The sequence below is a fragment of the Coturnix japonica genome, chromosome 3 (genome assembly GCF_001577835.2).
Source record: "Coturnix japonica isolate 7356 chromosome 3, Coturnix japonica 2.1, whole genome shotgun sequence".
NCBI classification, from domain to species: domain Eukaryota; kingdom Metazoa; phylum Chordata; class Aves; order Galliformes; family Phasianidae; genus Coturnix; species Coturnix japonica.
The window spans coordinates 10,789,663-10,856,608 of record NC_029518.1 but is presented as its reverse complement, the minus strand read 5'-3'; the positions used below and the strand labels follow the sequence as shown (position 1 = coordinate 10,856,608).

The window sequence follows — 66,946 nt, the reverse complement described above, 5'->3', positions numbered from 1 at the left end:
TGTCTGAAATAGACACTACTAATTTAATTGAATTTAATAACTACTACTAATAGGAACTACTGTTTTTTTGGTGCTGGACAAATAAGACCTGAGTAATAAAGGATCCAAAGAGAAGTTAAAATAATTAACAATATGCCTGTATAAACTAGCAACAATGTATGTATTAATGTTTTGTTGTACAAAAATACAAGTCGTGACATACCTAAGGATGTGCCTGAAGAGATATCGGGAAGGACTTTGTTTAACAAAGGCGTCTGGGACAGAATAGAAGAAGCTTTGAAGGGAATCAACATATCAATACGATAAGAGTACCGAGACATCTTGGAAACAGAAACAGCAGGATGGCGACTGACAAGATAGCAAGTGAACTAACAAATTTCAGAATGTAATTAACAAATGCAAACCTCGGGTAAAATTGTAACCTGTAATACCCAACCAAAGGGGAGAAGGGAGGGGAAAACATATGGGAGAAAAGGGATCAAAACTGTAACATCATGTCCATAGTGGCGCTTCTGCCATCAGGGCGCCCGCCATTGAAATCGTGAATAAAAACTGCTTTTATCAGAGATACTGTCCTGACCAGAATTATTGAGGACATTTCCAACACTCCGTTACCACGCTTGTCCCGCAGGACGTTCCCCCTCGCTTTGGACCTCGGCTGTGGGAGAGGGTACATCGCCCAGCACCTGAACCAGGTACGGGGCCAACGGGATGCCCAAAGAAAGAGCTTTGCCGGAGCGCTAAGGAGATGTCTTCATGCTTGACGCCACTGTGCCCAGCCTGCCTTTGATGGCTGTGACTTGTCTCGTTTCAGGAAGTCATCGAAAAACTCGTTCAGGTCGATATTGCGGAGAATGTTTTCGTAAGTATCTCCTGAGAGCTGAAGCACTTCGGCGCAGTGCTGCACAAACGGTACGTTGCTGATGGCGCTTCTTATCCTTAACCTGACCTTAGAAAAACACTGTAGAGTCTGACATCCCCACAGTCAGCGTGGTGGCTGATGAGGAGTTCCTGCCTTTCAAAGAAGACACGTTTGACCTTGTTGTGAGTAGCCTGAGGTATGTGACGATCGCTTCTTTACTCTTTATTTAAATAGCTATATATGTATGTATTTTCACATTGCTGTCAGAATATCAGTGCCTTAAACAGCAGGGGTAGGTTAGATGTTAGGCAGCAATTCTTTACTCAGAGGTTGGTGATGCCCTGGCACTGTTGCACAGAGCTGTGCTGCCCTGAACCTGGAGATGCTCCAGGTTAGTGGGCCCTGGGCAGCCTGAGCTGCTGGGGGGCAGCCCTGCACATGGCTGAGTATTGGGGCTGGGTGGGCTTGGAGGTCCCTTCCAATCCATAACATTCTATGAAAATACATGGACTCTTTTTCCTGTATTTTGACTAATTAATTGATTTGCAGCTTTTCGAGTCCTTAAAAAAACCAACACAACAACCTCTTAGCTATTGACATGAATTTCATTCAGTATCACCACGATTCTCCGCAAGTGTTTGGGAACTTTGGCAGGCTGAGAAGTTGTTTGTTAATTGTATGTATATGTTATGTATAACGTATTTTTTTTGCCTTCCCCCAAACTTCATGACGTTCGTTTGTGGTGTTACAGTTTACACTGGGTGAATGACCTTCCTAAAGCTTTTAGAGAGGTGAGGATTTGTTTTTAATACAACTTCTTAAATGAAAAACCAACACTTACCATTACTTGCATTCGGAGCTCTGTCCGCTTCCTACCACAAAAACAGCTCGTGTTACACTCAGGTGTTCTTTGCAATGTTTCTGTCAGTTTGAGGGCTATCAGTTGATGCTTCTGTTAACTTGCTGTCTCGATTCAATTTAGGATAAATAACCACAAAGCCTGTTTGTATAGTACTTCACCATTGCAACAGCTGAGATCATAGGAACTAATGTGAACTGAGGTGATGCTGTTGAAAACTTCCTTTCCAATGGGTTGCCTTTGGAGCAAGAGCAAGGAATATCTTCTCCTGGTTTCAATTCCTCCTTCATTTCAAACATGTCACCCCTTTGTACGAATATGAGCACCCTGTTATGGAATAGGAAAATTACAGACCGCAGTATATTACATAAATTGTATCGAAGCTGTTATGATTGCTTTTAAATTCATTTAAACAAAAAAAAAAACAAAAACAAACACCCAGGTATTTATTGATATTAAAAGCACAATATTTTCTTTTTCCATCTGTGTTGTAGATTCACCACGTTCTTAAGCCAGACGGAGTCTTCATTGGTGCAATGTTTGGGGGAGACACTCTGTATGAGCTTCGCTGCTCTTTGCAGCTGGCAGAGTTGGAGAGAGAAGGGGGATTTTCTCCTCACGTGTCACCGTTTGTTGCTGTGTCAGATCTGGGACATCTCCTGGCAAGAGCTGGGTTTAACACCCTGACTGTGGTAACTATACATAAACAATCAGAGCAATCCAAAACACCGGAGCTGCAGGTGTATAAGAGATACTATTTCAGGTGCATTGGTAACACAGTGCTTCCTTTCTTTTGCATGTAGCGCAGTTAGCTGAATAAGTATCTGACACAGCCAGGACTGCCTCAGATTTTGGCTGTGCAGTGATTAAAGAAACCAACTGAAATGTATCTTTAGCTCATGGCTCAGTAGAGTCTGTATGGGCAAGGGTGGCAGAGTACGTTACATTTACTTGGAAGAACTTAGGATGCTCTTGCTGCTTCTTCTGAAACCCAGAAGAAACTAACAGCGCTTTGGTTAAAACTTGATCGTGTTTGAGCTATTGAGCAGTTCAGAAATATTTAGTACATTTTTTGAGTCATGTTCTATCTGAACAGAAATGGCCGACACTGGAAGTTAACATAATGCTATGATCTAAACTTGATATGTTCTAAAATGAAACCTTTGAATTCTTTTAGGATACTGATGAAATTCAAGTAAACTATCCAGGGTTGTTTGAGGTTATGGAAGACTTGCAAGGTAAGTATACACTTCAGAATCAAACATTTACTGCATCAGCAGTGCAGATGTGGAAAAGTTAGTGCTTGTTTCTTGACTTCAAATAAAACTTACTGTAGTAGTGGAAGCAGTACTTTATTCCTGATACCTTGTAAGTCAGGACAGCAGACTCACCAGCACATCCCTATTGGCAAGAGTCAAAGGTTTGTTATTTGTCATCCGCTGTGAGTTTTCTGCTTCTGTTTTATTCCTGTTCTTTGTGAGCCTCTTCAACATAAGCTGCTGAAAAAGCCTGAAGGGAAGATGAAATTATACATCCAACGTATTAACTTTTTCTGTGAACCTGCCTAAGTAACAAGATGCTCAGGACAGTGCTGCAGAGTGAGACTAGAAAAGCCCGTAGTCTGGAGTCTGCAGAAAAACAAATAGAGGTTCTTAACAACTAAGGTAGGGTTATAAGTGCAGCTGTCCTGGATTACAAAGTAGTTGTTCATATGCAGTCAGTAGCCATGGAACAGTTCAAGGATCGCCTCCTGTTATGTGGAATGAAAATGGAAGGTCTGTTCCCTGCAGAAATGTTGGGATGCAGTAAATGATTGAAGAGAGTTATATAACGTTAGATGTGGATTAGATCTTCTGGGATAGTCATTTTCGTTATTACCTATTTGGAAAAAAAAAAATAAGTGATATCTCTCAGTAAACACTTTGCGCTGAATGCTTGAAAGAAGTTACATCAGAGAAACAAAATGCTCGAGGCCTCTGGCTGAAAAGTAAAAATGTAAAATCATTCCTAGCAATGCAAACAGGAGATTGCAAAGCGTTGGCATGAAGAGGTTTGGAATCATTAAGGTACAAATCTTTGCTGCTGTAGATTGTACTCTTACAGTCCAACTGAGAGGATGCTGTAGTTGTTTGGATAGTAGAAATCTGCATGAGACTCATGGTGTATGCTGTATCTTATTTCTCTTAAAGCTAAAACATGTTTTTAGGTATGGGAGAAAGTAATTGCTCTTGGAATAGAAAGCCTCTGCTACACAGGGATACAATGTTGGCAGCTGCAGCAATATACCGAGGTACGTGTTTGATAGGTGAGGATTTAACCCAAAATGACTCTAATGACGTTTTGTCTTTTCCTCTGCCCTCCCTATAGAAACAAATACTCTGAATAAATATATACTTAATTACAGTGACGATTTCAACTTCCTTAATATATCAGTACGTGATATGATTATTGTCCCATATCTTTCCCCACTATCCATTATGATGAACGTGCCATGCTTAGTTCTACAACTTGAGAAGTGAGTAATTTCTTAATGCTGCTGTTGTGGATGTTCTCTTTGTCTGGCAGAAATGTACGGCAATAGCGATGGTTCAGTACCTGCCACTTTCCAGATCTTCTACATGATCGGATGGAAATTCCACGAGTCACAGGTAATGTGATACTCAACTATTTCCTGTTTAAAATGCATCTTCAAACGACTTACACTTTAAAAGGGTTCTTATAAAATACCTTAAGATGATCCTTCTGTTCTCCTTTCCTCTTAGGCAAAGCCTGCACAGAGAGGTTCTGCGACGGTTTCCTTGGCAGATCTGGCAAAAATAGATAAATTTCTTCATCAGAAATAAAAGCGGGTTTTGAGCTCCTATAAAACTTGTCAGTGCAGGTATCCTCCACTTGGTTACATTTTGAAGTGATAATCTGCATCCAGCAGGGAATTTTAATGCCTCCGCTACATCAGATGTGTAACATGGTGTTCATTTTCCCCCAGAGAAGTATTTGAGCAGCACACTAAGCAGTACGTACTCCTCCTATTTGATTAAGTTACTGTTCTCAAATATAACTCCTTTCCTACTATTTCAGTAGCACAGACTTGAGTGTATTATCACAGTATTACCTTCAAATTGTTCCTAAAGGATGGTAGATCATAATAGATAGGTTTGTCACTAAGTACCGTTCTTCATACGAGAGCATCAGCAAACACACAGATCTAACTTGATGTTTTTGTTAGCTGGAAATAACAGGTGAAAATATACTGAGACTCTCATTTGAACATTAAACTTGTATAAAATGAAGCGACTGAGTTTTGTACTGTAGGAATAATCTTACAGCACACAAATTCAGTTACTTCTCCCTCTGCTTACAAAGACAGAAGTCATTATTTCTGTACATAATAGGACGGATATCCACTGAGAAGACTTGCACTTCATTCCAGCTTTAAACAGAAGCTATCACAGCTTGACTTGATCGCTATATCTCGGTGTCCTATTGACGCCAATAGCTTCTCTCAGCCCGCTCTATGGAGATCAGCCAGCAGGTGGCGTTCGATAGGCGGTCAGAAGCCTTAATATTACTGTAGTAAAGATAGTGCATGTTTGCAAAACAAGTAGAGCAGCACAACCGCTCACTGCCCAGCCCTGAGCAGCAGCCACCCTCAGCCAGCTCCCCTCTGCTTGTACAGTTTCTTCAACACAATGTAATACGGTATGGAACATCCTTGGGCCACCTTGTACAGCACCATGTGTACAGACAGTGCAGTACTTCTGCCAGCTGCCCTCCAAGTAACACCCACCTGGCAAGCAGTGCCCAGCCCCCCCCATGCAACCCCCCACACTCGTAATGCTCACCCACTCCATAGTGTACATCAGACAGAGCCCACTACACCCCATGTAACAGCCCTAACATTCCTGTGTGCAAGGCGCATCCACCCTGAGCTCCCCACCAGGAACAGCTCGCTATCACAGCAGTTCTACTGTGAATGGTGCTCACAGGAATGAAAGCAGACCCTCATCTGTAATACTCTCAAGCCTAAAGTTACAGTCAATAACTTCATGAGCCAGAGATTCTTCCTACCTTGTATAAGATCCTCCGGGGAGATGCTGCTTTGCATAAGCACTGGCAGTAAACTTTGCTTAGATTTGCTGGAGAACAAATACAGCCAGTGTCTCCTGTGCTATTGCTTTCTCTTCTGCTGTAGCTGCAGCCTCCCCTTGTGTTCCATCGTTCCTCACCTGCACGGAGGGCTACGAGGCCTCTCCACACCCAGCATTCAGAGGCTGCTTTGGAAGCCCTCCACATTCCCAACACAGCACCAGGGGGCGGCAGCGGCACTGCGGGAGAGCAGCAAACCCGAAACCGCTGGGGGAGGTTGGAGCAGCGCCTGCTCGGTGCTGCTAGCGATTATTTTGGATACAAGGAGGTTTCACATCCCTAAGCAAAAGGCATCCCACAATTGGCCTTAAGGGCCCCGCGGTGAGCAGCACAGGTGCTGCCAGGTCTGTTTTCCAGGCTGGGCGCTCACAGGGACAGCAAACCCAACCCTACAGTGAGCTGCACACACACACAGAGCCACACCACAGGCTGCTTCCCATAGGCCTTTATTGGGACCGTTACAGGAGGTTGGTACAGGCACTGTGCGTTGGTGTTCAGAGCAGTTACCCAGTGGTCCAAAGGGGAGGTGGGGAGCAGCTCACAACAACCATCCCGGCCTTCAGGAAGGGCAGCTGAGAGAAACAGTCCGCTTCTTTTGAAGCCACCAAGTGAGGGATCTGGTTTACAAACAGGCTTAAAAATTAATACATATATATATGAGCAACTCAGAGCTAAAGTACAGCGATAACTGGTACATATCTAAGCGTATCTGTTCAAATCCTTTCTCCAAAGCTGGAAAAGGGATGGTTTAAAAACTCAAAAGACAGTTAAAACAACGGGGATTCCATGCATTAAGGTTTAGTGTTTTGTGCAATTAAAATGGGATGAAATAAATATAACTTAAAAACAAACAAACGAACCAACCACCAACCCAACCTTTTCCGTGACACCAACGGAGCAGAGGCAAGTCTGTAAGGCACTTCTGCATGGGCTGCTCCCAATAGCCTGACAAAGAGCTGCAGCACTGCGACCATTTCCAATGGGGAGATACGGGCTGAAACAAACCTTGACCTCAATAGTGGGGACAGATGTTGGGGCACGGCTGTGACTGGCTTGATGGCCTGGTCCCCATCATCACTACCTGAAACAGACCCGCAGCACGGAGGCCCCGGAGCATCTCCTCTGCAGAGGGATGAGCGGGGCCTGGGGCTGCAGCTCAGCCCTGCCATCTGTCAATAGCTGACCTTTAGCGAGCCAGCGCTGATGCGAGCAAGCTGCTTAGTTCAAATGTTCCAGGAAGTCAAAAAATAGCCTCCGCCCTGAATAGGGAACTGCTTGTTTTCACAGGACTCGGAGCAGGGAGGCCGGACGCAGGCTGGGGAGCTCACGGCCGAGAGCAGAGCCTGCAAGCATCGCAAAGACAAAAAAGAAGGGAAGGCGCAGGGGTGCCTCCTCCCTCCCTGCTTTGCCATCGAGACTGGTGTTGCTTCTTGAATGCTGCTTGTCCCCGTGACCTCCAGCCCCTACTGGGCATGGAACTGGCCCCAGGGGAACGCTGGAGGTGTTGCGGGCAGGAGGGAGGTCCTGGGCCAGGAGCAGGTACTGGCAGCACAACCCCTACAGCAGCACAGCCCTTGGCATGCATGGGATGAAGAGCAGCCGAACTGGTTGGCTGCCTTAGGTTCCAGTGGGCTCCTCTATGCTGTTTTTCTCCCTGCAGCCCTAGCAAAGCCTCTATTCCCCACAGAGAATGGAGAGCTGGGGTTGAATCTCCAACAAGCAACTTGCACCATCACCATGCCCAGCACCTGGCCATGATAGGTCCCCGCACCCAGCACACAGCCCTGCCGTAACTCATCAAGGGGGGAGCAGCCTCCACAGGGTTAAGGGGATGGCTCCAACACAAAGAGAAAAACCCAAACTTGCCTTTCTTGTGACTCCTAAGGACTCAGCACAGCCAGTTTCCTAGGGCAAAAGGTGCTGGCAAAAGCAGATACCCCCCAACAAAAACTCTTCACCATCTCCAAGCCTTTCTTGCTTGCACCCATTGTATATGGGAGGGTTCCAGGCATAGCCAGAGGTGTTTTTGGGATGAAGCCTCTGAAGCTGGAGCAGGGAGAACCCTGCAGCACCACAGAGCCTGGCTGCAGCATCCCTGATCCACAGCCACCTGGGAGGGAGGTTCGCTGAAAACCAGGCTGCACAAGAGGCAAAAGCACGTGCCCATCTAACCAATCCCTCCCAGGCTGCCACCAACTCTGTGAAGCCAAGGTTCCAAGTTCAGTATTTGTTCTGGCAGGTTAGCTTTGTATTTACACATGGGGGGGGAGGAAATACCCTAAAAAATAAAACAAAACACCACAACAAAACCACCTTAAATAGGGAGAGTATAGCTTTAAAATTGGAAGGGCAAGGGTTGGAAAGTGTCTTGTAGTGCAGTTCAGAAGAGTCAGTTGGGGGCAGGTTTGGGTAGTGGCAGAGTCGGACGTGGGCTTTAATGCAAGTCCTCGCTCTGGGACAAGTCTGTCAGGATCTGGATGAGGTTGTCCAGCCCCCAGAGGTAGCCGTCCTCTCTGTTCCCTTCCACCCAGGGCACGTTGTGCTGGAGAACTTGTCCTTCGGGCAGCGGGGTGGTTTTCCCAAAGTCGATCATCCAGACTTTGGCTTGTTCCTTTTTGTCGTGAATGAAGAGCAGGGAGCTCCCTATTACCTGCAGAGAGAGGGGGACAGTTAGAGGTGCATTGGCCCAGCCACATCCTCCTCAGCCAGCTGCGGGGCAGCTCAGGCTGCATTTGCAAGAGGTTAAGTCAAGATTTTGCATGAGCAAAAGCAATGCTTTGCAGGCAGCTTTTGCACATGCAAACCAGGTATTCAGAGCAGCTGATTTACTTCAATCCCTGCTTCTGGCAAGAAGAGAAGGTCAGCAAAACACAGGCACAGAAGAGAGAGATGGAATTTCAGAAACCAAGGCAAGGTCCTTGGGGAAGGAGTGAGATGAACCTCAGCCTTCCAGTGGGAGCCTTCCCAAGGCCAGCCCATGGCAGCTGGCTGCCACTGCTCACACTCACCAGCCCCACAGGCAACACCAAAGAACGGTGTGCTCCCAAAGCAAGGGGATGGCACAGCATCCTGCATAAAGCACCGTTCTGTCAAGCCCAGATCCCCCTCTAAAGCTCTCAGGCACCTCTCTTGGCTAGAACAGAGCATCTGAAGGACAACCTTGTGCTGACACTTTGCTGCCTGGCTTGGCTGGCTGGATCCTCCCACAGCTCCCTGGAGGAGCCCTGGCCCCTGGGGTGCAAGGAACCTGGCAGCCCCTCTGCTGTGCTTCATCCCGAAGCAGGACGGAAAGTTAATGCCTCTTCTTCGTAATTTTTAAGGCTTGGAAACCGCTTTCAAAACATCTTTGAAAGGCTGTTTTGTTTCTGTGTTTTCAAATGGACTCCTGGCACTTCATTGCAGGCAGCATTTTGTTTCCATCACTGCACTGACCTGAAACATTCATAAGTGGCGTTTCCCTGCATTTCCCCCACTGCTGTGCTGCATGCAGGGGGAGCTGTGCCAGCTTCTCTTGCCTGTAAGATGCCAAGGAAATGCACTCTCAAGAGTTCATTAACCAGATGCAGCATCAAATACTCTTTGCCAATGATAGTGTCCTTCCAGGAAAGTGTCCTGACTGTGGTGCCCTGGCTCAGCAATAGCAGTCTCAGAGGAGGTCTGCAATTCATGACTAAAATGAAGCCTTGTTTGGAGGCATGGAGAAGCTGATAGCCACACAGTACCTCAGCTGTGCACCCAGGCAGGAGCTTCTCTCCAGAAGACCTCTATGCTTTTACACCTGGAACTTCTCCCAGTCATACAAAACCACAAGCAGCTTGAATTTCTCCTCAGCAACTTCTAACCTGCATGAGCACTGGTTTCTATCAGAACTGAGCCCAACCAGATGCATGAATATGGCACCAGTCATCTGCTGCATTCCCACATGAGGATTAGATCAACAGGTGTTAAAACATGGATACTAGAATTAATGGAAAGTTCTAGAAATGTGTAGCCTCTGACCTCCGCTCCTCTCTTTAATCAAGCTGAGACAAACCAGTCTGGTGTACCTAAGTGAGATGTGAGGAAGGAGCGAGAGTGTTACCTCATGGCACTTGAAGAACGGAGACGTCTCCAGGGTAGCACGGATCCCCTTCAACCGGTTCAGGTAACTGTTCTGGAATGACAAAGGAAAAGAAGCAGTCAGCTCTGTGAGAGGCCTGCAGGAAAACTGCTGCACAGGGCAGAGGGCTTCCCTTCCAGAACCCCCTCTCTCATAGTGTATATGTATGGAGAGATGGCGTTCCCTCTTTTTGGAGAAAAGGGCCACTCCAGCTGCAGCAATCCATCTGTAGGCTTTATATTGTACAGCTTAAAATGGGAGTCCTTTGTCCAATAGGGTAGTTGTCAGCCTGTATGAGTTGTTCCCAGCCAGATCTCTTACTCTCTGGGCAATGTGGTGCAACCCAGGAAGTTCTGTGGTGTGCCCGTGCCCAGGGCACATTGTGTGGGGCAGCCCACCCTGCAGTGCAGCAGTCCTGGCCCTGTCACACCTCAGGCCAGAAGCAAAGCTGGGAACAGCCCTTAGCCCAGGGGATGGGGGGACAGAGCCTCTGCAGTGGGTTTTGGGCTGAACCCCGAGCACCCTCAGTGGCCTTTGACCTGGTCAGTACCACTGCAGCAAACATGTGCCACTTCCCAGTCTTCTGCTGCTTTCTGCTGCTCTCCCTCCACCCACACACCAGGATGGGGTTTCTCTTCCCCATCTCTCTTTTCAGAGAGCTATCCTGGGCTGCAGAGCAGCCACCAGAGGAACCCTCTCCCCTGCAGATCCCGCAGTATCTCCCACTCACCAGCACATTGCGGTTCCCCCTTGTGAACTCCCTGAAGGCCTCAGTGACCTGTTCCTTTGTCCGCGTCTTCTTGAAGTCCCGGTTCACAGTGCCGTCCTCTTTCTGGAAAGAAAGGCAGCGCTGTGAGCGGGACAGGGAGACGGGCAGCCAGGGGAGGGGCTTGAGTGTTCCAGCAGCCACATGCGTCCCTATGCAGGGTGTGGGCAGTGGAGTGAGAGGGCAGGAGCCAAAAAACATCCTGTAGGCTGGGGAAGATGAATAAGTATGAAGAAGCAGAGCAGGGGCTGGGTGAGATGAGCCCAGCACCAAGAGCAGAACCCGTGTGCAGTTCAGGACCTCCTGCCCAAGTAAGCATCCTATCTGTAGGCCACACGTGCTCAGCTCTCACTACCTGGCTTTGGCCGCAGCCACGTATGCATCAGGACTCGCTGAGCACGCACACAACGTATAGGGGAAGTGGACAGCACCGCCACACATCCGTCACGTGAATCCTGATGTGGTGGCTCCAACATCAGCCCACCCTCTCCCAGGGGGATGACAGACACCAGTCTGTAGGAGTGCCACGGCATGAATTCCACAAGTAAGGAGCACGACTTTTTCCACAAAGCATCCCAGAAAGGAGATGGACTTCCAAGTGCTCATAAAAATAATGCAAGCTGCAGATGGCCTTTCCGATAAGGCAGTCTTCACGAAAGCCAAGAGGGCTGCCCATAATGCTGCTCCCACAATTACCTCCCTCCCACGGCTTCCTTGCCCAGCCAGATGCTGCTGCCACAGGGTTGATGACTGCGGTGACATTTGCAGGTGTCTGAACCCCACGGGGGCTGGCTTCCACACTACACAACTGTGAGGAGGCTGATAAGAGCTACGGCCGCTTTCCCTGCCAGCAGGTCCAATTGGTGCCGGTGGCACTGGGACAGGGCTGAGTTTGGCCACCAGAACCAAGGGCCAAAGGGCTCACAAGCTGCCCAGCTGGGGTATAACAGGCACAGGTACTTAGGAGCTGTTATCAGCCCCCACCAATGGACCAGTCCCAGGAATGTTTCTGTAGCAATATCCAACCACGGCCTTGCTGTGGGAAGTGGTGAACAACTCTCAGGTCACAGCAGGAACTTGAACAATATTTTTTTTTTTTTTTGCAGAGGGCAACTCTCCAGAAAGCTCAAACTGGGTCAAGAGGGAACATTTGTACTTCTTTAACTCATTAACATTGTTAATAGCTGCTGTTCATAACTCCAGAAAGTTAAGTAAGTGGCACTAACTACGTTACGCAAAGGAAGATCTCCATTCTGGAGAGGAAGAGCCATAACCTTGAGGTCACAGGAAAAGCAGGAGCTCAGCTGGCAGAGTCTCCCCATCCCTGTCCCCATCCTCACTGCCAGCCCTGCACTGCCCACTAGTGCTGCTGCTGCTCCCCTCCTCCTGTTATGCCCAGCGAGCCCATGCCCCCAGGACCAAACCCTTCCCCTTCTGTAGGCATCCAGCTGCTGGCTTAAAACACACCTCCCTCATCGGCATCAGTCCATAAGCAAAGGGTTCACTGCCTCTTATCCCTCAGCAGGAAAGAAAGCAGGGGGAGATTTGTGGTTGAATGTTCCCAGAACGGAGGAGATGCAGCATCACAACACAACTCACCTGGCTCCAACAGCCACAAATCAGCATAAACTGTTAATATTTTAGCTTAGGGGAATATAAGCCAGAAGCCAAGGGATTTAAGGAGAATTACAGTAATTAGAGCGTTGATGAAATTAGGCAGCCCCTAGCTGCAGTGGCAGGATTAGCCCTGGAGGTCAGCACTTTCCAACATTTTAAAATTAAAGGGCTGTCTCACTGCTTGGAAAAACTCCACTGCCAACACTGTGCTGCAGCTCTTACAACTGACTAAAGCAGGGAACAACTCTCCTCCATCAGCCCAGGCTTTTATGTCCATCCACAGCACTTTCTGGCCTGTGTGGGAACAGGATTTGTTGTTTTGGGTTGTTGCTTTTTTTACTTTTTCATTTCAAGAATTTCATATACGACCTGTTTTTGCTATAAAGTCCAAAAACGTCCCCAAAGCACAGACTGAGAAGCACCACTGGAGGCCAAGGATACATCAAACTGGCCTATAAATAGGCAGATACTCTTGATTATAGCATGTAAGCAGGGAGAAGAAAAGAAGAAAGAGTGCACATGAGCTCGAGCCCCAGCTGGCCCACTCCCTTTTTATATAGCTGCTGTTTTATAATAAGCACCAGTAATGGGAACTAGGCAAAGGGTAGGAAGGAGCAGCTCGTGGCGTGCTTGCACATGCCTGCAGCAGAAAAAGGATTTCAGGAGCTGGAGATAGTAGCAAAGGGCTGCCTGACCCATTGCAGGCACTGCAGAGAGCTGCTGCAGACAGCAGCCCAAGCACAGCAGAGGCTGGGGCTTCTCATGTTGCTGAATGCTGGGAAATGCTGCAAGGGGCCAAGCCACAGAGCTGCTCCTTGGGTGTGAGAGCATGGTTGCGTTAAAAAGAATGAGATGAGCTCTGCTGGCCATGAAATGCATCTCCAGAAATAAGCACAGCAACTCAGAGCAAAGGCAGTGCCCAGCTGCAGGGAAAAGCAGAGTGGCTGATTTAACAGAATTATGGCTAAAACTGTCACCTTTCATTGATGCCCTGAGCTCAGCTGAGCTTTCAGAAGAGCACCAATATGGCACTGTTCCACTACCAGCCTGCTCTATGTGTGCATACTACCGTGAGTAGCTTTGAAAAGCCCCCCAGCAGCTCTTCCTGCTGGCTGCACACCCATGGGGCAGTCTCACCTTTATCCCCTCAATCCTGAAGCCCAATGTGGCTGTGGAGCTGATGGTCTCCCTCCACTGCATGTAGCGGGGCTTGGTGACTGCCCGCAGCACGTTCTCCTCTTCAGTGGGAGCATCAGGGTCCACCTCAATCATCTTCTGGTACATGTCTTTCCTGAGGCTTGGCTTCTTCCGGGCCTTTATCAGCTCCTCCTCCAAGTATGTTCTGTAAGGAGATGGGGGAATATCAGCAGGGCTATGAACATCTTTAAAAATCATCTTAGAAGGTCTATTCCAAACCTTCCTATGATTCTGTGATCCAGTTTGCACCTCAGAGCTATAGTCCTGCTGAAATCAGCATTCCATCATCAACATCTGCTCCTTACCAAGGAACCAAAGGCAGCCTAAAAGATTATTGTGGTACAAAGATAATCTATGATAAATGGAAAATATTCACCAACATTGAAATCTTACAGTGAACTCCACACAAGAATGATCTCCAGATTAAGAGATCCTGCCTTAGTGGCAGTCAGCCCTTAAGTGAGATCTAGGAGAGGTGCAGCCAAGCTCCACCCCTTTCAGTAGCACAGCTGAATTGCCTTCACCTGTGCTCCCACAGCTGACTCATTGCTTGCCTCAGGTGGTTAATCTGAGGTTCAGGCTGTGATCAGCAGTTTCCCATACAGCTACTGATGATTTTATCCAGTATCTATCTGGTTTAACTGGACCATATAGCAAAAGTTTCTATACAATAAAGAGAAGTAGAAGGGATGTAGCTCTGACCAGGTGCTCACTATCACCCTCAGGACTCCAGGGTGCAGCTGGTTTTAGGGATTAAGGAGGGGGGCTGCAGGGGAGTGTGCAAAGAGCTCTGCATCCTCTGGAGGAGCAGCTCTATGTGCCAGAATGCACTGACAGAGATTTTCTTCACTCTGGCAGGCTAGAAACCTTCCTCCAGAAAACAAGACTTCCCTCAGCAGCAATGAGCCACTACACAACTCCTCTTGCCGCTCTCGAGGATGCCTCAGCTGAGACCAGCTGGTATTCAGACTCTGCAAACATCTTGCCAAGCCAGGAGAGATGTCTGCAAAACAACTCAGGAGAGACCTTATCTGTCCCCTCCTTTCCCATATAGCTAAACTTCACATTCCACACTCCATGCACAGCAATGCAGAAGTGCTGAGCCCTCTGCCCAGGTTGCTTGCAATAAAATCTCAGCAAGGAACATGTGGTTTACAAAATGCAAGGGGAGGATGCTGAGCAGCCCCTGTGGGATGAAGTTTGTGTATTTCTGATGTTTCTCTCAGAGGAGAAAATGATTATAGAGTAGCCATCCTCAGTGCAGCAGCCCCTTTGAGAAACACTGCAGATAAAAACGCTTCAGCTGCCATCACCAAACCCATGACATTGGGGCAGGCAGAATAAAACAGGAGAATAGAGAATCAGTGTTCTCAGAAATGTCGCTAATACCGCTCTCTTCATGCTGTTGGCTTAGCTCTGGCTGGAGGTGGTACTCTCACCTGTATGCTTCAGAGGATTTCACCCTCTGCTTTCAGTATTTTAGAACTCAAGCAATGCCCCCAGAGTCACTCACCTGACCCCCATCTTGCAGTCCATAACACAGGGGGAGTCAAATTCAGCTAGCAGATCTTCCATCTGGTTGTATCGCTCCCCATCCTTCATGACATCCCCGTGGTAGGCAGGAACGTAGGGCTTCAGGACATCGTTCATCAGGCGGTCAAGGCAGCGCTGCTCTGATTCACAGTGCTTCTTCAGTATCCTGCCATTGGCTGCCGCCTTGAAACTACCTGAGGGTGACAAGAGACCACAAGGCACTAAATCTGGGTGTGGGGTGGCAAGGAGCCTCCCCAAACCAAGAGGGGCAGCCCAATACATCAGAAGTATCTCCATGACTGAAAGAGCCCCTGGCATTCCCATTGCTCTCTACCTGCGTGTCCTGCAAGCTGGATCCAGGGATACTTTTTCTTGAAGGACATCACAAACGGGGACCAGTGCACCATGTTCTTGATCTTCCGCCATGATTTGCTCTGAGGAGAAAAAAACCGTGAAGATGAATGCAATGTTTTAAGCTTTTACTGTCCATAAAGTCACTCTAGGCAGCACGTGGCCATCTTGGACAGAGCAGTAGGCACCAGAGCCAGCACAGAATGGAAAGCAAATAGAGAATCTGCTCTTTTCCCATCACCCTGCGCCAAGGCAGAGTCACTGGGCCTCAGCACTACATTCAAAAATCACGAGTAACTTCTGTAAAGTAGGCAGCCTTTCTTCCAGCTGCTTCTGATGATGACAGCACAGCCATACGCATCACCTTGTCTCTGATCCCCCGTATCCCAGCACCACGAGGACATTTGCCCATCTTTAGGAATGCATGACTGCTGCAGATCACAGCAGACCAAGTGGGGAAGGGAGCCCAAGGTTCCTCCTGGGGCACAAAGCTCCACTTCGGACCCAGTGGGTAGGAAGAGACACTCACACATGCAAAAGCTCACCAAGGCATTTTTTGCTCCCCACTGAATGACAGCTGCTTTGCTTATCAGGTTTACAACATGCCCACGTCCAGCCTGCCCGCTCTGGCTGATCAGTAACCACGTTTTGGAGAAGAATTCCCTCCTGATGCGTTGTGTTCTTTGCCAGATGGATTGTACAAAACTATTTACATTACTTCAGTGAGAGTGTCGTTGGATATATGAAAACCTCTCTTGAAGGCGTGCTCCTTCCTGGGGAGAGGTTTTCCCTGGATTGTTCTGGGGAACACGCTGCTAACAAAAGGCAGCGACAATGGAAAAATGCCTTCTTGTAGAGGAGACAAACAAGCTTTATCCTGGCCACAAGGAGCTACTGGGTTCAGCTGGAAGTCCACAGATAAATTATCCTCACTTGCTCCACTCCTAATGCATGTGAGGGAGCCTTCCAGAAGGGCCCAGTAATATCTTCCTTGTGTTTGGAGAGCTGGCCTCTGTTCCAGTAACACTTTGCAGACAAGCGGAGAAGAGCCAGCAGCCCCAACTTGCAGCTTGGATGCTTGTCTGGAGTGAACTCACAGCACAGGAATCCATGCTGGGAACTGCTGACATGTTTAAAAGGATAGGAAGGAGCCAGACAAGGATGTCAGTGTCTGCAGTGTGGAAACTCCACTGAGTTACACAGCACTACATCCCAGCCCTGAGGCAGTAGGGCACTGCACAGAGCAGGTAGGGGGATAGAGGTTGGGAGCAAAGTCCTTTCCCCATTCCCTTTCCCCTTCCCAGCCAGGAGGTGAAGCTGGCTCTTCCCCAGGGCAACTGCCTGGTACCAGGAGCATCCAAGCACACACTGGTACCAGTATGTGAGCACAGCAGCTTGACACGGAGCTCTGCCACAGTGGGTGACACCAGGCATCCCCTGCAACCCTCTGCACAGCAGCTTTGCTCAGCAGCATGGCTTGCTGGCCTTGGCAGGGCAGTTCCCTACCTGACATGAGGATGGATGTTTTTATTTCCAAGCGCTGTGCCAGAACTGGTGTGCTGTAGCTGTTCTTTGTTCTGCTCTTGGCAGAGAGTGAGAGGAAAGCTGGGGGGGGCGGGGGGGGGGGGGTCCCTCTTTTTGTTTTTAAAATAGAAACATCAAGTCCTGACAGATGTCATGAAAAAAGAGTGAGGAAAAAACTGAGGGAGTCTGGACCCCAGATAAGCTCAACCCACCTCGTCTGAAACAAAGAGAAGGTATCCTGGTACCCTACAGCAGCTCTGTAAGTCCCTCAGCCTCAGGAAAACAGCCAAAGCAATTCAAGATTTTGTTTTTCAGGGGCTACAGCTCAGCACCTACAACCTTGATGCACATCAAGATGCTGGCAGAATGAAGCCAAGGGTCCCCTGGAGCAGTGCAAACCACTGGTCCCACTTTGCTAGGGCTGCCCAAGCTCTCGGTGTGCTTGGCTCACAGAGACCAGCTTTGAACTGAGTGTACTCGGTGAACAGGGTGAATAGGGGTCTCCTGCTCTGTTAGGATGCAAAGGGAGTGCTGAGCCACTGTCACTGCTGAAATCTTATTTGCCCACAATGAAGTGAGCAGGCGGCACATCATGCCAAGAGCTGAACACGCTTGTTTTGTTTGGTCAGAGCCCGTGCCATACATGCATCACTTACAGCTGCTTGTGGCATCATGACACCCCGCTCTCTCCAAATTCCAGCCCCCAGCTGCTTCCCCTCCCCAAAAACTCCCAAAGCTGTGCTGGCCAATTGAGCTCTCACAGCAGCTGCATGTAGCCTAGATAAGCAGGGGATGTGCAGAAGGTGTCCAATGCAGTTTGACACTTTGAACATCAGCACATGCTGATCCATCAGCTGCTATGCAGCAATTTAGTGACTGAAAATAAACGTGGTGAGGAGCAGCATCATTTGCACTCATCATCTGCTACATGGAAATGAAGCTGAGCACCTGGCAGAGCCAATTTCTGCCTCTGCTTTCCCAGCCCCTCATCAGCTCATCCCATCTGTGGTATGGTGAACAGGACCAGTGGAGCTGAGCCCTCCTGGACAGGACCCACAACTAGGCAAGGAGAGAGGAGAGGAGTGCTGGGAAAACAATTTAATCTTCTCTGTGTTTAACTTTGCTTATCTGAAGCTTAAGGCAAACGCCAGGCTTTCCCCGTCTGTCAATAGAGCTTTATACGGAAAGAACAACATGGGAGAACTTAGGCCAACCCAGAAGGTCAGAGGATACATTGTGTTTAATTAGATTAAACAAAAAAGTGACTGATGAGCTCAGTCCTCACTGCACATTTTCCCCCTGGCAGATGGCTTTCCTCTCGTGCCTGCTCAGGGATATGGGCTCTTCTGGCCACTCCCTTCCCCTTCTCAGAGCTGGGTTCGGTTGGTGCTATGGGGAGCTGGGGCTGCTTTGCCCTTCACAGTGCATCGAGACAGAGAGATGGGCAGAAAACAATTTCATTTGTTGGAATTATCATAGAATCTATAAGATTGGAAAAGCCGTCTAAGACCATCATGTCCAACCACCAACCCACCTCCACCATGCCCACTAACCCCTCAGTGCCACATCTCCTCATTCCTTTAACACCTCCATAGACGGTGACCCCACCACCTCCCTGGGCAGCCTGTGCCAGTGCATCACCACTCTTTCTGAGAAAAACTTCTCCTAATATCCAACCAATTATGGTTTCCTATGGTTTGACAGGACTGAACATTCCTGGAAATAGCTGGAGATGGATCCTTTTTATGCGCTGCTGGAGTCAAGGTCATGCAGCTGGAGCGTGACGCCTCACTGCTGAGCTGGGCTGGTGAGCTGCTCCTTGTGTCTGCAGCCTTGCGGTTTGACAAACAGCAACTCAAGCAGCTGAGGAGAGCAGACTTTGCACTGGAGAGGCCTCCTCTGCAATAAATAAATACGTGGGGCAGCGTTTGCCCGCAGAGTTCACTCCGTGTCGGCTTGCTCAGGGGCCACACGCACACAGCCAAGGGAAAGGAAGCCATTTCGTTTTCCATGTTTAAAAGAACGAATGCGTTTTCTTTTGGTCTTTAGAAAGTAGTTAAGGTTTCCCTAGTGATGGCTGTTTCCCTTCACTGGGAAAAGCTCCATCGGGGAGGCGAGGAGGCCAGCTCTGCTTAGTGTGCAGGGTGCTGGTGGCAGATGGCAATGGGGCAGGGCAGGCAGGGACCTGCATGCTGCCAGCGGCCTCCTCTGTGCCCCCTGCACACAGGATCACTGCTGAAACCACTCATGATGTGCTCCAGGTCGCTAACAAGGAGCTCAGGCTGTGCCCTGCTGCTGGGCAGCCTTCTGAGAGGGGAGCCCTGCCAGCCCAATGTCTTACGCAGTCTTCTTCCAATGCAAACCGCCCACATCCACACCAATGTGGCCGAAGTTGCTGCCTTCTCTGCCATCTGAGGGAGATTAACACGAGTGACAGAGGAGCCTCGGCCAGAATGCAGGGAAGCCAGGAACATCTGCTGGGATCATCGAGAATTATTCCAGCCTATTGGAAAAAAACAGGAGCTCATTGCAGACTCCCCCTTCCTGCCTACGATGCTGGAGAGGAGAAAGCCCAGATGGGTGTCCGTGGTGCTTGGAAGCGGCCTTCCCTCTGACAATAGGAGGAAGCCCTATTGCTGTGGGACCGGCAGCAGCACCCGGTGTGCGGAGATGGTCGCAGCCTCCCCCTGTTCACTCACGGTGCACAGTGATGTGTGGGCATGTGCAGGGGGCTGAATCAAAAGCATCGGGTGCGAGAGAGGCAGAAGTGGCCCTGGAGCTGCGGTTGTCTCTGTGAGTGTTGCTTCCCGACTGGCAGCCTCCTCTTCAGTCAAGGCAAAATCTTCCTAGCACAAATCAGTCATAACTGGCTTTCCAGTAAAGCTGCATGAATTAATTGTACGCATTAGGCAAGTCCAGCCCACTTTCCTGAGAGGGAACCGATCCAGATCTCTGGAAATGTCTTTGTTACTCATTAGGTACATACAAATGACATTTGTTAAGCAATTTTCGGCTTAGACTATTCAAGGGAAACAGTTGGTCACTTCTGGTGGACTGCTGCTTCCCCAGCAAGCAGCTCCAATTGGTGTACATGCTATACATACAAAGCTCCAGGAGCATACTGTCCACAAGCATCGGGGCTACATAAGCAAGATTCTGCAAAACCAATGCCACGTCATGAAAGGTTAATGATGCAGTCTGGAAATGCACCCTTCTACCAAGAGAAAGTGCAATAATCTTGAGAGCGGCCTAAGTGCTGGAGGCTGCAGGAGGAGCACAAGGAAGGGGAAAAGTCATGGTGAGAGCTATGATAGTTTGCTTAGAATAAATATGTTTTTTAAAATTAGTCATCAGCCCCAACCACGCCTGCATTTACTGTGTACACCGAGTGTAAAAAGCTGGTTTAAAAGAGCAGTTATGAGTTTCATAAACACAACCAAACCATAAAGCTGAATGTTCAACATGCATGACCTTTTAATTTGCCTTTAAATCAGTTTAGCACTTTCATTTGCGCTTGGAGCCCCTTGTGTTTGGATAGCACTTTGACGGAGCAAAGTGCTCTGTAGACTTTATTGGCTCTCACGTCAGAGAAGCTGGTGCTGCATGGCTGGAGGAGCCCCTGCTGACACAGCAGCTGCTGAGAGCACCAACCTGCCTCAGTCACAGCTCCGTGGCTTTCCAACCCAGCCTTGTGCCGACATGCAGGGCTGGCACAGGGCAGGAAAAAGAAGATTTCAGTTGTAAAGTCCTAAGATACTGAAGAAGAACCGTGCTGATACTAAAATAGCACTGTGCTCAGGACAGCGTGTCACCCTGCAGGGCTGAGGCTGGTACATGGAGGACATGCTGGGATGTGGAACAGTCTCAGAGGAGCTGGACTCAATGACGCTTATGGGCCCGTTCCAGATTGTGGTGTCCTGTGATTCTATGATTCTAAATGAGAGGAGTCTGCCTCCCGCACACTGTCATCCCCATCCTGGCATGTGGGAGCAGAGGGTCTGAGCAGCCCACACAGCCCACACAGTGCACCCAGAGGTGACCCAGCCAATTCAGATTCCTCATTTAAAGAGTGAGACCTGAAAATGCACATTTGCCTTTTTCCTTTTTTTTTTTTTTTTAAAGGGACGTAGTTTCTAAACTAAATATTTCTCTTGAAAGAGGCTGTATTTGAGGCAAGCAGCAGCAGCCAGGCACGCGGCATGGCGTGGTGTCTGAGCACATAACTCCAGCACCAGCCTCTGAGCGCCGCTTTAGCAACAAGCAGCTCCCCTCCAACAAGCTGTGACATCCTTTCAAGAAGTAGAAATGGCGGGTTTCAAGTTAAAATCCAAATAGTCTTTCCCAGAACAACCCTATCAAATTTGAAGAAAAGGCTTGAGCCATTTTCTGGTCCAAATAAGGACAAGAAAGTGAAGGGTAGGAGGCTGTTATATCTAGCCATATAATCACAAAGGCGCTGGCGGATGCGATACAATGAACCCATTATAAACGTGGGTGGAACAAAGGCAGAGTTTAGCTCATTGTGTCTTAGCATTTCTAAATATATTTTCTCTTGGGGGAAGAGGGAGTGAGAAGAGAAACGAACGTAGGGAAGGTGCCTGGTTCTCCATATGACTGGGGCTCGGCAAGCCCATATCTGCAAGGCTGTCACTGTGGGCAGCAGCAAATCCTCCTGCCGAAGGAGACTATGTTTAGCTCTGAGGGTGAGGGAAGCAGAAGAGGAGGTAGAAAAATTTAGTCATCTTCCCTCAGACACTTTGTTGTTTGTTTACTTCAGCAGCACTTGACTTAGTCACTAGGTCTCCAACAGGCTATTTTTAGTATTTTTATTTTTTTTCAAAGAAAATAAGAGAAAAAAGAATCTCCTCTCCACGTAAGTGGGGTGATTTGGAGACAGTAAGCGGCTAATGGCCAGGACTTCACCCTGTAGGGGTGCTGCAGAAGCCCAGGAGCGGGTCTGTCAAGTACAGGAGCCTGCTGGCATTTGACAGCAGCAGAAAGAAACAAAAATGCTGAGTGCAAGCGTGACCAATAGCTGAGCACCTCCAGTGCCTCAAGGGTCCATGCCCAGCGCCTGCACCTGATTCCCATTCTCCTGCCCCACCAGAGAGCAAGCCTGCTGGTACAGCAGCAACCTGGTACACTTTCCAGTCAACTCACAAAGGGTTTTCTGGAGGTCTCAGAAGGCACCCACGGAGCTCACAGCTTCCTGTTTCTTTAAGTAAAGCCTGCGAGTAAAGCTTAAACTTTACTACAAAGCAGCATAAGCAGGTCCCTGTTCCTCATTGTCATTTGGTACCATACAGCGAAATGCGCGTTGTTAGCCTACAAATAGGAAATGCTGCTGCAGTGTTGGAAAAATTGGGTGTTTTTCCTGTACTAACACAAGCACAATGGCCAAGTGCCAGATGCCTCTGCCCCTTCTTTGAAGGCCGACGGAATTCCTTGCAGAGCTCCTAAATTCCTGCTGCGTTAGCACCCAGCAGGCTCCAGCCACATGAGCAAGCCCTGGTATTTCCTTGTTCTCCCTCTCCACTCTGCTAAGGGCTGGGGGATGCTGAGTGCTGCGTCCCATCACCGTGCCAGACAGACAGCCCTGCGCGCCTATGGCTGAGCTGAGCGCGGGCGGAGGTTGCCAAGGCAGCGGGTGACGCACAGCTGGGCCCCGCTTCTACATTTTTCCATTACACGGTGTTGAAGCTTGCAGAACAGGAGGTGGCTTTCTTGAGCAAGCTATCGAGAGATCAGCAAGACGCGGCAGGATCCTGCAGGGCGTGCTGCATGCTGCTTGCACTGTGTTTGAATGAAGAAGCACAGGACGGAGCCAGAAACGTGCCTGATGCAGAGTAAGAGCGTGTGTGTGGTTCAGGTCTGGCTGAACTACTGCACTTCTCAGAGCGTTCTGAAACAGCACTGTGAGGGTGTGGGATGAGCTACATCCCAGATCGCAGCTCCTAATGACAACCACCACTCAGCTCTCCACTCATGGTGGCCCTGGGGTCATGTCCCCCCAGGAGATGTTTGTTGCCCAACTAATTGCAGACTTCTCCTGATTGCTCTGCCATCCCCAGGGTCTGGATGTGTGAGAGTTCATCCACCACCCGCTGGCCAGAGCTGTAAGGCACCAGGCACAGCAATTCACAGACCACAGAGCCTCAGACAAGGGCAGAGGGAAGCTAACAAGCCAGATGTTGGACATACCAGCTGGGTACAATTCTAGCATTTCGGGGATGCTCTCTAGCAGCCTCACTAACTATTCAGTGTTTTTGCAATCTCATTTTAGGATGAGAGTTAGCATTTCCTCTTCAGTTCAGCCACTGCTGCTGTGTTAGCAAACCTGTTTGTGTATCCCCCATGTGCAGAACCAAAAACCTCGGCATCTTGTCCCTGTGAGGCGTCTTGTGCCCCACAGGCTCACTGCATCCCTGATGGGTACTGAGAGGCAGCTGCTGTGGCCACCAGCCCCCAGTATGCTGGCTGTAACACAGCCATCCTTTCACAAGAGTCACGGACCAGTGGAGAGTTAAAGCATTTGTCCAGTGGTATTGAATTAAGAGCCTTAAGCAGCCTCCTCTTCCTGGACGAGAACAGAAAAGGGAAAGGAAAAAGCACAAAAAAAAACCCAACTCCACAGGCATTTCTATGCTGTCAGGTTGCTCCTGTTGCTGGTTAGAAATGGAAAGAAGTGACAGGAAGTTGATTTCATCTATGGGATGACTGCTGAAAGCTCCCCATGTCTCCTTTGATGATTTCCTAAGTGAAAAGGCAGCCCAGCTCTAAGAGTGCTGAGAACTTCACAGCCTCACACTGAGTGATACCAGGATCAATCAGAGATCAACGTTACCCATTGACACTTCAGCTTAGAGCTAGATGCGTTCTGGAGACTTTGCCTCCCCTGCCCTGCTGGCTAGCACTATTCAGAGCCACTGCTGGCAAGCGAAGGAGAAGATCCTACACTGTTAATGAAAACAAAGCCACAGCTACGTGCAGTAGTGTAGGGCAGCCAGAGCCGGGCTTCTCCAGGAATACAGTGCCCAAGGTTCCTCAGCCTTAGGAGTAAGGAGGTGAGATCTGCAGAAAAATAAGCTGTGCTGTTTTGCAAACAGTCCGTCCCTGTCACCTGGGGTGGAAAGCTAACCACAGCAATGTTTGCATTTTTTTGCATGGGACCATTTGGGATTCACCGTTCTTTCACCTGCACAAACATCGAGATTCTCTGCATTAAAAGCAAGTCAAGAAGGAGTGGCATTCCCAGTGTGACAGGAATTACTGAAAAAACTCCATTTGCTCCCTTTCTAGAATGCAAAGCTCTCCCAGCTGTTGTCATCACAAACCAGTAGAGTCCCAGTGACACCACCATTGGTGGAGGATGTACAGCAACACACTCATAGAACCACAGAATAATCTGAGTTGGAAGAGATCCTTAAAGGCCATCTACTGCAATTGCCCTGCAATGAACAGGGACACCTATAGCTCAATCAGGTGCTCAGAGCCCCTTCCAGCCTGACTCTGAATGTCTCCAGAGATGGAATATCCACCATGTCCCTGGGCAACCCGTTCCAGTACTTCTCTATCCTTATTATAAGAAAAAACTTCTGTCTGTCCACTCTAAATCTCCCCTCTTTTAGATTGAAAACCTTTCCCTTTGTCCTATCACAAGAGATCCCACTAAAGAGTCCATCCCCTTCTTTCTTACCATTTCCCTTTAGATACCTTTAGGCTGCTACCAGGTCTCTCCAGGGCCTTCTCCAGGATGAACATCTCAGAGCTCTGCACAAGAGCTGTACAAATATTGTGGCTAAATCCTTCCCATTCTCAGTCCCAAACATCACTGTGTGTGTAAAAACCATGTGGCTCCTGAGCATCCATCCAGCTACTGCCTGGCTGGTGGCCACAATTCGATCAGAGCAAGGAGGGACACCAGCACCCAACAGGGCCAGATGAAGCTGGAGCTCACAAGGGCAGATTTAGAAACCTCATGAAAGCTGAAGCTGGATTTTAAAATGCAAAGAAAGTCATATGGCTGATGCACCCATAGAACCATAAAAATAAAAGCCTATTACTTCTGCCAGTGAACGCTAAGGGATCATGAGCACAGTGCAGCCCCTCTCACCAGGTTGTCACGTGGCCATAAGCATGGAAGATGTTCTGCTTCATTCAGCTTATAAACAAGAGCACACGTTTTGTGTAGTAACAGCCAGTCATTCTGGGATGGAAATGTTTATGTGTTGGAAATAGTGTCACACTAATGGACCAAGGTATTCTAACAGCCAGCCCGTTAGAAGTACTAACAAAAGGCGTGTTGAGGAGGTGATTATTTGTGACACAGTCTGACACCAGCAAAGTAATCACAAGGCAGCGACTGGCACGGCCTGGAGAGCAGCTAGATTTGGAAGTGGTAGGGGAATTCTGCTTTCCTTCAGAGAAATGTTGTTAAAAAGGGGTCAGCTAAAGCATCTGGAAAGTGGCAGCGATGGCAAGCAGCCAACAGTCTCATTTGGAAGATGCTCTCATCCCATTAAAACATTGTTAATTTGAGTCCAAGCAGCTTCAAAGGCAAGGAGCAGAAGCACTCGCAGGAGTGGGGATCTGGACAAAATCAGCAGGGAAGCTGCAACTGCACTGCAACAAGAGCTGGGGATTAGCAGCAGCTTCGTACAGGTTCTCCTGCCCCTGCGGAAGGCTTTAAGTGCTGGGGGACAGGTAATGCACGTGTGGAGCATATGGGATACCTTTATCCTGTTGCAGAGACAGTTTAAATAACTCTAACAGGAGCTGTGCCAAACGCCTACAGTTTTCAAAGCACAGAGGTGCATTGCCTGACTAAAATTTAACTTTGCAGCAGTTTTGATCCATTTAAATGAAAGACATATACCAAGTTTGTGCCTTTCAGCCCCTCAAGAGAGCATCCCACGCCAGCTGAGCATCCCCTACTCTGCGCATCCACAGCTGAAGACGTTTCCCTCCCCAACCCACTGCTATTCCCCACAAACACAGCTTCTCCTGCTCATTCCCTAATGGACACTGAAGTGACATGCTCAGCTCTATCTTTAGCATCCGAGAGAGCCAAGAAATAGCTGCAGGATCCCCATGGCCCAGGGCACCCCGCACTGCCAGGCACGATGCCATCAGTATGCCCAGTACCAGCCCTGCCCATGCTCTGCCAGCAGCCAGAGCCCGCCGTGCTATCACTCTGGCACACTCCTTCCCTCCTTGGCAAGACAGGCCAGAGCTAAACTTTTCCATTGAGACGGTAAACAAAGACTTCGCTTTTCCCCTCCATAATAAAGTTTAGCCCAGGAAGTCACATGAATGCAGCTGCATCCAGCATGTACATCCAAACCAGCCCAAGCTGCTGGCAGGGTATGGATATACAAAACCTGAGTCAGGACAAAGCTCTGTCTGGGAAATGCACTTTCATCCATGCGTGGAAGTGCACCAGAAGGAGCCTGGTCTCCACAGTCAGCCTGAGGACCAAGGCTGGAAAATCACCCTGCAAAGTACGTGTGTTCTGGAGTATGAACAAACCATGAGCAGTTTGCCTTGGAGGCAGCAAGGGATTTACTGATGGTCATTTTGTGCTATTAAAGCAATAAATCAATTCATCAGTCAGCCAAAAACCAGGGCAAAGAATGTGAACTTAGGGAAAACAGGAAGACAGAAAAGTGTTATTAGACTAAAGTATTTTCCAGTGATGTTTAGAGGCAGTTCTGAGCCCAGCACCACAAAACCTGCTACTTCTGAAGCAATGCCAGGCTCTCCCTGCAGCTATTGTGCTTTCTCTGGGCCTGCCCACCCTGCACAGAGCTGTGCAGGCTCCAGAACACTGGGAAATTCATCCAGCGCACTTGGAGGAGGAGGCATGTGCATGTCCTTTTCCCTTTCCAGGGAGGAAGGCAAGAAAACAGCACGATGTGCTGACTCAGCTGTCTGCTTGGCTGAGCCCAGCTGCCCTGAGCCTGCATTTCGTCTGCTGAAAAACAATTTCCACCGATGCCCGTATTACTGCATCCCCACTTGTGCTCCTTTGCTTACCTCTCTTCCTCTTTTCTGGATGTTTTCCAGTGGAGGACATCACCCCAGTAACAGCGGACGTTTGGGAAAAAGGAAAGCAAAGCTCTGACCACCAGCCCATCCCTGCTTTCTGAACTCAAGACCCCGCTACGATGCATACTTACAAGGCATTTGTGCCGCAGTGTGCTGGAGATAGAACACCATGGTGACGACCCAGCTGATGGGAAAGGAGCACTCAGCCCTGGTGACTCCTCCAGTCACTGAAGTAGCACTGCTTGTTGATGTAACCAGGACTGACTCAGTGGGAACAAGCCCCCAGGGAAAGGTCCTTCTGAAAAATTTGTTCCTATTATTTACTCTGCAGCTTAATCAGGCATCTCCACAGACAAATCAGCAAGTACCTCCCCTCCTCGCTTACTGAAAATGAGGTCACTGGCCCTGATTCATTTACAAAGAGCTTCCCAGGAGCCCAAGAAAGTGAGCTCTCATCTTCTGCATCCTGGGACTGTCATCACCTAAAGCGCATATTTGAAGTGTCTGAGCCTGAAAAAGCAAGTTCTGCCTTTCTTCTTTTTTTTCCCCAGGACATGCTCACTTTTCCCAGGACACACTTAGTGCAGCTGCAGATGACAAACCGAGAGAGATGAGAACACGCATGTGTTGCTACATCTGCATGGGAAGTCAGGTGGTAATGAACTGCACATCCACACCACATTCATCCTCGAGATTTACTATCAGGCACAAAGCTCTGACAAGGAAATATCAAGATCTGGCTTTGTTCTCCCAGCCTGATGCAAAGCTTTCCTTGAACTTTAAGCTTCTGTCTTCACTGTTGAGCAGTAACATCTGCTACTTCCATGGGATCCAGAAGAAACTTTGCAAGAGCAATCTAGCAGCCAGCCCTTTAGTACAACATTTCTGAGCTGCAGGGCAACCATATTAAACCATGCTCTTTTCAACACACATGCACACAGAGCAGAAGAACAGGAAAGGCAGAGGCTCTGACACCTAAAAACCTCTTGTTTGAGGCACTGTTTTGTGCAAGTGCCATTTGTTCAAAAGTAAAATCCTAAACCCACATTGAATAAACTCAACCATTGCTTTTTAAGAAGTAATGCAAAGCCACCCACCCTCTGATCAACCTCTAGCTAGACACACATCCCTGGCTCACTCAGAGACCCTGTTCTGTCCCCATCAGCCCTGTGCCTCCCAGGGGGCACCAGAACAGGACTGCAGCCCCCAGGCTCCAGCAATAAGGGATGCTTTCACAGAAAGCAGTTCAGCTGACAGCTGAGCCACGGGCAGCCAAACTGATGGAGAAGAACACCACAGCTACCCAGAGTAGCAGATCCTGAAGGCTGCTCTCACCTGGCAGGTTTCCCGGATTGCGCAGCTTCCTTGGGTTTTGCCTTAGATTTTTGATAAGAGACTGACACAAGGAGTTCATGTACAAAGGAACCGTGCTATGCAAGAGCAGCGCCTACATGAGCACTAACGCCTTTGGATCAGGCATGCAAGCGCTTTTATCCACAGCCCATTGCACACAGTAGCTTCATAAGCTGCAATCCCAGTTTGCGTGGCAGCTGCTGATCTCTGCCTCCTCCCTCTGCCCCCATTTTGCTCCATCAGAGCACCTACGTGCAGGAATCCTGCAGGAATCCATCGGGGCTGAGATAGCTGCCATGGCCAGCAAAGAAACCCAGAGCTGATGGGAGGGGAAGGGACAACAGGGCCACACAACAGGTTTGAGATCTCTGCTTCTGGGTTGTGCCCCGTGAGAAGCCGTGGAGGTGCTGGAAAAGCATCACAGCCTGGCAAGCCTCAATTCTAGTGGCTTATAATGGCCAGGCCCCTCAGACAGAAGCCATGGGCTGGCACCTCCCTGTTTCCCTGGCTGTGCAGGTGATAGAGGGGTGCTTCACATACACTGCACCAGTGCCTGGACCAGAAGGCAGAGCCATTGCTCTCCTCTCCACCATCAAATCCTGCATTTCACGCCCTATCCATGCACACTTGGTCCCTCCTGTTTTCCTGAGAAGTGTGGCAAGTGCTCATCCCTTTTTCTCTTGCTTCAAAACAAACATCCGCACCCAGCATTTGCCAACCTCAGTGGCGTGGGTTGTGCCTCTCTCCATCCCTGTTACCATCTGTGGGCAGCTGCTGGCACCACTGAGGGCTGGTGCCCTTGGTGTTGGTGCGGGGCCCTGAGCTCTGCCACTACCAGAGCAGGGGGCAGGCAGGGTGACCACGGTCTTTTGCAGCCACACCAGCTTGCATATCACAGCAATGTGTTTCCAGAGCACTCCAGAGCAAAGAGCAGGGGGGTGAAGGGTGAGGGGAAGGGGATGGTGCTGCTGAGGATGTGTGGGGAGGAAGGCAGAGCGGCTCTTTGCCATTAGAGCCAAGCGCACCTCCTGCTAAGTGAATGCCCTCAAACAGCCTACCAAGCTCCTTCCCCACCTGCTTAATTCCAAAGAACCCTGCCTGGCAAAACAGCTCCTTATAGCACTTGATTTGGTGAATCCCAGCTATTGTTAAGAAATAAAAGTACCCTGCAGGTCAAGCTGGGAAGATCTAAACTGAGAGGTGGTGGGGTACGAGGACACACTTTTTAGGATGCAAGTGCATTAGGCAAAGGGAAAACCAATGCAGAAGTCTAATGGCAGACCACAGAGGCATCACAGATCATGTTCAGAGGCTGCTAGGTATACCCTTTTATGACTGACAGCCTTTTTTATTGTGTGAATAAATGAAATCAAGTAACTTCCCCCCCCTGTTCACTAACTCTCATCTGCATCTAGACAGTAATCCACAACTTCCCACAGCAAAATGCTGTGCGCTGTGAGAACAATCCCCTCAACCCCCCTGCGAGCCTGTATTCCCAGCACCCCCTGAAAGCAGACCTCTGCCCTCCCACACCACCCTTCTCAGCAGCACCGGGGCATTCTATCTCCCTCCCCCACTTCTCCCAGTTCTATCACAGAGCACCCGCAGCATCCCAGCACTGCCAGCACCTCCTGCTCCTCCCGCTCTGTCCCCACAGCCCTACCTGAGACAGGAGATCCCATAAGAGCTGCAGCAGCCCATCGTTGCTGTCTGTCCCGGGGCCACCCTGCATCGCAGTCCTTCCTGCCAGCAGCTCCAGGAGTTGTGGTGCCCAAAAGCTAGGTGCTCCCCTGCCTCATGGTGCACCCACTCAGCTCTGCAAACAGCTCTATGCTGTGCCCCAGTGGCTTTATAATTCTCAGGTGGCAATTCCTTAAGCTAAAGGCAGTTTTCCCACAGGTTTCCCGGATCTTCTGTATAAGGCTATTTGCCATGAATCAAACAGACTGCTTAGTCACCTCTGTTTGTTCAGCCAGTGCCAAGTCAGAGCTGCTATTTCACAGCATGTACTGTACAAAGTCATCAGTTCCTGTAAATTGGATGCAACACAGCAAACTGAATTGTATATTGTTTTCTATATTGCCCTGTTCTCTGCCAGACTGGACAAAACTTACTTTACGGTCATAAAAAAGAGAAAGAATAAAAACAAGCTAGGAAGTCATGTCAGAGCTGGTGGGAGGTGTCTGACTGGGTGCTGCGTGTGTCTGAGGAGGGCTGACTAACACTCCCGAGCTTGTCACAGGCAAGGGATCAATCACCAAAGCCAGTGGTTTTGACTCAGCGTTACAAAATTGGAGTGCCAGCAGGTGAGGAGAGATGAGACAGTATCCAAATTAAGAGCTGCTCTCCACTCTTGCCTGTTTCAAAACAGGGTTTAAAACACAGGTGCCCAAAGTACTTGGATTTGTACAAAAGCATCTGACACTGTCCCAGCTGATATCTGGGACTCTAAATAGGAGAGACTTGGATTTGATGGATGGACCACTTTGTGGATAAGGAATTGTCTGGATGGTCAGACTTAAAGAGTGGCAGGGCAGTGGGTAACAACCCTGCCCACAGCAGGGAGTGGGAACTGGATGGTCTTTGAGGACCCTTCCAATCCATAACATAAGGATTCTATGGAAGTCAATGGATACTGATGAAAATGCTGGCTTCTCTGCCAAACAGCCATGCTAAAACAGAGTGCACTTGAATTGGCTGCCAGGGAAGCTGTGATGGATGCCCAGGACATTCATTATTCCCATGGAGCTGTCAGCCCTGGAAGGGAGGCCGTGTTTACCAGCCCCAGTTCTGAGCGCATCCCACAGCCCCCAGCACAGGGTCCCCATGGCTGCAAACATGCTGACCAAAAGTGCTCAGAACACAGTGAGTCTCATTTAAACAAAAGAGCACCTTCACCCCAGCTGGGGGACATGCCAAGCAGCCCAGCTTGTTTGCAGCTCTGCTGTCACCTCCCATTCCCTGCTTTTGCTCCCAAAACAGGGCAGTTCCTCCGGTGCTTGCAGTAGTAGTGGGGCTGCATCCACCTCCACAGTCCTAACTGTGCATCTATTCTGGGCAATTAAATTACATCAAGCTCTTTCTTTCCTCTTGTTAAGTTTTCTATCTCAGTTCTCCTTCCTGTATTGATTATGATGTTTGACCAGTGTGACATTTAAATTCTTGAAAGCCCTCTGGCAGAGGAGGAGATATAATCAGGAAAGCACGCGTAATAATGTTGTGATAGCATTTAAAGTAAACAGGAATTGGAGCCTGCCTGTGGTACATCCTGTACAATAAAAGGACGAAAAGACAAACCATTGCCACTAAAACTGTATGCAGAGCACCTAATAAAACCTTCTGTGTTTCAAAGGCACAAGAACTCTCTGAATGCTCAGAGGCACAAGTCAGAGAGGCTGCGGGCAGAAGGGAATGACAAAAGCAGCCAAACCACTTCACAGAAGGACACAAGGTTAATAAGGAAATTGCAGAGCCCTCATTGGCACTGCCAGTGCGTGGGTTTAGTAGCACTGACTTGCCAGAGAGAGAGGGCAATGAGAGATATTGGGGAAATTTAGAGAAGAATCAGGACTAGCACAGCATTTGGGAAGGAATCCAAATGCAGAGAAGCAGTGCTCAGTACTGGGAGCAGCAGCCATGCTCAGCAGCTGAGGGCCTAGCACTGAGCTTCCTCCAAAGTACAGAGCTGTTCTGCCTCCAGGGCTACAGCACCCTCTAAACAGCACAGTGCTCCCATCAGCTGCCAGACGTAAACAAGTCCCTGTCCAGCTGTAATCCCAGTTTGGGAACAAAGCATCCAATAAGCCTAGATGGACATTTCATGCTGAAAACAGAAATGCAAGGGCAGACAAGATGTCCCCTACTGATGGAGGCACAGCCTGAGCCTCCTCAGAGACAGGTCCTTGCAGTTGAGCACTCTCGTGCACCCAGCAATCAGCCTGATGGCAGCAGGGAGACATCAAGCAGAGCTGGGCATCAGCATGAAATAGTGATGTTGCAGGGGACACTGCTAGCTCTGAGTCTTGTAATGAATGCTGCACACAGCCCTGCCAGGCTGGTCCATGACTAGCCATCCTAATGAGGAGGCTTTCTGTGCTATGTTTTGTTGGCGAGCAGCACAGAGGTGATGTGGGTTTAAAGGTTCACTAGCTCTGTCTCACTGCTCCTCCTTGTTTGCTTCTATTTTGACCTCAATTACTACAGCAACTAGGGATGCTTGTCATTTTTGTGAAGATAAAAGCAAAGGCAAACTTTATACTGGACCAAATCCTGACATTCTTTTTCAGTTTCTAGAATCCTTATTTGGAAAAAGCTTACCTTCATTACAGTTTCATCAAGAGCTTTGCTTTCCAGTAAGGATGGAGGGAAAACTGAAAGATGGTTTTGGAACTGGATCCACGTGGTGCAAATGCGATGCAGATGCCGCTAACACACAGCTGGAAGCACTCACACTGAACGCAGGAGCAGACAGAGAGCGTGTCACTTCTGGTCCCTCCCACATGGCAGCGCCTGTCCCCATCTACGCCTTGCACCATGACGCAAAGGATGTGGCTCACTCCGTAAATCCCTTCTCATGTCATTTTCATCATCCCACGATGCAAAGTTCACATCTTTGGATCTGAGGGTTGCTGGAAGCTCCAGAAGTTCAAGCAGTGGCAATGCTGGTGGCCACTGCACTGCAGCTGTGCTGCCAGCGTGTGTGCTGGTGCTTGGGCATGCATGTGCCATGGGTGCTCACAAGCTATTCCTGTCACCCCTCATGGCTGCAGCACACTGAGCAGCTGCACAGCAAGAAACAACACTCATCTGCATCAGACAGAGAGCTTTGGTTTTTGGGTTCTGGATGTCTGTGTGTATGCACTTGTGCTCTCCTTTCCCCCTCAATATCACTTACACTCAGCCTTGCTTAAACACAAAGGTCATCCACCTGCACACTACTGCATCTCATGTCAACTGAAAGGGGTGGCAAGGGAAATGGAAATCCGAACAGGAAATCTGTATGTGCCAGTTTGAGAGTTGCACAGAGATGTTTGTATCGGGGCTACCCTGCCTGCCCCCAGAAGGAAGTGTATTGCTGCTCTTTTCTTGCATGAGAGGCTAAGGACTCCCCTGCTGTGAGGTGATGCAAAACTCTGCAGTCACACATACCCTGAAACATCTGCTCTGCTGACCAGCTTCATCTGCTACAGCAGCTACTGTGGGAGGTAAGCAGAGAAAGAGGAAGGGAGGTGAGGGCCCGGCGTAGCCGAAATAATGAGGGCTGTAATTCATGGAGCTAATTGTAGCAAGGAGCTGTATAGACCCTTGAATCAAACTAAACATGGAAAGAGATGAAACTCCCTCAGGACTAGAAATGCTGCCTCTCCCCAGAGCAAAGCCCAGGCCAGAAAGCAGTCAGTTGTCAGAGACAAGCTTTATTGCCCCATGTGTGCAGCAGAACCCAGCTGTGAGCTGGCAGAGCTCCTAGAGCCATGGGATGCTGAGAAGAGCCAGTCCCATTCCCTATGGGGGAAGATCCCAGCAAAGGAGAAGGGAACTTCAGCAGAAATCCTGGCACAGACTGAAACTCTGGGGTCATAAGAGGGCAGTGCCAGAGGACCCATCCAGGAGAAACACATTTTATTGGACTGAGGAAGCAAAACGCCACATTTTGCCCCAGCTCCAGCAGAGGACAGGACAAGGGCAGGGAGCACATCCCTTCCCAGGGGCCCATGCAGCCCACTGGTGCCAGATGTGCTTCCAGCAGAGCTGCATGGCCTGTCCAGATCAAGAGGTTCAGATTGTTCCAGATCAATAGTGGGATCAAGAGGTCCCACTAAAATCACACCCCACATAGGTCAGTGGGAATGCAAGCTGGTCCCCAAGCCCCCTCAGGACTAATAGTGCTACCTCCAGCCCATTAGCTCCCTGTTCTGAGGCCAACACATTGGCTTCACCTCTAGAGCTAAAACCAGAGACTAGGAAAGGTGCTCTCAATCTCTGAGCAATAACCATGTAGCTCATCATCTTTCCCAATTAAACCTTCCCTTAAACAGAACCACAATGAAGGCCATGCTGGTAATTTTTAGCCCTACTTCACTTTTCTTTGCTTAAAAAAAGTGATTTAAAAACCCCTCCTGAAGAAAATGCACCTTCCCTCCCTGCAGGCCGAAGACCCCAGCTGTGCACTGTCAAACAAACATCCCATTACCTCGTTTCTCTCAGATTCTCTTTATTTTCTGCCATAAAGCAATGCAAGCGGCACAACCTTTCTAGCTAAAGCTGCAGGAAAGGGTGGGGTTTTGAATGCAGCCCAAGCCGAGCGTTATTTTTGCAACCATTTGAGATAGCAGCCAGACCCTCAGCTGAGAGCTGTGCTGAAACAATGACAGCCCGGGGGCTTTGCACTGGGGAAGGCTTTGCTCCCCAGGCCCATGGGTGGAGGATGCTCAGGGATGCCCTGTGGCTGGCACCTTCCTGGGGCAGCCATCCAGCAAAGGCACAGGCTTTGCATGATGTGTACTGGAGTTTACACCATCTATGGGGAGAAATGCCTCCCGTTTGGGTCCTGTTCCTGAACTCATTGGCCACAGGGGGTTGTTGTGCAATGCCACCCACACAGTGCAGAAATCCTGTCTGGTTCCTTTCACATCATGAGCTTATGGCGGCTGTTGAAATTCCACAGAAAGTCAGGAACTGGCTTACTGGGATTTTGTTGATCCCCTCTGAACTTCAGCAAATGTACTGCGACAATACCCCATAGCTCTGGTGAGACATGGCTGTGGAAATACAGGGACTGCAGTCCCTGTGCAGTCCCATGAGCTCTACCAACAAATGATCTCAAGACTGACACTGGCCCTTAGAAATTCTTGTCTTGAGAGACCCCGGGGGCACAGAAGCGAATGAAAGCATAAAGAAAACTAACTGCACAAATAGGATTTTTAACACACCTGGTGCCTGAGAATGAACTGTGCCCCTTGCTGATGTTAGTTCTGACAAACACACATCTTCCAAGACTAAGAGCTTCCCCAGAGCATCACATGCTGAGCATAATTATTGAGAGTGAGTTTGGGATGCAATCTTTTCCAAATGCTCTTACAGGTGCAGGAATGTGGCAGCCTGTAATAAAGGATGGAGCAATAGAGGAGTTTGTTTACGACCAATCAGACCTAAGCACTGAAAGTGTTTGCCAGCATCACCATAACCTGATTTAAAATCTGTTCTCTTCCACAGTGGAAGAACAAGCTCAGGCATCACCAGAGGCTCTCAGATTTGCAATTACTGTAAGCAGACTGCTGCTTCCCATGCACAGAAATACCTTCACAAGCTTTCCTACAAACAACCCAAAGCCTCAGCTACAGTCAGAACTAAACTGCACGCACCCCTCCTTGTGAACCCTTTGAGGGCAGTGCCAGGTATACGCATGTGCACACCACTGTGACAAGAATGTGAAAGGTGAGCCAAGGCACCTGGAGACCTAATGGCAGAAACTGGGGTTGGGACAGCAAGGAGCAGGGAGCAGGCTGGGCAGCGAGAAGGTGCCTGAGGAACTGCAGCCTGCTCCAGTGCCACGGTCCAGTTTTACAGGGTTCAAGGTGCAGAGGAGTTTTGCACAGAAGATGGGAGACATCCATGTCTCAGGCTGGTCTGTGCTGTACCTTGCATGTACAAGTCCCATACCTGGGTCCATGCACATACACGCAGCAGGCATGAATACACACAGCTCTACAGTGTAAGGCCGTGTATGTTCATTCATTGTAATGTTTTGTCCTCAGGACTGCAATTAATCTCACCTATTTTTAGACATGTTCAGTGTAGATGATCGCACTGATGCAAGTTAACTCCTTTTACAGTCAAGGCACTGCTCGGCCACAGTTGTGCTCACGCTGTGCATGCAGGTCACGTCAGCTGTGCTCTGCAGGGCCTATTTCTCAGCTCAGATTGAGCTTCTTGCCACAGATCCCACTCCAGACATCACTAAGTGCTCCTTGCTTTCCCCTGCACCTCCACAACACATCTTCCCACTCCATGCAGCTTTCCACATGATTTTTCCTTTCTCTTTCCTCCTCTCCCTCCCCTGGTCAGCTGCTGCACCCAGCTTCCATACGAGCTCCCCCTCTTCCTCCATCCCAAGCCATGCATCCCTCCCATGTCTGCCCGTCATGGCTGCACTGCTCTCTGCACCTCTGCTCTGAGCACCGCAGAGCTCTGCCTGCACCCCAAGGTGCCCACTTGCTTCCCTTGCCCCACACACCCCACATCCCCTGCCGCTCGCCACGCAGGCTCACCCCATGCAGCCGCCTGCCGCCATCCTGGCTCTGCCCAGCCTCCTCTGGGTGCTGGTGTGCTCTGTGCACAGAGAAGCTGAGCTGCAGGGACGCCTGTGATTTACACGTGGCTAAAGCAGATTCCCAGATGGCTTCACAGCTTCCCCTGTATTCTCTTCAGTCTTCCTGGCCCCAGTGGTCATTTCCCTTTTCTACCTGCCGTTCCCCTTCCTGCCTGCCTTATCTCTCTCTCTGACCCTGTGCTCCCACGCAACACTGTTCCCTCCCTGCAGCCACCCCGTCCCACTTGCCATGGGCACCCTTACAGACCCAGGGGCCCCCTACACGGTATCCTCTCTGCTTTGCAGCTCCAGCTGGCCCCCACCTGCCTTCTGGTGTCCCAAGAGGAGGACAGCCAAGAGGGCGATCAGCAAAAAGCTGAGGGGTGTCTGCCCTACACTTCACAAAACACAAGAGAAAAACAATATTCGGAAAAATGTTGTGGTCTATTTCCAGCTGCAGCGTGTGACCCTTTGTATGCTGCTGGGAGAAAGGCGAATGGAACAAGGAAACGGTGACATGATGGGACAGAGAAGAAGCAGTTTTGGGGACCAAGAGGACAGAGAAAAAGGGAAAAAGGAAACAGGAAAAAACAGGTAGATTCTTAGATGCACTTGGCACGCCTTTACAAAAGTTGCACTTCCTTTGAATTATTGGTGCTGGAGATATTTTCAGCCCAGCTCCGCTTCCCTTGAAAGATGAACTTGGCACGCATTCAATTCTCGGATGAGCTTGCAAAACATGAAAGAAGTTGCAAGTGTCACTAAAATATAGGACCGGCCTCTGTTCTGAGAGCAAGAGCTGCGCGTCTTCCTCTCACACAGCAAAATGGTGTCCCTCATCCTCTCCCTCCCTCCCCACAGATCCCCGGCTCCCCATGCCCATCTACCAATAACTGCAGGTTTATTTTAGCTCCACGTTGCACAGAAGCTGTTGCAAGGATCCCAACCGCACTGAGAGATTGACTCATCTGACGCCTGACTCCAGGACACCAAGGGAAAGACTTCTGCTTCACCCCTGGCTGCGCGTCATGTGTACCACCATAAAGAAACGCTTTGTCTGCTTACAGACATAGCAGTGGTGAGCCTAAGAGCCCTCAGCGTGAACAACAGCCCTGATCTAGAAAGAGAAATGGCAGACATTTCAAAATCGTTGGTTGCACTTTCACAAAAGGTACTTGCACCACTTTTTCCATTGATCTGATGACTCGGGTTACTCATCACGCAGCTCCTCAGACTGCTTCCTGTTCTGCTGGAGAGCTCAGCGGCTGCATGAAGAAACAGGGTATAGAACAGATTCTAACTTTAATTCGAGGTCATCAGAAATAGCTCTGCTGGATGGTTCCTTTTTCTGCTCCAAAATGTATTTATAACTTTACTCCCATTGGAGAGTACGACAACCTTGACCCGTCCTCCTCCTTGTGGCACCATTGCAGTGAGCAGTGAGTGCTGAGCCCCAGCGGCATTACCTGCACACACGACAGCCCTGCTTTGGGAAGAGATGGGATACGTAACCCCTGTGCCACGTTTTCCTGCTGCTCTGCCCATGCTGTGCTTTCTGAAGGGATCCCGATCCATTCCAGCTGTGAGGGGGATTTTGCAGTGCAGGCGGCTCTCCATGCTGGAGACGTTTATACAACACATCCTAGCCCAGCTCAGCCATTTCACGTTACTCTTACTAACCTTTATCCCTGCTGTAAGCCCACCAGATGCAGTGGAGCTACACCAGATCCGATTTGCCCCAGTCTCATCTCAGCCTTCCACTTTAAATGGAGCAATGCTCTGCACCGTCACTTATTCATGAAAAAAAAGAAGGGAGAGAAACACAGCTCAAGGAGTCAGTAAGTTTTGTTTGAAGGCCTGGGTTCCTGCAGTAGCAAAAGTAAGCAGCAAAGGACCAGCAGACAGCAGCAAATAAACACTCTGCACTGAGAGCAGCTGGGACTGCTGCTGCAAAATCAGCCTCCAAACTACACCTGGAGTCTCCTGCTACTCCAAAAAAGGCAGGGCGTTTTTCAGAATAGGAAAACCTGAGACATCCATGGTCTTCCATTACCCAACCTGAACATTAATATTTCTTCGGGGCTTTAGGGGCTTAGCGGTTGTTTTCAGAAGTATTTTGTCTTTGGAGAACTTACTCCAAAAACAAATCAGAGCGTTATCTGCGCTGCTTTGCAGATGTGAAGTGCCATGACATTGTTAGTGCTTCCTGGGCCAAGGCGTATTTCTCAAAGCCCTGCTCTGTTCAATAAACACTGACACTGAGCAGTAACATTCAGCACGTGTGTCGTAACGTGCGGTGTCTTACAGCTGGCCACGCTGTTTAAACTGACCTGCAGTTAAATTCCCAAGAAAGTAACTTCATTGCATACAATATAGAAAATGTTGCTGTTACACAAACCTATGTTTCCTGACAATAGCTCTCTTTACTAAATCTTATACACTGCAAATATTCTAGTTATGAGGCCAGCAGTAGCTCTAGCAAGTTTTCCAGAGGCAGCCGCTGTCCAGAAGACTGTATCCATGTGTTACACAACCTCTACAACTGCCCCAGTGATGCAATGGCACCAAAGTTGCCCCTGCAAATGGAACACTGGAGGAAAGAGGAGATGGGATACAGCCAGCCTCTGCTCTGGGATTAGTCCCTTCAAACATGTACTGGCTTTAACAATGCACTAAAAAGAAGAACATCCTTGTCTCATTCTCCATGGTGAAATGAAGATGCAAATCTACCAGCTGGAAAGGAAAAAGAACAGAGCAGCATCTTAACTCAAGAGGTGAGCTGGAGAACGTGTCAGTGTATCCAATGGAAGTAGATTTAAGCCCAAACACCCGTAATGCTGCTAGAGAACAGAGCGCTTGGCATCACTTCAAGACATCATTCAATTACATGCTAGTTTAGGATGGTTAAACAGCCTTGCTTGGCGTTCTCCACACACTGTCAGAGCCTAAAAGATCTGCACAGCCTTCACTAGATCATTGTCTCAATGCAATCATTCACTTGAAAAGCTGACATTTTTGCTATGCTTTCACAGTCTGCACCGGCAGGCTCTGCACTGCTTTCCCATTTTAAGATGAACAGTCAGATGTCTCCCTGTCTCCTAGCAGCTGCTTGTGCCAAAGATCTCTGAATCCCCTTTACCTGTTGAAAAAGTGCTTGAACTGTATTTCACGTAAAACTGAACAGAGAAGCAGTATGAACCTCCATGTGCAGTTTGTACAGCCCCTGTCCTCCAGTCACTGCTTTGGTCTCTGTCTGAGCTTCCACCTCCCAGCTTTGCCTTAGAGATGATTCCCAGTTTCCACGGAGCTGTAAGAGTCAATGCCACCTGCCGTCCCAGCCTCATGACACACGTACAAACAGGAAGGCAGATTTTGCTCTACTTGTCTATGGGCTTTTTGTTTCAGCCGGGGCGGGGAGGGAGAGCTGGCTTTCTCAGTTTGTTACAGGAAAGCAGAATCAGCTTACATGCTCTGCCCTTCTGGCCTTTCTTTCCATTCAGCCCATTTCTTGACTGCAGAAAGAAGCTATTTCAAGAGTGTGTTTGCCCACTTGTGCAGTTCACTGAGAGTTCTATCTGCTGTCCTGCACCACAGCGTGTGCTTTGTGCCTGCACCCTCCCAAGACACGGAGGTAAGGGGGACAGGAGACAGTCAAGGTAAACCCCTGCAAAGGCAGTTCCACTTCACCAAGGGATTGCCTTCTGCGGAGGAAATGGCACGAAATGTCCCAGCAAGGCAGAAAGCACAGCAAGGGACAGAGAACTCGGCCATGGTTCATCGTGCAGCAAATGTGCCTGTTCCTTCCCCACTGCCTAGGGAAACCCTGCTGCACATTTTGGCTGCAGCAGAGCATCTGCTAGCTGTTTGCTTGCTGCTCTTTAATAAATCAGCTGAATGAGCCCAGTGTGACTGCCGGGGGAGTGAAAGTCTGCCATTCAGCTGTGTGCAAACTCTGGCTTTTCTGAAGATTTCTAGATCAGATTTCAGGGCCCCATGAGTTTGGGTTACTTTTCTAACCGAAGTTCCACATCGCATCTTCCGGAGAAGCTGCCAGTTATCTACAAAACGTACAGCACTTATTAATTTGATACCACAGGTTTCAATCTGAATCACAGTGAAGAGTGACTGACCTCAGATTAAACTAAAGCCCGTGCTCCATGGCACTGCACTGAAAGGTTGGGCAGCATGGGAGCTGGATGGAGCACGGCTTTCTTGCTATCAGATCTCAACCAAAAAAACAGAGGAGAGGGGATGTTCAGGTCAAACCAAACACAGGATGAAACTGTCGGGAAGTGGAAGGAAAACTCTGAAATGCCTCATTTTAGTCACAGCAAGAGGTGGTGTTTCAATTTGGATTATGTAACTTCTAAAAAACTCTCTTCTTTTTCAAATGAAGAATCACAGAATCACCAAGGTTGGAAAAGACCTACAGGATCATCCAGTCCAACCATCCACCCATCTCCAATAGTTCTCACTAAACCACGTCCCTCAACACAAAGTCAAATGTTCTTTGAAAACCTCCAGGGTCGGTGACTCCACCACTTCCCTGGGCAGCCCATTCCACTGCCTGACCACTCTTTCAGAGCAGTAGTATTTCCTAACCTTAGCCTAAATCTCCCCTGGCACAGCTTGGAACCATTCCCTCTAGTCCTATCACCAGCTACATGAGAAAAGAGACCCCCAGCTCACAACAACCTCCCTTCAGGAGGTTTTAATGTGTTTTAATGCCAAGGTCAACTTTTAAGTGAAAAGAAATGCCATTTTGAATCAAATCTACATTTCAAATGCTTGTAAAACACCAACAAACCATTCCCCAAATGAAATACTTCATTCTGAAAGTGTCAAAATGACACACGCTGCTATTTTTAACATCCCTCCCTCTTTCCCCACCTCTGTTGTTTTGTTGGTTTTTGGTTGTTGTTGTTTTTCTAGGTCAGAACTATTCAGGAAATGTGTTTGAATTTGTGAATCATTTTGCTCCCCCTCTCCCTTGACATTTGCTGGAAAATGCACTCTTTTGCCAAAAAATTATTCCTCCAGCTCCAAGCAGCTCCTACAACATCCATCCTGCCAAGACTTTTTCTGGACGGGACTGGGGGTCTGGCTGTCTGGGGTACAAGCTACAGATGTTCCAGGGCAATGAGCAGGGCAGGAAGGAGAACCTCAGCATCCCTTCAAGCAAGCTACAGACTCTAATGAAGATCAGCCCTACCCACTGCTGCTGCTTGAAAAAGCTGTGCAACCAACCACGGAGTTGGCCTCCAATAGAAACCACCACGCAGAGGGAGTTCCTCAATGAGGCTGCACTGGCTTCCAGGTGCTGGGGGAGAGTGTGGAGTTTTGGTTCTCTTGGAAAAAAATGTTCAAATCAACATCGGACCCTGAGGGTGAAGGGGGTGTGCTGTGCCTTGGGGCTTGGAGCTGCTGCCACGCAAGTTTATGGAAACACTGGCTTTGACTTTGATGGAAACATGACTGTACCCAGGCTTGCAAGGCCATACAGAGATATAACTCTTTGCAGTCTGGTGGTTCACAGTACCATTTACGTCTCTGCAATGTGAGTGTACATATTACTGCTCTCATTAGCGAGTGTTTTGCTCCTACCTCAAAACTTTTAGCAAGTGGAAAACCTGGATGCCCTTCAGTCCTCATGTCCAACCTGCCTGTAAGCATCACAGCCTCTTCAGGATGACATCCCTAACAGCATCTTTCCAACACACCTACCCAGCTAAAACTCACCTCCGGGGCTCACCATTTCCTCTCTCAGTTTCACATACTCCGCAGACTTGCTTTGCAAAGATCCATCAAACCCACTGCTGAAAGATGACTTTCCGATTCTGTCATCTGGCCCCTCTGCATCTCTTCCAGCCTCTTCATCTCAGTTCCTTCCCTCTAGGTGCATCAAGCCTCAGCTACTTGGCTTTTCTTTCCAAATGTGATTTATTCTATTCCCATCACATATTTCAGTGCTGAAAGGTCAACTCCTGCGTATGCTCAAGCATGAGATCAGCCTATATTAAACAGGCACCTCTGTGTTTTTTCCCTTTCTGGGAAGGATTCCCATCCACAAGAACAGACCTGGGATGTGGAGTTGTTTTTAGGCTCGTTAAAAGGTCGGAGATCCAGTACCGGAGCTGGTTGGGCTGTACAATATGGTACAGACAAAACACCCCAGGTGGCACTGTGCTACCTCTGCATCTCTCTCATCTCTGGCCTGGCACCTGCTCCATGTCACAGACACTTTTGGTGACCCAGATTCACACACTGTCTTCAGCAGCTCAGAAAAGCCCTTCCCGCAATGGGGAGCAACATGAGAAAACAGAGACCAGGGGAGAGAGGCCAAAACTGTTCTTCTCAAGCTGACATGTAGATGAGGGGCTGCACATTTGTATTAACCTCCTGTGCAAGGAAGCCTCCCCAAGAGCCTGCTGACATTAGCTGCACCCTCCTTTGAAAGAGGGTCTCTTTTGGCTCCGAGCTGGTTTTCTACCTCTTGCTCTGGAACAAATGAACTTTAAGAAGATTCTTTTTCAGAGGTGGCACATCTAGCTTTAAAGCTGTGGTATACACAGGTTGTGCATGAAGGTAGCAGCAGCATGACACCTGACGAGGCAATTCTGTGAGCTTTGCAAAAAAGATCAAGATTAGATCTCACTCTGCTGAAGGTATGGGAGGAAAATGCAGGATTTGTCAAGCAGAGAAAGATAAAGTGGATTGGGAACATTCTGTATACAAATTTCTAGGAGAACATTAAAGCAGCGGCGATGGGAGATGACACTAAAGGTTTCTTCAAACAACCTGTTGCACTGCGCTGCCTTTTAAAGTACAGCAGTGATTCAGGTGGATGGAGATAAGGTACCACGCCAAAATCTCATTCCTTTGTTTCCTTTCTGGATGCCCTCATCTCCACCCCAGTAAGACATTCCTACCACAAAAGCGCAGGCTGAAGGGCTGTCAGCTCTAAGTAAATACGGCTCTGAAGAGATAATAACTAACAGCTTCTCTTCCGAAGCTGCTTGGCAAATGCATTTCTGAGTGCCTACTACTTCTGTGACGTCACCCTGCTTTCAAGGTATATTGACTGGCAGCAGCTGAGATGGCCCCATGCAGCAGGAATGGGTACAGTGGAGGCTGTGTGGGGTGCAGCTGGGTACCAGACAGCTGGTGGGACACAGGGGCCATCTCAACGCCTGCAAGCTGCGCTCAGCTCTCAGCCTGGTGCTGCCAGGAGGCTTTGGCACCTCCGCATGCACCCCCATCAGCAGCCCCTGTTTGGGCACAGCTGCTATTCCACATCCCCACCTGCACCAGCACCCACACACACCACAACCCTGCAGCCCTCTGTGGCCACTCAGTGTTGGTACTGAGGACCTCAGGAGGCATGAGACAAAGCTGAAACATTGGGCTCTGGTGGAGCTGAACTATATAGACATAGGTTAAATAAAAAAAGAAACTGGGCTCCATTTAGGATTTCAAAGAAATGTCTGAACCTGTGGGGTCCTATTCAGGCTTGCCTTTGGTTTTTTCCTGGGCTCTGCCTTTTAAACCAGCTCTGCAGTCCTCGGTAAGGGCCACTTTGCAGTTGTTATTTGAGTTCCTTGCCAATCTGTTGTTGGATTTTCCACTTAACATTATTAAGGGATTAAGTTGTTTGTCTCATCATCTTTTATCTGTCCTGTTGAATTTCCTACAAACAGACCTTAGCCAGACCAAAGCAGATAGAAGGGAAAAAAACCACCAAAACACTTTCAAGATACAATCACAGTTCAGGATTTGTCCTTATTACTGTTTAAATTTATTACTTTGGATATGTAAACTTTGCTGACTCCTTAAATCTGGAATGTATTAAAGAAAGCATGAGGCATTACAGCATGTCATAGTATTATACTGTCCTGATTCAGCTACAGCTGGGGAAGAAACATATAACGGGAGATCCTGCAGAGCTGGACATTTTGGACTCAGATCATCAATTGCCATAGAGAAGATAAAAACAAATGTAGCTGAGCCTGGAAAGAATGTTGCTAAAATTGGACAAACATTTAGTGTGTGTAGCCTAGGGGTGCAATAACTTTGCCTGTAATTTAACAAAACCCACCCACATAAAACATACCAAGAGAGATTGCAGATCGGACTCTGATCTGCAGCCTGCCAAAAAAGCAAGACTGACTTTCTCTCCCTTCCTACAGATGCAGGTTTGAACGGTCCCTGCAGAGTGTTAAATATATATTACCCATAATAGCAACCATATTACATTCGGACGTGTTACTAATTCTCCCCCGGCTGCCCTGCGCCTTGCTTGAAGCAGGAGGAACCCCTGGAGATGCCTGATAGTGCTCATGGTGGGAAGGGATCTGCTCACCACCCCCTCACCCCAATCCATTTGGGCTCAGCTCTTTTAAGGAGCACATACACAGACTCCCTCACCCACTGTATTTACGTACCCATTCATTAAAGACATTTTGTGTTTAGCACAGTGGGATAGAACCTATTCTTACACCTCCCCAAAATACTTTGTTGAAATATGACTGCAATGAATGGGGCTTAGCAGTGAGCTGAAGGCAAGGCTCTGCTCCCACCCTATTAGCAAGGAATGGAGGCGTTAGCAAGGAGCAAGAACAAATGCTCAACCTTAAATGCAGCTTCCAAAAAGCCACAGAGCAGATCTCTGCTTGGAACACTCCTGCCCCAAAGGCTGTGTGCATCAACAGACAGAACCTGTGTGGGGACTGCTTCTCTGTTCCATTATCTCAGCTTCACATGGGGCACGCTGCAAGGTGTAACTGGATACGTGCAGGGAAGACAAAGGGGAAAAATGATCAAGGACCGAATCCGCAGCATACTCCTGCTGGCCTCAGCGGAGCTACAACAGCTTTTATCAGCATTTTATCTGACCCTAACAAAAGAAGTGAATTGTTTAGCAAAGGAAGAGGGTTCTTTGATTGTATCTTGCTGCAGATGAATTGCCCAAGCAAGGGCAAAGGGACAGGAAGCGATGGGGGAGGAGGAGGTGCTGCTGAAGGTAGGTGCAGCCGTTGCCGTTGCTCAGCCTTCTGCTATCCTCCACTTGGTGCACACTTCTGCCTGCTCCCTGGCATCACAACCCTACTGACAAGTAGTGCTGGGTATTCCAGGTGATGATGATACACCGGTTTTCATTCAGGCAAAGCCCAAGGCATTTGGATTGAAGGGAGTTTGGTGACAATAACGTCTGTGGGAGAAGATCGTCCTCTGCTTTGCACAGTCTTAAGATCCCCATTTTCCAAAACACTAGGTGCAAGGTGTAGAGCAAGGATGAAACTCCAGAAGCCAACAGTGAGCCCTACATCAATTCAATGAGGTCCACAACACAGGAACTGCAGGTGCTGACCTCTCTGCAACCCAAATGTGTGATCCGAGTGGTGAAGAGAATCTAATTCTGTGCTTTGAATGAAAACTCATTAAAATGTTTGTCAGCGTGGTACTTCAGAGCCCTTAAATGTCTGTCTGGGGGTTGAGGGATGCTTAACTACTCCTTAGGAACCACAACAGTGCTGAATGCTAATGTAGTTCCTGTTGTGTAGTGCTGATCAGATGATGCGCTGTACTACACAAAGTTTCAAGTGCTAAGCAGAACTACACCACAGTTCTCCTCCCAGAATCAATCCTCATGTTTTGGATAATCACATATCATGGATCTGAAAGGAAGAACTGAATTCCTTCTAGCAGGTTCTCTCCCCTTCTCCACACCATTAATAAAATCACTATTTAAAAGAAAAAGCAGCCAGCCACACACTTCTTCCCATAGCTGAAATGATGGATAATGCTGAAATCAATGTAGTGAAAGGAGAAAGGTTAGCATGGATTTCCAAGTGTACCCATGTACCCACACCAACCGAAAGGCGCTGCTGAGCATTCATCCCGTCTGCAGAGCAAACTGCACATTTTGCTTCCTCAACACTGACTGAAGAGTCAGACGATGGGCACTTTCGTTTGAAGGTGGAAGATCTCAGACTGGAGCCTTCACAGCCGATGTGCAAATGGTGCGCCTGGCTCTTTGTGTGCGTGATGAATGTGAATGTAGTTCTGGTAAGTATTACAGAAGACATTAACGAGCCATTTAAGAATAGATTCCCATCTTAAGAACACTCTTGGCTAATCCTAAAGATACTGTGGGAACAAATAGAAAAGAAAGGTATCGCAGAAGGGGACTCCCATCCAGGGAGGCTGAGCACAGTGAATTCCGTATGTGGGCCAAACTGAGTGACCCAGCAGGCATGGAAGCCCACGTTGCCCTAAAAGTCACATTTGAGAACAGGGATTAGGCTGCTAAGTTACTTGGTAATTTGTAAATGTTAACATTTAGTTTCCACAGTCTGTTAAATATTAACATATCTTTCTTAGAAAGCTTGGCTGGGCTTTATTGGATGAAAGCAGGTCAAATTTACTGCACAAATTTACCTACTGCTATAAACAAAAATAATCTCTAACAATTACAGAAGACTAATCTTAGCTGAAGCAAAGTTTAACAGTGTACATAGATGCCATTATTTCTCAAGTGAGTTAGAACAGATTTACATGTAGAGAAAACATGAGCTCAGCGCTGGCTTTCAGTCACTGCATGGCATGCAAGGGCTCGGCTCTGCACTAATATTTTCTTCTCATGCAAATCCGTCCTAACACATTATAGAAATAATATGGAAAACATGAGACAGGTGCTGACTACAGTTGGATTGGTTTTTGTCTTTGCAAGGCTCTAGAATGTTAGAGACAAAACTGTAAAGTTTCCACTGATCTGAGAGTTTAATTTTGAGGACATTCAGCTTAATGCCACATGGGTCCAACCAGCAAAGCACCTGACATCCTGCAATTGCCATCTGCAGCTGGAGATCCTAGAGATGATGAGCCTAATGCTCGCTCTTGTTTGTTCTTCCTGCACCTCAGAAATGCTTCAGGCTTTCTTCCATTTCTTTATGAACTTCTTCAGTGTGAAATTGTTTTAAAAACAAAATATGCAAGAGACGTCAGCTGTGCTAGCAAGTAAGGCATCTGCTATGCACCCTGTCATTCCTGTGCTGTCAATCGTGGAGAACATTAGCAAAGAAGAAACCCTTCCCAATGAACTTAGATGTGTTGATGAAAATGGATCTGAAATAGCACTGCGTATCTCCCACAAGGTTATTGCAGCATCTTCACTTACCCTGCATGGGTGGGAGCCCAGAAGAAAGCTGCTTATCTGCCGAGAAGGCCACATGAGTAGGTAGGAGATGAGCTACCATAGTGCAGTACTTCGTGAATTCCCAAGAGTGCACAGACTTGGCCTGCTGACAGCCTCACACTCAGCCCAGCCTGCCAGCCACGGGTGGGTCAGCCAAAACATGCCGTGTCATCAGGTCTGCTGAATATGCAGGAGCATATTCATGTGGAGGTGCCCACCTCAGCTTCCTCTGTTTCTTGAGTCTTCCCACAGCAGTGCTGAAAGAGGTTCAGTCCTCAAGGGAACGGCATGGAGCTGTGTCTGGGGAGAGGCAGGTGGGGGTTAGGAAATGGCTTTGCACCAGAGGGTGGTGGGCATTGAACAGGCTGCCAGGGCAGCAGGCCTCGAGCTGCTGGAGTTCAAGGAGCATCTGGACAACACTATCAGACATAGGGTCTGATTTTCAGGTGGTGCTGTGTAAAGCCAGGAGCTGGGCTCAAAGATCCCTCCCAGTCCCTTCCACTTCAGGATATTCTGTCATCCTATGATTCTATGACTCTGGCACCTCACCTGGAGGACTAAGCATCTTTCCTGGGCAGCGCCATGCGTACTGCTTAACAGTACACATTGCCAGAGCAAGCATGCCAACATGCTACACATTGTATTGATACTATACTGGTGATACCACTCCAGCTCATAAGCTTAGGAGCTTTTAATACCAGTGTGACAGGAGGAAGAAGCAAAGTACATAAACGCAGTGAGCATAAAAATGCATATTCAGAAGGGCTTGCACGCATCACCATAGCCATGCAGTCACGGTTTCTGTTACACAGAGACTTCCTGATCACAGTGACAGCTAGGAAAGGGAACGATGTTTAGTTTGATGGATTTTTATAGGAGCAAACTCTGCTTACACTGTGGAACATCTCAAAGAGAAATAAGGGTCCCACTGGCCCTTGGCTGACGCAAACCCTATCTAGACCTGTCTCCTTTCAGAAATACAGCCACTGCAAGTCAAACAAATAAATCCATTTAAAACATGCTGGTCAGCAGCAACGTCATCAGTGTTTCCCAAACACTCTTGCCATTTTGCACATGTTAATGGAAGTCTCTAACCCAAAGTAAACTGCTCTGCCTACTGAAAGGAGGAGAGGTTTCACAATGAACTGGGAGCTTCTTGATTACTATTCAGCATACATTCCTGTGCCTGCACAACAGCTGTGAGAAAGACAGGAAGAGGAACACTATAGTATTTTGCACTGCTTTTCCAGGAAGTTTATTTTTTTCCCTTGACATGGTATTTTTCTCTAGTACACACTTGCACAATTTCTGCATTTCCTTTGAGTCCTCTTGTCTTGCTTCTAGCTCCTCGAGAACTGACAAACTAGAACATTTAGTTCAATGATGATGACTTACTGTAATAATCAGCACTGGAACCACTTTTGCTAAAGGAATACAGCCGGACTGGGGCCAGCTGTCCTGCTGTGAAGCATGCCTCAGCCTACCAGCTTTTCCTTCACTTCGCAAACAGTGTCCCCCAGGAACAGACATACTCACAAGTCCATATTTTTCCACTGAAGTCAGCGGGAGCCACAGCTAGAACGGGGCTTCTTTGGGGTGAGAAATCTGCTCTAGGAGCCAGGTCACCGCCCAGAGCTCACTGTGCCACTTGCAGTAGGGATGTGGAGCACGCTCTCCCTCCCCTGCATATCCAACCTGCCCAACCAGCCAGGAGAGAAGAAATCCTCCCCTGGCACAACACGTGCTGTGACAGAGCCCTTCCAAAAGCTGCAGTGTCCCCTCAGCTCGGGCAGCGGGTGGATGGACACAGCTACTCCTTCCTGCAGCTGCCCAGGCAGGGTATGCAGAAAGGGCTGCCCCACGGTGAGTTGAACTACAGAGTGCTGGACAGAGTCCTCCCACGCAGCCCAAGAAGTGTCATCGCTTCAGCATCTTTGAAACCCTGCAAGCATCAATAAACAAGTGTGGGGTTTCTCGAGCAGCAGCCCACAGCCTGGGGAAAGCCACAGCCGAGAAAGCCCTTACGTGGAGGTTTACTCAGGCCTTAAGTGGATTTGTAATTAGACAACAGCAAAATGTCAGACTGCTCTTATCGTCACTGTGCTTCACAGGTCTTTCACAATCACAGCATAGTTGCTGTTTCCAAGTGCTGCACGGCCACCGTGCTCCAGGGCCAGGCAGTGCACTGAGCAAACAGTTTCAGCAAACCATGGCTGAGCTGATATTCAGCCACAGGGCTGCTGCAGGTCACCGGGATCAAACAAAGCGGTCCTGCCACATTCGTCCCTTCCATGAGGAGAAAACATTTTCTTCAGCTGATGATGCATCACGCAGACCCAACTGCAGGTGAAGCTCCCTACCTGAAATACACCAGAGGACGAGGCTGTGCCAGATGCAGGGATCTGCCCCTTCCCCGGGAACACCGGGAGGAACTCCAGCAGACAGCCGGACATCCCGAACAGATTGGCTGAGCCTGACAGCCTCCAGAAAGGAAGGGCAGCAGCAAGCCTGCTGTTTATCAAATCTGTAAACAAGCTATGGAAGATGTGCAGTGCAGAACGTACCAGCAATGAGAACGGCTTTCCCACTGCTCACCCATCCTCCTCTCCTGCAGGCTCCCCAGCCCTTCCCTGAGGCACCTGGCACACACTGGCAGCACCGACCTACTCAGCTCAGAGGGGAGATGGTTTGGAGATGGATTGATTTTGACAGTAATGCATGAGATGCAGAGTGAGCTTCTCACACATTCTCACAACCCACTTCCGGACAGTGCACATTGTTAAAAACAAATAGTGAGTTCACAAAACAAATGATCGTGCACCCCGACACCGCTTCAGTAGGTGTCTTGTGCTGTCACTATGGATTTAGGATGCTGCCAACCAGTTGCACAGTCAGCCCAAAGCCCTGGGACACTTTCCACAGCAAGATGAGGCACAGCTTGGCCCATCGGTGAGCCGTTCTCAGAACATCAGTGCCACCGAGCAGAAGGAACAGTTGTCAGCGTGGAGGATGGAGCAGAGATTACTAGATTACTACAGCTCGTGCACAAAAGCATTGGAATTTAATCAGCAGAGGCAGTGATAAAAGGCAGCGATCTGATTCATCTGTCAAGAGCCCCCAAATACAAAACTGTCTGCAAACATGACAAGCCACACATTTGTAACTTCATTAACCATGCTTTTACTCAACTGCTGCTCTGTCCTGAGCGGAATCGAGCCCCAGTTCTTGGAAGAGAACGAAGCACGTAGGAAAGTAAATATGTTTATTTCAGTCCACTGAGTGTTTGGTAACCACAGTGTGTCAGTGCTTCATGACTTTGATAACTTTACTCTGCTTTGGACTTCCTTGTGTAACTGAGCTGAGCAATTGAGTTTCATTATCGCGTATCTTTGGAAATTAAACAGAGTGAATCGCACCACTGACAGCTGACGGGCCATTACCAGGCTCTTTACAAGGAAGGAGGCAGTGGGCAGCCCTGCATTTCTCAGGGTTTGTCAGTCTCAAAACGGGGTGATGTCTCCCATCTGCATGATAAGCCCACATGCAGATCAGAGAACCTTGTGACAGCCACCCTGGGAGGTTCAAAGCCCTCTAGAGAAGCAGTGTGACAGCTCAGAGCAAACCTCTGTGCAGAGCATTCAGACACAGGATGAATCCCCAGCATGACACAACAAATCCCGTGAGCGTCTGCCTTTGGAGAATGCCTCAAAGCATCTTCTTCAAGGAGACCTCCCTGCTTTAGGGAGAAGACAGCACCGATGCTTTCTCTTTTCTCTTACCTGAAGCTTCCCAACCAGCCATGTGGGAAAGAAAGATCCAGAAACAAATGAACTTAATATAAACACCTAAAAATATGCTTGCCTAAAATATAAGATACTCCATAAGCAAAAAGGGTTTTTTTTTATAAATGGGAGGTAGCAGAGATTCTCGTGAATTGTGCTTCCATATGAAAGGCACCCAGACACCATAGTGATGGGCATCACCATGTATAAACAAAACAGACGCTTGGCCAGCAAGACTTCCACTCTGAAGAGGAACTAAATTCTCCCTTAGGCTCATGCAGATCACGGGAATCCTCATGGGAAACCCAGGGATACAATTTCTCTGAGGATCTCTGCTGCCACAGACCTCTGCCTACCCACAGTGCCCATGCCACGGATGTGGGGCCGTTCCCACCTCCCGAGGGCTGCCCCAGGACTCACCACTCGGGGCTTCTGCTGGTCCAGAGTCTGCAGAAAGGCGGGTGCCTGGTCCAGGGTGCGCTCAGGGTCACTGGAGATGTCCTCCTCGGACTCTTCCCAGGATGACGAGAAACCGGTGGAAGAGGCTGATGATGAGGACAGCTTGCGGACAGGCAGGCTGCTGGGAGGCACGGCACCCGCCTCCTCCTCTGTGCCCCCCAGGTCTGTGATGATGACAGCGGGGATGCTACCACCACCGACTGGGTACTGGCCCTCCAGTCCCGAGGTGGCCATGTCCACCTCACCTCGCTGTGGGCTGCTCCCTGATGGCTCCATTTCCACTTCCTGCCCCATGGCCTGCCCCTCTGTCACCACGAGGCCCGCAACGCTCGGTCGATCCTGGGCCACACGAGTATCAGGATCATCACTCTCCCCATAAGCCCGTGGCCGGGGTCCTGTGCCAAGCCCCATCATTGGCACTGTGGGGCTGGCAGGTCGGGGTGAGGATGGTCGGGGTGAGGAAGGTCGAGGAGAGGATGGCCGAGGCGAGGATGGCCAAGATGAAGATGGCCGAGGTGAGGATGGCTGGGGCGAAGAAGGACGAGGAGAGGATGGCGGGGGGCTCCACAGCGACTGGGCCCCGGAGCTGTGAGCCTGGATGTGTGCCTCGAAGAGCCCCACTTTCTGGTTCACCTGGACATTGTGCAGCTCTCTCTGCAGGCGCCGTGCTGCAGGGGAGCCTGGCGGCCTATCTCCTCCCCGGCTGCCCCGCCGTCCCCCGGGGCTGCCCAGCTGCGGAGGGGATTCCTCAGGCGGAGGGAAGAGGAAGGCAGAGCTGAGGCGCGGGGAGCGGGGTGGCACGGTGGTGGGGCTGAAGGCAGGGAGCGGGCAGCAGCTGCCGGCTGCCTCGGGGCTCCTGGGCAGCGCTTGCCTGGAGGGAGGTGGTGTCTTGCTCCCACTGCTTTTCACCTCACTGTTGCTATTCATCATCACCAAGCTATTGAGCGCATAGCAGTACACAGCCATAGTAGTCAGCCGGGGCGCACAGGCAGGCCGCCACCTCGGCTCTCAGGCTCAGCGGGGCTCTCTCCAAGCCAGGATCAGCAGCATCGCCAGGGAGCAGCAGGGGAGCTGGGCTGGTCCTGGTCCACAGCTCCATAAAACGGGATGCCTAGAGAGAGGGAGAGGGAAAAATGAGAGCGACTGTGTGCACAGTGGGCAGCCATTCCTGCAACAGAGTTAGGGAGTGCCGGCCCAAACGGTGGGAGCCGCAAGTTGGAAGCTTCTGAGTGCTCGTCCCAAAAGCTGACATCTTTGGAGGGAAGTGAAGAAGTCCAGATAGCTCAAATTTGCCACCTTCTGGTTTGTCACCTACAACCAATGGCAACCCAGTCTCATGCAGCGACTTCCTTCAGTGATACCTGCCTGCCCAGTTGGCACGGGACAGGACCACGTCCCCACCACCACCCAGCCCACCTACACACAGCAGCACAGGTGTGTACAGCTGCACACGTTCCATCCCATTTCCCTGCGCACACCTCTTGGGCTGTGCAGCTGCCACAGTAACAGCCCTCGTCCCGCTCAGGGAGGCAGCTGGGAGCAGCTGCTCTATGTGCTCCAAGAGGTGCTCTGCTTTTGCCTCCTGCCGTCCCTCTAGTCTCCCGCCTGCCTTTCCGGAGCCGCGATCCTCATCCCGTGCCCGGCGTTGGGAACCCCACGACATCCACATCGAAACGCAACCTACGCGAGGGTGTGGGCTTGTTTATGCCCTTATGTGCCAACCCCGGCGACGGGCGTACACTTCTTCGGAAGTACCGCGCTGCCATCACACGCGCCCCCCGCGCATCCCCGGGCAGATAAGCGCCCCCAGGTTTCCTCGCAGCCCCCGGCACTCGGAACCCGGCTCCGTCCCCTCCCTCTCGGCCATACCGGAGGGCAGCCCGGAGGCGCTTACCTGGAGCGGCTCAGCGCCCGCCGCCCCGCCGGCCGCAGCGCGCTGCCGGAGCCATCCCCACGGTGGCGGAGCCCCGCGCTGCCCGCGGGTATATCGCCCCTCGGGGGCCGGGAGCGCCGCGTTCCCCGCTCCGCGCTGCGGCCAGGACCGCGGGGCGGCCGCGGAGCCCTGTCGTCGTGCGGCCGGAACGGCGGGGAGAGCAGGATGAGCAGGAGGAGCGGGAGGAGGAGGAGGAGGAGAAGGAGGAGGAGGAGAGGGAGAGGAGCCGAGAGAAGGAGGAGAGCGGAGGGAGGGGGTAGGAAAGCAGGAAGGAAGTTGTGAGCCTGTCTGGGGTTGAACTCAGCGGAACAAGTTTCTTTTTTTTTCTTCGCTCCGTCGCTCGCTCTGTGCTGCTGGGCAGCACCGCGGGAGGGAAACACTAAAAAAAAAAGAAAAAAAAAAAAGAAAAAAAAAAGTTTCCATTGTTAACTAAGAAAAAAAAACAACAACCACGTTTCGGCCTCTGTGGGTTAAAGATACACGATCCGTTTTCCACCCCTCGCCCCGGCGCCCTGTGGCTGCAGCTCTGCACGGGGCCTGGCACTGCGGGGCTGCACATGGCGCCTGGCACAGCTGGCAGGGACCAAAGGAGGGACGCGCCCTCTCTTGTACCTCTGCTTCAATTTCCAGCCTCCCCTTTGGCCTTCATATTCCTCCTCTGTGTGCAACAGCTGGGGCAAAGGCTTGTGCATGTACCCATAGGAGCAAAGACCTGCAGGTCCCTGATAGTCCCATGCACCCACTGTAAAGCAGAGATCAGCCTAGCCATGTGTATGGTGTCCCACTTTCCCGCAGTCACGACAGCTCAGTCCTGGTGCTTTTCAGCACGCTGCTCACCCACATCAGACCAAAGTCAGGCTGGACAGGCTCTGAGCAATGGATGGAGCTGTAGGTATCCCTGCTCATTGCAGGGGAGTTGTACCAGGTGGCCTTTAGCGGTCCCTTCCAGCTCAGTTCTATGCCACCAGGCTGGGCAGCCTCACATGAGCACATCCCATGGGGTGGTGGCCATCGGTTGCCAAACCCAGAGGATGGATGCTGTCAGGCACATTCGTTCCTGTGGCTCTGCCCTGGCTTTGGGCACGGCAGCCACTTCCAGGACACTGCTGTCCTCTCTGGGGCAGGGGAGGCCGCAGGCAGCGCTTCCTCAGCTCCTCAGCCCCCAGGCACGGGTCCCACTTGGCAGAAGGAGCAGGCTCTTGGCTGTGATACAGCGTGATTTCTGTATCAAGATAACTCATTGGATATACTTGTCTCTGCGTCAGCACTTCAGGAGAGCAGGCTCTGTAATTTGCTCTCCAAGTAGTGTCAAGGTCAGACCTAGATGGCAACTTTTGGGTTGTTCTGAACTGGCCATGGAAAAATGAGACGTCTCTGCTGGGATTTCACAGCCAGGAATTTTCCCTAGAGGGGGAAATGGATGTCACAGCAAACCAGCTTTTTGTCACTAAGGCGTAACCTCCTGAGTGTAAACAGGGGCAGAAAGGTCTGAATCTGCCGAAGGTGTGGACTGCCAATCCCACAGGCAGACAGACGGACACCCAGAATGAGCTTATGTTTGTTTTTCCAGTAGAGAAATGTTATTTTGAATTCAGGGCAGGAAAAGAGATTTTTAGACTTTTTCCACTTGAGTCTGTTCCCTCAGTGTCTGTGCTCGGTTAGGAGCTGCTCTTTCATCAAATAAAGCGTGTGATCAATCTTTCTCAGCAAAGCGACCCCACCGAGTATAATGGCACTATTCACGGGAACAGGCTTACTCGTGTGTGCAAATATCTGCAGATTCCATTTTCTGTTGCTCTCATTCCCTCATGTCAGCCAAAAGGAGGAACATTTGACAGAAAAAAATAAATTTGGCTAGATAGATGCAGATGAACGGGTATCTTCTTAAAAGAGCTTCAAAGAGCAGCACTGTGCGGTGCTAATATAATATGCATGTACTTGCAAGCACTGCTGCATGTTTTGACTGTTCTTTGGGGTTATTTACATTGAGAGAATTCACACCAGCATATCCATGATGGGTGCTTAAAGCCCTTTCTTAAAGAATCATAGAATCACCAAGGTTGGAAAAGACCTCCAAAATCATGCAGTCCAACCGTTCACCTATCACCAATATTCCCCACTATACCATGTCCCTCAGTACAACATCTAAATGTTCCTTGAACACCTCCAGGGTCGATGACTCCACCGCCTTTCTGTGCAGCCCATTACACTGCCTGACCACTCTTACAGAGAAGAAGTATTTCCTAATGGCCAAGCAAAACCTCCCTGGCTCAGCTTGAGGCCATTCCCTCTAGTCCTATTGCTGGTTACAAGGGAGAAGAAGCCAACCTCCATCTCATCACAATCCCTTTCTGCAGAGGTCGGAACAAGGGAGTGGTGAACTCACTGCAGCATATTTACTGATTCAGAACTACCTAAGAGGACATGGCCTTACAATATGGCAGAAATTGGGCTGCAGAACTGTAGTATGTGATGTCCAGAGCTAGAACTAGAGCTATTCTGTGGACATTACATACAGCAACAAGTTTCTCTTTATGAAAGAAGCTGCTAATAATGGGTAAAAGAGAAAAAATATATATCTGGGGATAAATACCTTTTCAGAACGGGCAGGTATGGGTGGAAAATAATTGCTTCCAGCCTGGAGCCAGGCAGCAATCCACACTGTGTAGGGAAGAAAGTGCAGGCAGCTTTCAGCACACTTGTTTCCAATCAAGTGGAAACCAAGTGTCTGGGTTTAGACTAAGTGGAAAGCACGAACCGAAAAACACTGTTAGTCCAAACCAGTGACAAGAATGGAGGTAAGAAGGCAGGCAGTTTTCTTTCCTAGACCAGATGAATGTCTGCAAACACCAGCACAGCTGTAGCTGCCTAGTGCTGCTGAGGACCCCCTACATGTCTCTGGCACTTTCACATTCAGTGCTCTACAAAGAGAAAATGAGGACGTCCCTTCTCTGACTCACTTGCCATCTCAGCACACATCATCAAGCAAAAGTGCAATCTGCATTCCCAAAAGAGCTCACTTATGCTTAATCCGTGTTCTTCATTTGAATTTATACTTCTTGCTTCCAAAGAAAAGCATTGCAGCATGTGAGGTTATCAAAGCAGGCTGGGTTCGGGTTTTGTATGCACACACTTGTGTGGGCACCTTATCCTTGTTCTAGAGCGTGAGGCTGTTAAAATGAGCAGACTCTGACACTTAGGAAGGGCTCGTGTTCACAGCAGGATGTATTTATTCCTGAAACAAAGCAAGGACAGACAATTAAGGTCACAGAACTGTCCTGGCTGTGTAACATCTCCTGCTGACACACGGCGATAAGTGTTTTGGGAAAGAAATATCACAGCTGTCAAAACTAATGGCCTTCCAGCACCTCAGTGCACTTGAAGTGGGGCCAATTAATTATTGTGCTTTATTTAAAAATAGTTGTTCCAAATGTGTTCTTTGCACCCAGTGGATGTGAGCAATTCTCAGTCACTTACACTCCAAGTGCATGGCATATTCCCCTGATGTGCTTTCCTTAGGGAAAACTAGAGAAGATGTGTACTGCTTTAAAGAACACATTCCCCAATCCAAACAACAGTAACAAGGAAAAGAAAACAAAAACACAGAGATTATGGAAACAAGGTCCTGTACTGCAGAAACACCTCCTTCTATGGAGAGGACAGAACAGTTGCATGATAGATGCTGGTCATCCTACTCAAACACTTAGAGGCACTCGATTCATATGGCGTGGGCTGCTAGAATAGGACAGAAAGGACCACAATCCACTTAGTATCAATCCAGTTGTTAAAAAAACACAGAGAAAAATAGCATGAGAGCAGAGTGGTAAAACACCGATTCCTTCTTCCATTCTTCCTTTGTAAGAATATTCATTTTGTGTATTATTACTTCCTCATGTTTTGGACTGGTTGGACAAGGCAGCCTTCACTGTATTTCACAGTTGAGTCTTCTGAAAGGTCACAATTCATCAGTTTCAGCATCAGAAGGACTGTCAGCATCACTGCAGTGAAAGCCAGTATGTTATGGCACTTTCTCACCAGTGAGTTGAATATCATCATCTTGAAAAATATAGAAATGGACAAATACAGAGTAATTCTATAGCCAGAAAGTGTGACGGAAAATCAATTTGGCTGATACTTCATGAGAAAAGGAACCACAGAGGAGATGAAGAAACACTGAGCTGTGTGCTGACACTGGCTGCTGTTCAGGCAGGTGGCTGTCACAGTGACAGCACACTTCTGGCCTGGCTGGTTGGCAGGTGAAGCTTGAGAATAGGACTCTGGAGTTTGTCTTGCATCAAACCTGCACCGTTTCAGTGCACACCAGCTCAGAAAGCAGCAGCTTTGCCCAGCTCCCAGTGGCCTCTGAGCTGGGTTACCTGGTCATTTGCTCTCCTCCTGGTGTCCCACAGGCACACATAGGAAGGCAGAATTAAGGAGGGACTGGTTAGTATTTGTTGTGCCAGCTCCTACTCTGGGACTAAGAACACCAAGAGCAACGCAGAGGCACAAGTAGCAAGTTGATGTGATTCTGGGCAGGCTGTTTTCTGCAACCACATCTTTCTAAGCTCTTGCATCCACCTGGATCACAGAGGAACCAGTTTTGTTTTCCGAGAGCCTCCTCCACACATTCCTGCCCACACCTCGCCCTGTGCTGTACCAAGCAATATGGTTCTATGGGGCTCAGAAAGCAGCCAAAGGTCTCAGTGGCCTTTGCAGGAAGACCCATGTAGCCATACACAGCACCTGCATGCAAAGCATTAGTGCAGGGTTAAGAAGATCAGGTTTTGCTGCAGGACTTTGGTGAGCTGTTACAGAGCTCAAGAGATTTAAAAGGTATATATGGAAAATATTATTCATAGTGAAGTAATCTGACAAGGAGTTACATACACAGACTTAATGCAAGAAAAGCTGGGAAACCCTATCGCAAGAACAAGAGTTTACTTTTCTCCTGATTCAATGTACACATGTCAGTGGCCCCTTTATTTTTTTCCCATCTAGTAAATTACTCATAATGAAGACATGAAAGGTTAATGTGAATGCCTGTAATGAATACCCTGATGTACCCAACAGTTCTGCTGTTCCTAGTTTTGCCTCCTGCCAGAGAAGAGCCCAGTGTGCACCATAACTGTCCTCTGAGCTGCAGCACTGGCAAGTAGGCTCATGGTTGCTGTTCGCTGATAATAAGAATACAAACACATGCATATCTGGGGAGTGACCCATGATTCAGCATTAATGTTTCCTTTTTTTTTTTTGCACAGACCAAACAAGAAGCACGAGGAGCACATGAACTCTGCATTGTTACTGAACTTCAGTAAAAATGAAACAACAAAGGGAAATCCATCCCAGCTGAACCCTGAGGCTATTAAAAGTTGTACCTCGTTCTGCGGTTGTGGGGATAAAACGGCTGCATAGATGTACTGCTTCATTGTTTGAAGAGGTTTTTCCTACTTGTGGGTCGTACTTATTCCACTAGGCTGTGACCACATGGCCATAATTGGGCAGCTTTGCGTTTGTTTGAGATAGATACGATAGCGGCAGGAAAAAAGATAAGCTATTTATTGAATGTACAGTGTGTCTGTGTGACTGCTTTGGGTTTCGTAGTACACAGCAGGACGTGCAGTGTCCAGGGCCATGAAATTCCACTGCACCTACATGAACATGAAATCACAAGAAATGCTGCCCAAGTTTCCACTCTGTGATGAAGGATCTCTCTTCTGAGAAACTGGTAAAGAGAGGGCATTGAAGTGGCCATAATTAGCAATTTAAAGCCCATACTGCTATGTGGGCATTTAATTTAAAACAAAACGTGTTGGCTGTCTCCAACACTCCCTTGCTGTCTCCCTTGCTGGCACAGCCTGTGTTTTTTTGGATAGCACCAAGAGCAGTTTTCCATCCACAGCCTGTACTAGCACCAACTAGTACTCAGAGCCCTATGTCCCTGCTGCTCCCTGCCCAGCTCTGGAGACATCCATCCTCGGAGCTGTGCATTGCCCTCTAACTGCCTCACCCATCTGCAGCAAATCAGCAACACAGCAGAGTTTTCTTTGCTGCCCTCACACCTGCCCTATCTGGTAAGTATGGGACAAGACTCCTCTAATTCCAAGCGTTTCCAGGTTGCTTCTGAATTGTCTGAGTTATTCGTCTCTGATGGAACACATCTAAAAGATTCACCTTTGGAAAAGGTGAAAGATACTGCATGAGAGCAAAGCTTTTATTCAGAGATGATTTACAAGGAGTGGGAAGGGAATACCTCCAAGGTACTTAACACATGCATCTCCCTGTAACAAAATGTTAGAGACTTGCTGGTTCCCTTACATTCTCTGCTGCTGGCTGAGAACAGCCTTGTCCTGACTAAGAGTACCTTCCTCAGTGAGAAGTACTACTAAAAGCTGCCAGAGGAATGCTTTGGAATGACCCTTCCCAATCGGAGAAACAGTATTCTGGAAACACCCATCATTTGTTGGCAGAGATACTTTTTTTCTTAACTACAGAACCAAATTTCTTTAACTCTCCTAAGGGTCATTTTTTAACTGAATTTCAAGTATATTTTATTAAAAACAAAATTTAAAAATCCAATAACAACACACTTTATTTCCTTCTGTTTCACATTTCTGATATTTCCTGAAAAGAACAGAATGTTGAAACAATGACATGTCTTGTGTTTATCCTTATAGACCCATCCAGCACTAAGAGGCAGTTTACTGAACAGCTCTTCTGCCCAGTGAAGATGATGGATGGGGCTGAACAAGAACTAGAGGATCTAATGAGGAGCCATTTGTGTCAACAGTGGTAATCAGAGAACTGTCTACCTATTTTCTTGTTTCAGAAAGAGATGCGGAGGGAAAATGGTTCAGGCCATGATTTATTATGGTTGGTGGAACAGAATTTCAAGTAAGACAAGAGAAAATCTTGATTCTTTGCAGGAACAGCCCCTGTGTGAGGCAGGGCCCTGATTTAGGAAGGAACATCTCACGAGCACATTCAGACTTAAAACCTTCAAAAAAGACTGTTAGAGAGTGCTTTAGCACTTAAGAAAGTGGTGCAATGGTGCTGATGAAGTTCATAAAAGTTCATAGAATGAAGTTCATAGAAGCTATCCTGGTCAGCAAACTGGGCCAAGACATCCCTTGTATATCAAAGAATCACAGAATGGTTTGGGTTGGAAAACACCATCCAGTTCCACCCCCCTTGCCATCATCAGGAACACCTCCCACCAGCTCAGGCTACCTAGAGCCCCATACAACCTGGCCTTGAGTGCCTCCAGGGATGGGGCACCACAGCTCTGGGCAGCAGTGCCAGGGTCTCACCACTGTCTGAGTAAAGAATCTAACCTAAATCTCCCCTCTTTTAGTTTAAAGCTCTTATTCTTTGTTCTACTGCTACGCTCCCTGATAAAGTATCCCTCTCCAGCCTTCTCATAGGCTCGCTTTAGGTACTGGAAGACCACACTGAGATCCCTCTGGAGCTTTCTCTTCTCCAGGCTGAACAAGTCCAGCTCCCTCAGCCTGTCTCCTTAGGAGAGGTGATCCAGCTTTCTGATATCTTTGTGGCCTTCTTCAGACCCACTCACTCTAACAACTTCACATCTTCCTTGTGAGGTTCTAAAGCTGAATGCAGTGCTGTAAGTTGGGCCTCACAAGAATGAAGAAGAGGGGAACAATCACCTCCCTTAACCTGCTGGACATGTTTCTTGATATACTTGGATATACTTGGCCTTTTGGGCTGCAAGTGCAGATTTCTGGCTCTTGTTGAGCTCTCCATTCACCAGCACCCCAAAAATCCTTCTCCACGGGGCTGCTCTCTATTCACACATCACCCAATCTGTTTTTACTATTGGGATTGCCCTGACCCATATGCAGGACATTGAAGTTGGCTTTGTTGGACTTCATGATGCTCACATAGGCCCACCACTCCAGGCTGTTCGGGTCTCTCTGGATGGCATCCCTTCCCTCCAATTTGTTGTCAGCATCACACAGCTTGGTGTCATCTGCAAACCTGCCAATTGAACATACAGTCCTACTGCCCACGTCACTGACAAAGATGTTAAACACTACTGATCCCAGCACTGAACTTTGAGGAGCACCATTTACCACTGGTCACCACCTGGACCACTGACTAGGTCATATGGTCATTGACCATAACTCTGAGTGCAACCATGCAGCCAAACCTTTGTGTTGAGTGGACCATCCATCAAATCCATCTCTCCAGTTTAGAGGTCAGGATGCTGTGTGGGACACCGTCAGATGCTTTGCATGAGTCCAAGTTTTGCAAACGCTTTTGAAAACTGATGTAATGACAGAGCTGAAAGATCCATGTTACTTGCAGTGCTGAGTGGAAACCTTCCCAAAGCCCTTGAGACCCATGCCAGGGGCTCTTGCTGCTCAGTCTCACTGAGACTTCTAAATTTTCACTGGTTTTATTTTTCTTCCACTCCTTTTCCCATCTCCTCTCCCTCAAGCTGATGACCAGATCTGCACATCAGGAAACCTCCAGTAATTCTTCAGAAGCCAGAAGACTGAATAATGCAAAATTGGGCCCTTAGGATTTGGTGATGTATCTGACAGGAACAGAGAGAATTGATGGTTATATCAATTCTAAAAGAAATGATTTAACTTGACCAAACACTTGGTAAATTCTTCCCTTCTGCTTCCCTTATGAATGTGGTTATTTGTCCCAAAAGTTAGATTCACACTCGTCCATGTCCAAATTAATTTCTTTCACATGATTAATCAGCAGCTGGAAACGGTGATGTCATGGTGTCTGACATGATTGTCATCTAATGTTACATTTCTCATGTATTCTTTTAACTAAATAACTTAGACAGCAATGGCTTTGCTGGCTGATTGTCAGCTCCAGTCTCTGCACAGAGATTTAACATTCCTTTTCTCTGTTTTCCCATCTTTCCCCAGCTTGCTTGCTTGCTGATGGAAAAAAATTAACTTCCACAACAAGGCTCTGAGCAGCAAATGCAGCTGCAGCATATTGAAGTAAAATGTACATCAAGGACCAGAGGAATCCTCACAGGCCTGGACAGCCAGGAAAAGCAGCACCAGGACAACTTCATTGCCCCAAGCTGATCAGACACAGAGTTTTGTTTTAGCTGAAAAGGAGACGGAAGGAAGTCAGATTCCCTCAAATGCAAGCTGCCAATAGGAGCAAGCATAACACTTGCATTTACATGGAAACAAATATGTCTCCAAAGCTTTTAGGAGCTTTGGAAAAAGGATGATGGTCTTTACAGGCAGGGTGCGGAATGCTTTACTGCTGATTACATTTCCCTGGCAGTTGTTAACTGATAATGTCTCCCAAGTTTACCAGAAATGGGAGTTTGTCTGGAGTCAATATTACACTTCATTTTCCATAAAAACACTGATTTGTAATTCTCATCTTTTACACTATCAAAACATTGTTCTGCCATTCTTAATGCTTGAATGATTCACAGTGGTTTGGGTTTTTTTCCTAACGTTTGGGGGGAGTCAGATGCATTTGCTGATAAAGTAAGTTGTAAAAGAGGAAGGTGGGGCCTTATATTCTCTGAAATGTGGGCTTTTTTGCTCGTTTCTTTGTTTTTGTTTCTGTTTTGTCAACTTCCATCTCCAACAGAGTGTCTTTTTAGAAAGCCCACATCTGGTCTAACCTCTTCTCAATGAAAAATGCCGTCTTTGACAAAGCAGTCTTGATGAGTTGGTTTTGAAACACCTCAGGTGGTTCATTTTCCATCTCAATTTTCAAGCATTTTAGAGTACATAACACTATGTGCATACATGTTGATGAGTTTGAGCTGATTCTTCTCATTGAGACATGAGCTGAATTACAGGTAAACGGAATTAAATAGCCATTAATTTATACAATTTTCCAAATAGTTACAGTGGAATGAGATTAGAGTAAAGCACTTTCTGCTAATAGGTTTAAGCATTTACAATTGTGGAAGCTTTTTCATAAGCAAATGCAAAACTACTGCAGAAGTTCAAAGTACCAACAGGATTTGAAAGCCTGTAATTAATTTTAATTACATTTCAAAGAGTCACAATTTGTGAATAGTAAACCGGATAAATCCCTAGGAAGATTCCACTGAACTGGATTACATCATACATGAAGTAAGTTTTGGTCTTTCCTCTGGTATTTGGAGTATCTCTGAAAAACCAAGTGATTAAACAATTGCAGCAGAAAACAGAAATGATAGTTCAAAAACGTGATCTAACTATGTCCAAAGAAAATATCTGCTGGTTAGAATGGGCTGTGAACCAGGTCTTATACTGTAAACTTACTTAAGAAATTCAGCTGTCTCTTCATTAGAAGCTGATGAAGAACTCCTTTAGAATTCAATTCAAAATTTTTACAAGCACCGTCTCCCAGGAAGTACTTTTTCCATGTTTCCTTTTTAAACTTCTACTATTCAAAAACTGAGAGTGAGGATTTACATACAAGCTCATAAATAATCTACTGAATTCAAATTAGTTTCCAATGCATAGACATATCCTGTGCCAGATAGTCCTTTTCCACCAGGGATGCAACTTCCCACCTTTCCAATCATGAAGCACTGGCTATGCAGGCTCCCTGGGCTAGTTGGCTTCCCCATGGCTTTCCATGTCCTTGCTGGCAGCAGTCTCTTCTCTCGCTATTCTGTGCCCCTTGTTTCTTGCCAAGCTCCAACACACCCTCATTGCCCTTCTTGCAAGCACAAGAACACATCCATGGGTAATGAGGTGGGACCCAAGCATGGGAAAAGCTCAAGTAAATGTCTCTACATGCTACATACCAAACTAATAGAATGTAGTAGACCTTGGAGTAAACTAACTGAATAATTGAAGTTTTCCATTTGTCCTGTTCTCTTTCTTCAGTTAGTGTTCCACTCTAGGGTATGGAGATTGCCTTCAAGGAGAGGAATTGTCTTGTTCCAGCCCAGCAAAATCAAGATCTGGGCACCTGTGCTTCTCCCAGCTTCTTTCCTTCCTGCCTGCCTTCCTTCCTGTCTGCCTTCCTCACTTCCTCCCTTCCTCCATCCCTTCCTCTCCCCCTCCCATTCTGGGACTAGACAGGCAACGTAAGAATGTAGGTATTTGTTTAGAGTTCCATTTTGCAGTAGGATCTCTATTCAGATTTCACTGTTTTTATCAGGATTTCGGGACTGTGGACATCCAAGAGATTTTTGATTTTGAAGGAGGCAGATTTTAAGGTTGTTTTTTTTGTTGCTATCCTCTCCTTGCTCTCCCTGCTTGCTGTTCCTTCTTTCCCTTTTTAGTTGTTCTTGCTCCTCTGGAGGAGCCTGGTCAGCCCACTTGGTGTGTAGAGCCTGTTTTACAGTGTGCTGAAACTGTTGGAGGTTTTGGTGTTCATTGCTGTGCATATCCAAGTAGCAATGCTTTATGATTCATTTTTTCTGCTATGAGTCAACTTATGCTTGTTTTAGATTTTGCAAGAAATATTTTACATTAAACAGCTTTTCAATCCCATAACCTGAAGTTTCAATCAAACTATTTGGCACATGATTTAAAACATGCTATATTTCATATCTATCTATCTATCTATCTATCTATCTATCTATCTATCTATCTATCTATCCATCCATCCATCTATCTATCTATCTATCTATCTATCTATCTATCTATCTATCTATACTATGGTAAAGCAGAGGCCCTTCTAGAAAAGTCCCCAGGAGACTGGTATCACTTGTATCCTTTTTCCCCACTCCCACAGATTTCAGCAGAAGATTATATCCTATTTTTAGGAGTCCATTGGACAGTTCAAAACCAAACCAGAAATTGAAAAGCAAAGAAAAACAAGAGATGCTATGAACTGGCCTCTTCCAGAGTTCCTCCTTTTGACTACATCTGGCTGATGTACAACAGCCTTGAGAAGATACCTCTGTGAGAAAGGGGAGATGCAGATCAGATCCTCTCAGATGCAGGGTGTATTCAAATCTAGGTATTACACAGCCTAGACGAGCGCCTGCTTTTGCAAATTGTGGCTGCTGCCATCAGCAATTTTATGCTAGCCTGCTAACTAGTTTTTTTCACTCTAAGTAAGGAAAGCTTTCATTTGGGGTTGAATAATGCATGTTCCACAACTCAGAGCAACGTTTTACAGTTTTTCTTGTGAACACACACACACACACAATGATATCTCTGTCACAATCGGTTCAAACTCACTTCAGCCCTATGTTGATTTCTTTGGCTCAACCACAAAACTGAAAACATATTCCAATGACCTTGCAGGCAGAATTTCCTTGACATAGATGAAATGCACCTCTATAATGAGCAGGACTCTCTCTGTCCAACAATTTACTCTCTTGGGAACAACTCAGGTTCCAACAAGATTCTCATCTCCATGTTGTATGGACATTTAGGATCACTGAGCAGGAACTGGGAAGCCAACCTGGAATGCCAGCATCCTAAATCAGTGACCAAGATGTAGGCTCTTTTCTCCTTGCTGTTCAAATCTCCCACTTCCTTTCTGCAGCAAAACTATTCCAGATAGAGTGGCTAAAATCTCTCTTTGGGATCAGAAGCGGTAGCTTCCTTATTGCCTTCGTGTGCACAAGGCAGCTATCCAGAGACCCTCAGACACAGCTCAGTACTGAGATTAGAAACAAGCAGACATTCTGTGTTTGGATACAACCTCTATAATGGGAACAAGTTCTTCTTTTCAAGGTCTAGAAAAACATCTCATCTGCAACCACCTGCCAAAACATCTGCTGTGCCATTGCCTGTTTTAACTACAGATCAGGATCTGCAGGCTAGACTTGCTTCAGCATTCATGTGGAGTCTTTTCTGAATAAGCAGGGTAGGCTTTGAGCTTATGAAAAGCACCACACTGGCCTTATGGGACAGAATATTATTTTAAGAGATGAAATGATCTGACTGGCTTCCAAGACTTTTATGGTGGATGGAAGAATGAAATGATGATGTTATGGAAG

General features: G+C 48.4%; 2 protein-coding genes and 1 long non-coding RNA gene across 5 annotated transcripts in view; 1 reads left to right on the top strand and 2 right to left on the bottom strand.

The window, feature by feature from the left end:
• NDUFAF5 (NADH:ubiquinone oxidoreductase complex assembly factor 5) overlaps nt 1-5,011 on the top strand; it is a 5,516-nt gene extending 505 nt beyond the window's left edge. For 2 of the 3 annotated variants that reach the window (XM_015856979.2, XM_032443331.1), the window contains exons 3-11: nt 632-695; nt 815-862; nt 955-1,058; nt 1,614-1,653; nt 2,216-2,413; nt 2,899-2,959; nt 3,928-4,011; nt 4,287-4,369; nt 4,484-5,011. In XM_015856979.2, coding sequence (XP_015712465.1) covers nt 632-695; nt 815-862; nt 955-1,058; nt 1,614-1,653; nt 2,216-2,413; nt 2,899-2,959; nt 3,928-4,011; nt 4,287-4,369; nt 4,484-4,564 — 763 coding nt within the window. In that variant the 3' untranslated portion in view covers nt 4,565-5,011. Of the gene's footprint in view, nt 1-631; nt 696-814; nt 863-954; nt 1,059-1,613; nt 1,654-2,215; nt 2,414-2,898; nt 2,960-3,910; nt 4,012-4,286; nt 4,370-4,483 lie in introns of those variants that run through there. The other variant, XM_032443330.1, reaches the window with a different exon arrangement.
• A 1,286-nt stretch (nt 5,012-6,297) lies between these two features.
• ITPKB (inositol-trisphosphate 3-kinase B) lies at nt 6,298-54,355 on the bottom strand. The gene is made up of 8 exons (XM_015856978.2): nt 53,992-54,355; nt 52,059-53,208; nt 15,414-15,513; nt 15,060-15,273; nt 13,487-13,691; nt 10,697-10,798; nt 9,949-10,020; nt 6,298-8,517 (listed from the first exon to the last, which is right to left on the bottom strand). The coding sequence occupies exons 2-8, from the start codon at nt 53,061-53,063 to the stop codon at nt 8,302-8,304; spliced, it is 1,914 nt and encodes a 637-aa protein (XP_015712464.1). The 5' UTR covers nt 53,064-53,208; nt 53,992-54,355; the 3' UTR covers nt 6,298-8,301.
• A 4,915-nt stretch (nt 54,356-59,270) lies between these two features.
• The window catches only part of LOC107310898, a 37,479-nt gene continuing 29,803 nt past the window's right edge, over nt 59,271-66,946 (bottom strand). The window contains exon 7 of the long non-coding RNA XR_004306522.1: nt 59,271-62,587. This is a non-coding gene — a long non-coding RNA (uncharacterized LOC107310898). The remainder of the gene's footprint in view (nt 62,588-66,946) is intronic.

Excerpts from the sequence above, each read along its gene's own strand:
- ITPKB (XM_015856978.2), bottom strand. The coding sequence starts at position 53,063 with ATGGCTGTGTACTGCTATGCGCTCAATAGCTTGGTGATGATGAATAGC. Across the intron at positions 15,514-52,058 it reads ACCAGCAGAAGCCCCGAGTG|AGCAAATCATGGCGGAAGAT; the intron begins GTGAGTCCTGGG and ends TTTTCTCCTCAG. Across the intron at positions 8,518-9,948 it reads CGTTCTTCAAGTGCCATGAG|GTAATAGGGAGCTCCCTGCT; the intron begins GTAACACTCTCG and ends CTCTCTCTGCAG.